The sequence below is a fragment of the Miscanthus floridulus genome, chromosome 14 (genome assembly GCF_019320115.1).
Source record: "Miscanthus floridulus cultivar M001 chromosome 14, ASM1932011v1, whole genome shotgun sequence".
Classification (NCBI taxonomy): Eukaryota; Viridiplantae; Streptophyta; class Magnoliopsida; order Poales; family Poaceae; genus Miscanthus; species Miscanthus floridulus.
In genome coordinates, this window is record NC_089593.1 from 10,202,381 (window position 1) to 10,274,469 (window position 72,089).

At 42.5% G+C, this 72,089-nt stretch overlaps 2 protein-coding genes, 1 long non-coding RNA gene and 2 pseudogenes across 6 annotated transcripts; 3 read left to right on the top strand and 2 right to left on the bottom strand.

The window, feature by feature from the left end:
- Window positions 1-930: 930 nt before the first annotated feature.
- Window positions 931-5,909, top strand: LOC136504909 (splicing factor U2AF-associated protein 2-like). Its single transcript, XM_066499960.1, has 13 exons — window positions 931-1,252; window positions 1,566-1,697; window positions 1,777-1,988; window positions 2,839-3,048; window positions 3,145-3,237; window positions 3,409-3,447; window positions 4,004-4,093; window positions 4,182-4,284; window positions 4,367-4,447; window positions 4,547-4,623; window positions 4,805-4,885; window positions 5,124-5,215; window positions 5,527-5,909. Exons 1-13 carry the CDS (start codon window positions 1,153-1,155, stop codon window positions 5,651-5,653), a joined length of 1,437 nt encoding a protein of 478 aa, XP_066356057.1. The 5' UTR covers window positions 931-1,152; the 3' UTR covers window positions 5,654-5,909.
- Window positions 5,910-25,410: 19,501 nt separating this feature from the next.
- Window positions 25,411-26,259, top strand: LOC136503017 (uncharacterized mitochondrial protein AtMg00810-like). The gene has a single exon (XM_066498234.1). It carries the CDS (start codon window positions 25,411-25,413, stop codon window positions 26,257-26,259), a length of 849 nt encoding a protein of 282 aa, XP_066354331.1.
- Window positions 26,260-32,944: 6,685 nt separating this feature from the next.
- Window positions 32,945-36,161, bottom strand: LOC136504979 (calcium-dependent protein kinase 25-like; annotated as a pseudogene).
- Window positions 36,162-40,135: 3,974 nt separating this feature from the next.
- LOC136504648 (uncharacterized) lies at window positions 40,136-44,055 on the bottom strand. 4 transcript variants are annotated; one of them, XR_010770944.1, is made up of 5 exons: window positions 43,742-44,055; window positions 42,851-43,631; window positions 41,319-41,488; window positions 40,911-40,965; window positions 40,136-40,552 (listed from the first exon to the last, which is right to left on the bottom strand). It is a non-coding gene; the product is annotated as an uncharacterized lncRNA (long non-coding RNA). The 4 variants fall into 4 exon arrangements; XR_010770947.1 differs by having other exon boundaries at window positions 40,911-41,063; XR_010770945.1 differs by having other exon boundaries at window positions 42,851-43,634.
- A 1,591-nt stretch (window positions 44,056-45,646) lies between these two features.
- LOC136502780 (protein ZINC INDUCED FACILITATOR-LIKE 1-like) lies at window positions 45,647-54,445 on the top strand (annotated as a pseudogene).
- Window positions 54,446-72,089: the final 17,644 nt, after the last annotated feature.

A 72,089-nucleotide genomic window follows, 5' to 3' on the forward strand; every position in this document is an offset into this window, starting at 1 on the left:
ACTTCAAACCAAACTTAATGAGCCGAAGTCAAAAGTTATTCAAAATCAAGTCTTTCTTATTTTAAAAGGAAAACAAGTCATTCAGAGCACTTTTAGAAGGAGCCTCCGAACCAGCTTAACAAGCTTTTTGTCTGGTCCTAAATTAAAAGGACAATTCATAAATGAAAAGTCTTTCATTTTTTTTCTATAGTCGAACAATGATAAAATTACATGTTAACTGAACAACAACAACAAAATCAAGCAACTAAAATACAGGAGAAGTGGAAAAAAACACTAGAAAAGTGTCAATGGATTCGAGAAGAATTCATGCAAATGCTGCCCGCGTTAGGATCTCAATGGACTCAAGAATATGATAAAAATGTCGTAGAATGCCAAATTGATCGATTCCAAACAAGCTGGATGCTAATAATTGTCAAGATCTGATAATCAAACAAAACACAGATAGTGGTCTTGTTTGGTACAACTATGGAGAGAAGCGCTTCATGAGAATCTGCACAAATAATTTTTTTGCATTTAGTACAAATAGATGGCCAGAAAAAGCTTACGAAGGGCGGGCCTGGTGCAAGCGGTAAAGTCTTACCGCATGTGACCGGAAGGTCTCAGGTTCGAGTTATGGTCTTCTCGTATTGCACAGAAGAAGGTAAGACTTACCACTGACACCCTTCTCTAGACTCCGCATAGAGTAGGAGCTCTCTGCACTGAGTACGGTCTTTTTTTTTTTTGAGCTATAAGCAGACCCAATATAAGACACGGGTTTCTTGTACTCCAAAGTCCAAACGGGGCTTAATACGCTCACAGCAAAATCGGAATTCGGAATTCGGAACCACAGACGAACCCGAACACTAGCAGCGTGCCTGTGGGCTGCTAATTTGTCAAGACAGATAATGAAGCCCAGAAATCCCAGCACCGTTGGATCGCGGGTGTTGGGGCCGATCTCAGCCGTCCAGATACGACACGTGGCTCTCTTCTATTCTCGAGTCTTCCCCGTCCACCGGTCGTTCCGCTGCCGCCTCTCCGGCCAGCCGCCGCCTCGCCTCCGCCATCCCTCCCCGCCGCAGGCCACCCGTTTCCCACGAAATAGCGTCCTCGTCCACCCCCCCAGTACCCACCCGCTTCCCCTTCTGTCCCGGCTTTGGAGAGGTGCCCGTGGAGATGGAGACTAGCGGCGCGGCCGCCGCCGGCGATGTGGGCTGGTACGTGCTCGGTCCGGACCAGCAGGGCGTTGGCCCCTACGCGCTTGTGGAGCTGCGAGGTGACCCTCTCCCGCCTTCTCCTAGGAGTCCAGTGCGTTTCACGGCTAGAGCTTGCGTTCTTGCTGGGGTCGGGCCTTGCCGCTTAGGGTTGAGTCCGTGAGCTAGGCGGAATTGCTTGCCTTCCCTGATGGTGAAGCAAGCCTCTTGCTTATTTTATTCATTCAGGATCTCTTAAGTTGAATCGTTGGGTAGATAATCTCGCCCAGAAGGTTTCGGTTTCACGCCTTTCCACTTGTAGAATTTTGATTCTATGGTTTATATGTTTGCCCCAAATAACTCTGAACACGAAGCATAATTTTGCTCCCTTCGCAGAGCATTTTTCAAACGCTTACCTCAACGAGGGCACAATGCTGTGGGCACAAGGGAGGAAGGAATGGATGCCGCTCTCGTCGATCCCTGAGTTACATTCTATAGTCACAGCAGCAAAGGATCAATCTGGACAAGGTTAGTGCCATTGCCCTGCGCTGTGCCTGCAACGGAATTTCTGTAAGGCTCCCTTCTCATCCATTGGGTTTCTGTGCAGCTGCTGCTCCGGATGTCCATGATGATTTCGCGAAATTCCAAAAGGAGGTTACCGAGGCCGAGAAGGAAGTGAAAGGCAGCGCTGAAGATGGTGATGTGGGCCCGCAGGATGATGAGCGGCCGGCAACCCCGCCGGATGGAGAGGAGGAATTTACTGACGATGATGGCACCATTTACAAGTGGGACCGTACTGTGAGGGCATGGGTTCCTCAAGTAAGTTCTGCTCGTCTGTCCTTGCCATCTCTAGGTTTACATACACTGCCTAGTTCCACCAGTGAATTTCTTGACTTTCCACCATTGAAATAGTCTCCTGAATTTAGAGCCTTAGGTGTTCTGTACTTTCTTTATGAATAATCAGCATAGACCATCTGATAGAAACTTGTATTGGATGTGGCATATATCAATTGTACAACTTATCTGTCATTTCATAGTACAATGGAGCAGTGGAAATTATCACCCATCACCTACTAGACTCAGAAGCTCTTGTGGAACTATTTATCATTTCAAGGATTTTACTAGTTTGGGAATACATTCCTGGGGCACCTATAGTCTTCTCACTCACGTAAGTTTTGGAAGGAGTTTAATTGATCTGAGCCCTGTATTGATCTTTACTGTTCAATTGATCTTGTTCATACTTGCTGCCAAAACTACCTATGTTGGTGGAAGATTTTAAGCTCTGTTTCTAATTCATAAAGGTTGACCTCTTCTCTTTAGTTTCTTGCTCTTCACCATAGTCCTTCTTGTGGTTTGCTGATGATTGAAAAATCAATGCTTGTGTTAGTTTTCATGTTGTTTTGAAGTTTCAATACAAGACAAAAGCAAATATGCTCTGTTCCAGCAAATACCAGTATAAATCGCAGTTTACTTGCTAATGGATTTAGAATTCCTTAATTTTTGTATTGGTTATGTCGGGAATAATAATGCTATATACACAGAGTTTTTCATTATGTTTCATGTTCTGGTGTTGTTCTTTTGAGGAGAAACTGTGCCACCTTCATATTGTTTAGTATTCCCCCATCATTTTTTTTTTTTGCAATTATCTAATTCTTCTATGCTTTTATAGAATGATGTATCAGGTAAAAAGGACGGTTATGCTGTTGAAGAGATGACATTTGCACTTGAGGAAGAAGTATTTCAGGCACCAGATATCCCTGACCCATCTGCATTAAAAGAAATCAACATTCCAGTGGAAAGCAAAAACAAAGAATCTGATAAAGCAGAAAAGAAAGGAGAAAAGAAACGGAAATCTTCTGAGAAGCCAGCTGAAAAAAAAGTATTGTTTCCATTTTCCATGTCATTCTAGGATTTCTTCTTAAGTTTGCACTGTTTAGTTTGAATCTTCTAGTAACCTGTTGAACTTCTTTGATAGGAAGCTAACAAACCTCCAGACAGTTGGTTTGATCTCAAAGTCAACACACATGTCTATGTAACTGGTTTGCCTGATGATGTCACAGTAGAGGAGGTAAATTGCTTGTATCAACTAATTTGGTAGCCTCATTTTATTTCTCTCCTATCACCTATGGAAGTCATTCTTTTGAATCATCATTTAACACATTCTTAAATCTTAATTAGTTGGTTATTTTTTAAAAAAAATTGCTTGCTCTGAACTTCTAATACTGGATTCCTTTTGCAGATTGTGGAGGTATTTTCCAAGTGTGGAATAATAAAGGAGGTATGCTTTTAGTCTGTTGTGTTGCTGAGACAAACTTGTTGTGTCTGACTGTCTGTTATTTATTCTTGGTGTTATTTTCATTTTTCAAACGTCACACCTGTGAAATGACTTAGTTTTATTGGTGCTTGGACTAATATATAGCCACCATCTGTGAAAGTAACTAATCAGCATACTGTTAAAGGAACTTTGTAATTTGACTTATCAGAGTCATGGGATATTGGGGCCTTCAATTATTCATGTCAAGGCTGTTAATTGTTGCAAACTATAACCCAGAATTTGTGTATTTCACTGTTGAATAGATCATTTAGCAAATTTCAGCTGTCCAAACTTACAGCATGCATTATGATACTAGATATTGTCACAGACGCCCATTGGTTATCTTAGATGGCTAATATTAATTAATCAAATACTATTGGTTGCTTAAGTAAACTGAAAAGATATTACAATATTTACTCGATATCTTATTTTGAATAGCTATCGTTGTTGACTTGTTTCTCTTATCAATAATATGTTTTAAAAGCATGCGCCTTTAAATGTTGATAAACTGATACCACAGGACTCAGAGACTAAAAAGCCTCGGGTGAAGATCTATATTGACAAGGAAACCGGGAGGAAAAAGGGTGATGCCTTGGTGACATATTTCAAGGTATCTCCTTGTTAAACTGCTCAGACTATTTGGACTTATTATGCGTTTCTTTTCTTCACATGTCTTTTTTTTTCCCCGGATGATCCAGGAGCCTTCTGTAGCTTTAGCAGTTCAATTGTTGGATGGGACATCATTCCGTCCTGGTGGTAAGACTCTGATGTCTATAAGTCCAGCCAGATTTCAGCAGAAAGGTATAATCTCATAATTGTTCTAAAACCAAATACTCTTCCATCAGCTACAAAGTTTATTACTGATGCTGCATATGTGTTTCAGGTGATGTTTTCATTGCAAAGAAAACTGACAAGCAAAAGAAAAGGAAGATCAGAAAGGTTGAAGACAAAATGCTTGGATGGGGTAATTTTGATTGCTGTTATTTGGTAGTTATTTTAATCATTAGGTAACTCTAACTTGGGATCTAACTTCATTTGCTTTCTTGATAATTTTTCAAACTAGGTGGACATGATGATAAGAAGGTGATGATTCCTACTACAGTAATTTTACGGCACATGTTCACTCCTGCTGAGTTGAGAGTAAGTAGCTGAACTATGCTTGATGCTGCCTTCAATCTGCGCTCTTTTGATCCTAGAGACAGGGCATACTTGTACTTGTTTACACATTAGATTGTTTCAGATTGCTCTCATGAGGCTCATGCTTCATAGCAACTTTCTTTTCATTTTTATTAGATTAACCAAGAATATTCTGACCTTGCAGGCTGATGAAGACCTTCTTTCTGAGCTTGAGGTAGATGTTAGAGAGGAATGTGCCAAGTTTGGTCCAGTGGATAGTGTCAAGGTACACCTAGCCACAGATATGTTGCTTTTCTGAACTTGTCTAGAAACAAATTCTACCAATTGCTCTGCTGCAAAACAAACTTTTCATCTTTCAATATACTGTGAGCTGGATACGTACATTTTGTAAAAAGAAATTCTCTAAAGCCAAACTGGCATGGATCAGGCATAACTCACCAAATTGTTCTTATTTTATCCTTCACCAAACTGCTTTTGCTAAATTCATGTGATTGTGCTTGCAGGTCTGTGAAAATCACCCACAGGGTGTCATACTGGTGAAATTCAAAGACCGGAAAGATGGCGCCAAATGCATAGAGAAGATGAATGGAAGATGGTAGGTCAACACATGTCTGATGTGATGTTAACAAATGCTGAAATGGGTTTTCTGGCTTTCACCTCCTGTTTGTTTCCCTCAGAAACCTTTAATTTATCATTTCCTCATTGATTTTAGCCTGAAATATTGGAGAAAATTTTGTCATCTAAGTATCTAACTAAAAATCCGATGGTAGCTCTTGGAATTGTGCATGTTTGCCTGTCAAAGCGCAGAAGATTATTATTATATAAACGAATGCCGAGCAACTGACATTTGTGCTCCCAGATTGATCTGTTCTGATAGCATTTGTTGTCCTTTTCTTGGCCTTGCAGGTTTGGTGGGCGGCAAATCCATGCAAGCGAAGATGATGGTTCCATTAACCACTCTCTTATCCGTGATTATGATGCGGAGGTGTCAAGACTTGATCGATTTGGAGAGGAGTTAGAAGAGTCCACGTAGAGGATAACCAACATAGCATGAGAGCAGGAAGTTTTTGCATCTGGCCTCTCATATGCTCGGCCTTTCATTTGCTTGATTAACCTCAGAATAGAATGACAGTTCGGTATCAGGCATGAGCTGGTATATACTCCTATATATGTTGAGAATGATAGTTTCATAGTTGGGTATCAGGCATGAGCTGGTATATATATACTCGTATGTTATTTGTTACTGCGACAGGATATGTATGCACGATTTTGCATATGTTAACATGTAACACCTGGTGAAGTATAATCATTTTCTTGAAATCTGGATAATATTTTTACCAGTGATGCAGGGGAATTTACACCAGTGGTAGTGAATATATAGCGCCCTTCCAAATTCCAATCTGACAGAATTGTTTGACTTGTACAACAATTGAGCCCGCTCCCAACATCCACATCAGCTTCCGCCGAAGGGAGCCTGACCTGAATACGTTCGCGTGCCCTTAAACCCGGTTTGAGCCGTTTATTTTTTTTCATTTGGAACAGTGTTTTTCTCTCACAAATTCTTCCAGCATTCCTCCAAACCATCCAGATTCCTCCAGAATTCAGACAAGCGAACACACAAATTCCTCCAGCATTCCTCCAAACCATCCAGATTCCTCCAGAATTCAGACAAGCGAGTGTCTGAATTCTGGAGGAATCTGGATGGTTTGGAGGAATGTTGGAGGAATTTGTGAGAGAAAAACACCGTTCCGGATGAAAAAAATAAGCGGATCAAGCCGGGCTTAAGGACACGCGAACGGGGCAAGATGTACTGTAGGATTCAATCAGCGTATGCTTTGCTTCATGACGCACATCATGCTGTCTTTTCTTTTCGTTTAGTACAACTCAATGGAAAGGTTAGTTTTAATAAAATTATCAAGACAGTCACGGCTAGGGATGAAAATGGTACGGATATTTTTCAACCGTATTCGAAACCGAATCCGTTTAGAGGGGTTGAGATCTGTCCGTATCTAAGTCCGGATATCCAACATTCGATACTGTATCCATATCCGAATACTCAAATCACATATTTATGATGTCGATATCCAATCATATCCTATCCGACATAGTTGACACTATCCATATTCGAATCCGAATCCGGACAGAAATATGAAAACAAATGTAATATCGATGATATCCGTCCGTATCCTATCCGTTTTCATCCCAAGTCACTACCATTGAGATAACACAACCCTCTTGAAAATACATGCGATCTGCATATTGGAACATGCATGTACTGTACAGTCTATCAGCACCGTATTAATTAATCAGTGCCAACTGGTGGCTGGGCTAAAAAAAAACACACACACTAGTGGCTGGGCTAGCGTGGTTCCATTGGCCATTTGGCCTCTCCCGAACGAGAATTTGTTCGCAAGAACCGGCCCGGATTGGCTACTGCTTCTCCTTGATCGATGCAGTTCGTGCAGTCCATCTGCAACACCACCGTCGTGGACCGCGTGCACGTGGCCTACTGCTACGACGCGCTAGTCGAGGGGCGGGAGAGCTTCAAGGGCAGCCACGTCAAGGTCGTCGGCGCGGCCTCCGCCGAGCTGCGCAAGTTCAAGGCCACCGACCCGGCGGGTGCCCAGTACGAGATGGCGCCCTGCAGCGCCGTGGGCGAGGAGGCCGTCCGTGACGCCGTCGTGGCGCCGGCGGTCGCCAAGCTCAGGAGCCTCGAGGCCGCCGGCGACGACGGGATCACCCCGCAGGACCTGGACGCGCTGGCGCAGTGGGTGGACAAGTTCGTCGTCGGCGTCAAGCGGGCGTGCGTCAGGGACGCGATCTACGTGAACCCGAGCAGCGATTATTATATATATTACCAAAATGTTGTAGGTACAACATGTTACCCTTGTCCAAGCTAATCTGTGATATATGATGTAGGCGGGATCCCGATCTTCCGTTAGGTAGAGTAACTATCATTGTGGCGGAGAATGACACACCAATCCGGCTTCAGATCGAAAGATCGAACCCTGCAATCTTAGCACCACAACTCCTCTGGTTATCAACCAAGACACGGATCAGATTGACCTCGCCAAGAAGGCTAATCTCTGCCTACGCAACGAAGAACACAAGCAAGAACAAGAAAGAAAGCAACCAAATTGCAGATGAATGATTAATCTCACGAGTTGGGGTCTCACAAACCGATGAACGGCGAAACTGTTCTTGACAGAATAATCTAAGCAAAATCCCATCGCTGATCATAAACTTATTCCATGTGCGTCCCTCTCTACAATTAAGCAACACATCTTTAAAATCAGGATCAAGCGTATATTGTTCTTTAATGGATTGAAGACCAAAAATCCAGCAATCAAGTTGGGACATCAATGTATATCTTCTACACAAAGCATCAACAATCACATTATCCTTCCCTTTCTTGTGTTTGATAATATAAGGAAAAGATTCAATAAATTCAACCCATTTAGCATGCCTACGATTCAGATTATTTTGAGAGCGAAGATACTTAAGCGATTCATAATCAGAATGAATAACAAATTCTTTAGGCCACAAATAATGACACCACGTCTTTAAAGAACGAACAAGTGCATATAATTCTTTATCATACGTGGAATAATTAAGAACATGACCATGCAATTCTTCACTAAAGTAAGCAACTAGTTTACCATCTTGCATCAAAATACCACCAATGCCAACTCCACTATCATCATATTCTAGCTCAAAAGTCTTACTAAAATTTGGAAGTTGCAGCAATAGTGCGTGTGTAAACTTATCCTTCAAAGTGTCAAAGGACTCCTCTCGTGTCTCTCCCCAATAAAACACCACTCCTTTCTTCGTCAACTCATACAATGGGGCAGCAATGGTGCTGAAATTTTTGAAGAAGCGGCGGTAGAATCCTGCAAGACCAAGAAAACTCCTCACCTGTGTGACGGTTTGGAAAACCGGCCAGCTCTTTATGGCTTCAATTTTTATCTCATCCACCTCAATTCCCTGTGGAGTTACAACATAGCCAAGAAAAGAAACTCGATCCGTACAAAAGATGCACTTCTCAAGGTTACCGAATAAACGTGCATCATGTAAAGCATTAAAAACAACACATAAGTGATCCATATGTTCATCAAAAGACTTGTTGTAAATCAATATATCATCAAAGTAAACTACCACAAAATATCCAATAAAAGCTCTTAAAACCTCATTCATTAAGCGCATGAAAGTGCTAGGTGCATTTGTCAAACCAAAAGGCATTACTAACCACTCATACAACCCGAATTTGGTTTTAAACGCAGTTTTTTCATTCATCTCCAAGTTTCATTCTAATTTAGTGGTAGCCACTTCACAAGTCAATCTTAGTGAAAATTATAGAACCACACAACTCATCTAGCATGTCGTCTAGCCTAGGAATAGGATGACGATACCGAATGGTAATATTATTGATGGCTCTACAATCAACACACATATGCCAAGTTCCATCTTTCTTAGAAACCAAAAGTACAGAAACGGCACAAAGACTAAGGCTTTCACGTACATACCTGCGGTCCAAAAGATCTTGGACTTGCTACTGAATTTCCTTAGTCTCCATAGAGAGAGAGACACACACACCCCATATGCCATGACTAGTGTTGCTGTTGCTCTGAGTTACTTGGTTTTGTGGTTTTGTCGGTCTTCAATTTCGTCATTTTGTAATACGCGCAGACATTCATATACAATGACAAGTGTTGTTACTTCTCCGAGTTACTCCCTCCATCTCAATTTATAAGTCATTCCAACTTGAGATGCTTTGACTCTCCAATAAAGATAGAATGATTTATAATTTAGAATGGAGGGAGTACTTGGTTTTGTCACTCTTCAATTTCACAGTCCGTTTGTAATATATGCAGACACTCACATGCACAAGTGTACACTCACACTATGCATGTCTCGTTGTGAATGGGCACGTTGCCTATTAAATTCTGAACTAAATTCAGAAAAAATGACATCCGGGCCAATAAATCAAGACTTGAATCTTGACCGACAGGTTCCACCACCGTAGAACTTGACCAACGGAGCCATTGCTCAATTCGCAGCACTTGCTTCCTCCATTAATATTTTAGAGCCTTTTGGCAGGGCTTATGTAGGGGCTTCAGCTCCGACTTCTACAGAGCTGTACCAAACGCCTGTTTTAGAAAGGACTCCGCATGCGGAGCTGGAGCCATTTTTTGTCTGCGTAGGAGAAGCCTAAAAAACGAGCTTCGCGCGTCTTCTTGCTGTGGGTTCACGTCGTCTAGTGCGAATGAGCCGTTTTGCCAAACGTTTTTCAAAACGGCTTCAGCTCCTTCAGAGGAGTCAGAGCCAGAGCTATTTTCAGAGGAGCCAGAGCCCTGCCAAACATGGCCTTAACATAAAGATAAAGATATAAGGAGTTCTCATGCATATTAAAAAAAGGACTCTTCGATCGCACACGTCGCGTCCTCGGTCCTCCCCTGCACACGTCATTCTTTGGTCCCTAGAAAAAATGGACAATCCTGATCCAAATCAGGGAGTTAACATGCATTTTGACCTTTATTGATTTTTATCGCAATCTAATTTAGAAGAAGTTTTGAGTTTGTCAGTAAGTGCAAACATTTGGATGGTGAAATGAGCTAGGGACTCTTTTGCAAAGTTTGTTGACCGAGTCCACCCTTAGGGTGGTGTGTGTGTGGGACACTTGCACTAGTCATATCAAAGGTATATGGCATGACCCGGTAAGGCAGCAACATGCTTTTCTCTTTTCTCTTTCCTCGCTCTCCCTCCTCTCTCTCGGGGCTCCCCGGCATTACGGCGGCACGACCAACCCGCCTGCTCGCCTGGTGCGACGGAGGTGTGGCTCGAGGCCTGTCCATGCGCTCGCTCGACGCGACACCCTAGCGGCGCACTCCCGTCTGGAGCTGTGGCGATATCAGTGATGGGAAGAAGAGGAAATGGGATATAGAAAATTTAGTGGTTGCTCCCTTTCGTTCGAGGGATTGAGATAAGATTTTACTAAGAGATTGAGAAAAACAAAATAAGAAAAAGAGATCGGAAAGTGGAGCTCACTTTTTCTACCAAATTTCCTTTACTATTGAGTTCAGCCAAAAGAGATCTCTTTTCTCAATGTGCTTGACAATAACTCCTACAAGCCGAAACAGGATATGGCAGACCGGCCATGCCGCCACCCTGCCCTGCCCTGTCCTGCCCCGCCCCTACTCCTACTCTTCAATCCGCCGTTGTCGCACCGATGACAGGGCTGCTGGTGTTTGTGGGCGTCATCAACCTCGGGCATCCTGATCGATCTCCCCTGTCTCTGTCTACGACTTCGTCTGCTTCCTCCTGTACTAGGAACCAAGGGTACTCGACTAACCCCACTCCTTCGCCTCCCTTTTGTCAGCGGAATCAGGTCTCCAACGGTTAGAGCTACCCGAGTCTCCAGGGCTTGTAACGTCTATAGCACCCATCGCACCCACGCCACCGCAGGACGCGGTCACCGCGGCGTCTGTGATTCGCTCAGCACGCTCGCCCGCACTCCGTGTATAGGCATGGCCGAAGGCCACCGTTTTAATCTCTATATATGTAACACTTGATATCAATACATGGTGTGGGTTGGATCATATTTCCTTCTGTGCTTTCCCTTCTACATGGTATCATCGTCCAAGGTTCTTCTTCAGAATCCCTTCGCCACTTCTTCCGCACCAATGACGCCCTCTTCCAACCACTCTGACTCCTCCTTCGACGACGGGTTCTCCGTCGCTCCCGCCTCCGCTTCTCAAATCCAGGGGATCTCCATCCGCCACCATGTTCCGGTCATCCTCGACATGGACGAGGGGAACTACGGCCAGTGGCGCCTCTTCTTTGACTTGACCCTCGGCAAGTTTGGCCTCGAGGGCCACGTTCATTCTACCACCCCGTCCGACGAGCGTGACGGTGAGTGGCGCATGGTGGACTCATGCGTCTTCAATTGGATTCTCACTACCATCTCCAAGGGCGTCTTCAACATTGTTCGCTGCGATCGCCACGACGCCTTCTCTCTATGGCACGTCGTGGAGGGGCTTTTCTAGGACAATGAGCTGCAGCGCGCCATGTACCTGGAGGCCGAGCTGCATTCCCTGCAGCAAGGCGACATGTCGATGAACGACTACTACACCAAGTTGAAGCGGCTCGCCGATCTGCTCCGCGACAACAGCCACCCTGTCTCCGAGCCGAGTTAGGTGCTCAACCTTCTCCGTGGCCTCAATCCCCAGTACCGCTATGTCATGCCAGTGATCACCTCCAAGTACCCGCCGCACAACTTCATGAGCGCCCTATTCTTCCTCATCCTCGAGGACCTCAGCGTCCAGAACGACGCCAACATCGAAGCTGGTCAGGCCCTCGCTGCCACTCATGGCTAGCGATCCAGCGGTTCCTCCGGCTTTGCCTCCGCAACCAACAATGATGTGTCTTTGGCCTCCAATGCGCCCTGATCCAACAATCGCTCCAACAACGGCGGCGCCAACAATAGATTAAACCGGCGCTGTGGTCGCGGCGGCAGCGGTGGCGCGCGCCCCCAACAACTCCAACAACAACCAGTCCACGCCATGGCCCGCGGGATACAACCCATGGTAGGGCATGGTGCAGACCTGGCCCATGCCCTTGCGCGCGCCCGGGGCCGGTGTCCTCGGCCCACGTCCCCCGTTCCAGCCCCAGCAAGAGATGACGGTGGCCCATCACGACGGCGCTCCCTTGAACATCTTCGACACCGGGGCGCTCTACGCCGCCCTCAACTCCGCCGGCGTCCCACATGCTCCGCCGAGTGCATTGGACTGGTACCTCGACACCGGCGCGACGTCGCACATGTCCTCGTCCCCTGGTAACTGCAACTCCTTCTCAGTGCATCCTTCATCTTCTGTCATCACAGTAGGCAATGGTGCTCACATGCCAGTCACACATCAAGCACAAACACTCATTCCTACTGCCACCTTTCATCTTCAATTGAATGCATTCTTGTCTCGCCATCCCTGATTAAAAATCGAAAACGCTATATGTCAACAGCATGATTTACTTGCCACTGTCAACCGAATTTTCCAGCGTTGGATGTTGACTCTGGCCCGAGAGCTACCGCTCGATCTGCTAGATGCCTGCAGCGTCATGCCGCCCCAGCCCTTCGAGCGTTGGATCTGATCGATCGTGTTTCCCATCTCTGGGTGGACTCGCAGATGCCACGGTACGTGTGCAACCCGGGGTACGGCCCGTGCGCTGGCCTCCCCGCTGTGATCTCGTTGGCGATGATGATGAAGCAACTGCAGCAACTCATGTCGACGCAGCAGCAGCAACAACAGATGTGGCAGTACCATGTCTCGGAGTACCAGCTAAGGCCGGATGCTACGCCTTCCTCGGTGTCGGCGTCGGTGGCGACAGCGTGGCACGGAATTTTGAAATTTTGTGAAGATTTTGTTTTTTTTTTGAAATTTGTGAAGAATTTATGAAGAATTTGACATATATTTCTTTGTGTCAGGAATCCATAGAAATAATTTGTAATTTTTTTGAAAATTTTAGTATATATTTGTGTTATTCCGAACTTACATCACTCGGTCTAATAAATTACACTAAAAACATCATTGTAAATATAGTAATAAGATAGTGTAAATATAGTTAGAAGACGGTGTAAGTGTATGGGAAAAATTCAGTTGATAGTAGGGACCAAAATAACTGAATGTCACGTACGCCTTACCCGTGACAATAACGTTTCGATTGAATTTGATCCTGTTGGCTTTTCCATTAAGGATCTTCATACCAGGGGGGAGATGCTCCAATGTGAGAGCACGGGCGACCTCTACCCTCTTCGGTTCCCACATCATCAGGCCCTCGCTGCTTCTTCAGAGGTCTCCTTATGGCACCAGCGGTTGGGACATCCAGGGCATCCTGTCCTTTCTCACATTTTACATAATTTTCAGTTTCAATGTAATAAATCCGATGCTCATAATTTTACATAATTTGCAAGATCTTGATTCACAATGGAACCTCATGCTGGTTATGGTCTCCACTTTTCTTCTTTCAGTAATGAGAATGTGAGATTAATCGTGTTTTTAGAATTTAAGGTACTCATCCTGCTATTTCTGTTTGCATTAAATTTTTGTTATGGTTAGATGCCAACAGTTCATAGATTCAACAGTAATTTTGTACCAGTACATTGAGAGGTCGCACTTGATTCTTTAATGCAGAGAGCATTTGGTTTCTTACAGGTTGCCTACTTCTGGATTTGGAGCTGCAGACCTCATTTTATTTTACTTTGTTTCATACGAACCAACCTATTCATTGTGCAGCCTATTCCCTCCAAATTTGAAGGTCAGTTTTCCCTGTATAAATCTCTATTCTCATTTTGGGCCTTTATCTACATGATGCAGTTTGATTACTCGGCATTTGCTCATAATTAATGAATGCTTCTGTTAGTTAGGACAACCTATTTAGCAATAGACAATACATAGGTCGCATCATGACCAATCTGTATTTGTAAGTCCTGAACATCTCATGCATTTTCCTTCGTTATTAGGTTGTATACATATACTTTTTTTTATCAAACAACCAAACATTGCTGACTTTGTTCTTTTCTTATGTTTGGTGTGGGCCATACAGTACCATGGAGTGTTTTAGTGTGACCTCCGCGTCTAATCGCCTGTATCAGTTTATGTTTTCCTTATGACTGCCAGTCTATTCCTTTGTTCGAAAAATAGATATCCCTACTAGCTACGTGTACACCTCAAGACACAAATGCATCCTAAAGTTTCCTCATCTTTGTTATAGCATGCTCTTATCCTTTTGGAATTGATGGCAATGCTGTTCTTTTCACGGTTTGCAAAAAAGGTTGCATCCAAACTGGAGACAGTGACGAAGTTGGTAGGCAAGTGCAATTCCTATTTAGTTTTGTTATGGTCGATTCACTCAACATATATTTTGTTCCTTCAAATCCAATAAGTATAACAACGGACATCATATTTTGTGCCCTCTAGTGCACCAATGAGAACTCACTGGTTCTTACAGAATGGTTCATTTACATTATATGCCTCCAAATGACAAGCTCAACTCAAGAGATCTTACAACAATCCTATTTTCTGTTTATGTACGGTGGGCCCAGCCCCTGTCAGCCACGTGGTTCCGTCTCCAGGTAGACCGGTTGGGACTGACGGACGAGCGTGGCTCACGCCCCTGTTTTTATGCTCGACAACTACAGCTTGTGTGTGTCAGACCCTCTGTTTCCTGTTCTCTCCGGTGTCTACATTTGTGATGTTGAACTTTGATGTTGAACAATCCTATTTTCTGTTTATGTACGGTGTTTTTTTTTTAAAATTACTTTGCCGAGTGCCTAAACAGGGGCACTCGGCAAAGAAATTATTTAAAAAAAAATAAAAAACTTTGCCGAGTGCCTGGGCAGGGGCACTCGGCAAAGTAAATTTAAAAAAAAATAAAAAAACTTTGCCGAGTGCCTGGGCAGGGGCACTCGGCAAAGTACTTTAAAAAAAAATAAAAAACTTTGCCGAGTGCCTGGGCAGGGGCACTCGGCAAAGTACTTTAAAAAAAATAAAAAAAACTTTGCCGAGTGCCTGGGCAGGGGCACTCGGCAAAGTACTTTTTTAAAAAAATAAAAAAAAACTTTGCCGAGTGCCTGGGCTGGGGCACTCGGCAAAGTAATTTAAAAAAATAATTTTTTTTTGCCGAGTGCTGGTCGGGCACTCGGCAAAATAACCGTTAACGGTCGGCGCCACAACGGCCGAAATATTTTGCCGAGTGCCGCCCCAAACACTCGGCAAAATTTTTTTTTATTTTGCCGAGTGCCCCGATAAAAAGCACTCGGCAAAGACCCTTTGCCGAGAAAAATTTTGCCGAGCGAACTTTGCCGAGTGCTACACTCGGCAAAGCCATTGCCGAGTGCAAAGGGCTCTTTGCCGAGTGTAAAAACACTCGGCAAAGCCGCGGCCTCCAGTAGTGTATGGCGGCGGCGGCGCCATGAGCGCGGCTGTGCGGCTGTGCCCAAGGTTTTTTTTTCGGAAATAAAAATTTATCGGAGGTCATAGATAATCAGGATAAGCATGATATGTCGGAAATATCGGACCAAATTCAAAAAATTCAAAATTTTTCAAAAAAAATTGTAGATTTTTGACTTAAAACTATTCCTAAGCTATTAAACATCACTTGTTCACAGATAAAAACAAGAATAAAACATTATGAGTGCATTAGATAGGTTCTACGCCGAACGTTGCTAAGTCCCACATATTACAGTCCATTCTATAGCATATATAATAAGGTCCACTACACTCAATAGCACATATTACAGTCCATTAGATCATATCACAGTCCATTAGATAGGTAAGTAGTCTCAAATTCATTACAAAATATAGGAGTGCACTAAAAGCTAACAGCACATCCACTGAAGTGTGCCATGCACCATCCAGATCTTTTCTTTTGATATTGAGCCTACACCTTAAAAAATATTGACATAGACAATTTTCAAACTCAATGAAATAAAATCACAATGACAATGCTGATGTTAGCATATAAAAGGGCCATCTGACCTTTTATAGGCCGTAGATGCTCTTGACAATCGGCTTTCTTTTCCTAGTTGATCTTGGCCGTAGAGGGGTTGGTTCCCCATGATTAACACCTACAATGTCAAATATAAATAACTCAAGAGCATAATTGTAGGATACAAAATCAACTATCACCACATGTATGCATTTTTATGTCACATGTGAGTTGATTTTAGTCACCTGAACCACCTGGTACATCTGTACCAGCTGTAGTACCACAGCTTCCATCACCAACATCATTATCACCTTTTCCCAAAAAAAAAGACAGGCCAACATTTAAAATAATAACTACAGTCTATTGACAACAAATCCAAATTGCTGAAACTGATTTAAACTCATCACCATCTTCATCATTCGAACTGCTGTCCCCTGACTCGGCATACACTGGGCTACCATGTTCTTCTGAAGAAGTGTCATAGTCATCTGCAATACATTCATCATCTTCATCCAATTGCATCTTCCTTTTCTTTTTCTTGCCCAATTGCATCTTCCGCTTATATGCAGCTATCTCTTCATCGTCCATGTGTAAACTTTCAATGACGAAGTTGCTAGGTGTTGACCAATCATCATCGCTATCATCATATTCATCAAGAATCGGTGTAGACTCACTCATAGAATTGTTCAGCCACTCCATGACTGGGTTGCCTTCATCATAAAGAGCAAGATCCATCATCATGCTACATGGATCAGGATCTTTTTCTTGAAAGTTCTGAAAGTTAGCTTCAAATTGTTGGATGCACAGCTTCAGATTATAATGCACGTACACCAATTTCTCCAGCTTGTCATAGCCTAAACGATCTCTTACTTTTGTATGCACCAAAGCAAACGTGCTCCAGTTTCTTTCACACCCATTTGATGATACGCATGGCGAGACAACGCGCCTTGCAATCCTTTGTAATTCTGGATACTGTCCTCCATAAGAACCCCACCATTCAGCTACAATTAATTAAAAAAATTAACTTGCAGCAGCTTACAAGAACATGATCACTATCAGGCAATTTATTTCAGAGATATTAGTTGCACACAGGAGTAACAGCAGATCAGTACCTGCACTGGTTCTGCCATTTAGTGCTGACCACCGAGCTTCTGGAGTTCCAAATAACCCTCTCTTTTCAATGAACCGAGAAAATTGATCAATCGCAGCTGCTGCTTCTGAAGTTGACTTTGCAAGCTTCTTGATTGCCATGGTTACAACAAATTGGGAACTTGACTTTTTTGCAAGGTTTGACCTGTACAATTCTGAAGGATCAAGTGTAGCAGCTACAAAGGTAAAGAAATCACTAATATTAGAAAGATAAGAAATGAAAGCGACATTACAAATTTAGAATAGATGCAAAGAAACATTGATTGAACAAGTTTCAGATCAGTCCATAGTGTTACCTGCATGAATAATTGTTCCATTGAGAATATATCGAAGCCTTTTACTGATCACTTCAGCTACCTTCTTATGAAAATCTCCTTTACCTTGTTTTATTTGTTTTATTTTACCAGTTATCTCATTATACGCCTGTATCAAAATTCCTAAAATAAACTTCATTTTATACAAGAGTAATTATTCTGATAAAAGAAATTATTTTGTACTCAAACAACATCCTAGAATGATTCAGCACTAATTATTCAGCTAGCAAACCACCACTGCACTTCTCTACCATCTACCATCTATTGCTGGAAAGAAAGTTAAATCCTTGAGTAGAAAAGAGAAAACACACCAAACTCTGAACTCTGGAGTGCTGAACTACTGAAGGCGTGAAGCTCACCAGCAGGTCCCCTGCCGCGACAGGCACTCGAGGAGCAGTTCGCGGCGGTGGCGCTGCCGCACGCCGGCACGTGGACCCGCCGTTCGTCGACTCCGTGCGGCACCGCGGGGTGGATTCGTGGCTTCGTGGGTCTAGGCACTCGGCAAATTTGGACTTTGCCGAGTGCCTGGCACTCGGCAAATCCAGGCGCTCGGCAAAATTGAGCCTGACCGTGATGGCGGCCACCTACCGTCAGATTTTGCCGAGTGCCGGCCATCAGGCACTCGGCAAAATTTTTTTTTTTTAAAAAAAAACTTTGCCGAGTGCCATCCTTGGGCACTCGGCAATTTTTATATTTTCTGAAAACAAATTTTGCCGAGTGCCTCCTGGGCCCGGCACTTGGCAAAGACATTTTTGCCGAGTGCTCCCCATGGCACTCGGCAAAATATATTTTTTTTTTGATTTTGGACCCAAATTTTTTTGTGTAGCCTTGTGATAGTATTTAAAGCTCTACTCTAAAATTTGGTGAAATTTTGACTTTTTTTAGGTATATTTCATTAATTTATTTTGTTTCGTTGATTTTTCAGCGTATTTCAAATTTGAACTGCAGGTCCATGGAATAATAGAATTTGGTCATCCAAAAATTGATATTCATGATATTTAGCGTATGTTGAGGCCGTATCCCAGGAGTCACATAAAATCTCGAGCATCTCGTTGACGTAACATGTTGAGTTAGTTGCGAGAAAAGTGAATTTAAATTATATAAAATCCAAACAAAGTCCAAAAATCATGAAACTTGTGGAGGCATCGTGTTATCGCATGTGGAGGCTGTGATAAAAATTGAGAAGATTTTGAGCAAGTAGTGATGTCGGATGCCAAAAACCCAGACATCTCCACATATGAAACGAATTATCACATGTGGAGACGTCTGGGTTTTTGGCATCCGATGTCACTACTTGCTCAAAATCTTATCAATTTTTTACCACAGCCTCCACATGCGATAACACGACGCCTCCACAAGTTTTGTGATTTTCGGACTTCGTTTGGATTTTATATAATTTAAATTCACTTTTCCCGCAACTAACTCGACATGTTACGTCAACGAGATGCTCGAGATTTCATGTGACTCCCTGGATACGGCCTCAACATACGCTAAATATCATGAATATCAATTTTTGGATGACCAAATTCTATTATTCCATGGACCTGCAGTTCAAATTTGAAATACGCCGAAAAAATCAACGAAACGAAATAAATTAATGAAATATACCTAAAAAAGTCAAAATTTCACCAAATTTTAGAGTAGAGCTTTAAATACTGTCACAAGGCTACACAAAAAAATTTGGGTCCAAAATAAAAAAAAATATTTTGCTGAGTGCCATGGGGAGCACTCGGCAAAAATGTCTTTGCCGAGTGCCGGGCCCAGGAGGCACTCGGCAAAATTTGTTTTCAGAAAAAAAAATTGCCGAGTGCCCAAGGATGACACTCAGCAAAGTTTTTTTTTAAAAAAATAAAAATAAATTGCCGAGTGCCAGACTCAGTGGTCACTCGGCAAAGAAAATAAAAAAAACGCCCGCGGCCTAAATGGCCCAACCGGCCCACCCTCACCCCTCCCTCCAAACCCTATCTTCAGCCGCCCGTGCCCCCGACCCCCGCACACGCTGCACCGCTGCCACATCGTCGCCCGCCGCCCACCGCGCCGCCCGCCGCCGCAGCGCCTCCGCGGGTGCCACCTCCCGCCCGCGCGCGCCTCCGCGTGCGCCGCCGCGCTCGCGCCGCACGCAGCAGCAGCGCCGCGCCCCTAGCCCATCCCCTTGGTCGGCGCAGGCCACCCCTCCCCCGCGGCCCCCGGCCATCCCCAGCCTTGCCCGCGTCTGTCTTGGAAGGAGAAGGAGGAGGAGGTACTAGGAAGAAGAAGAATGAAGTAGAAGAAGGAAGAAGAAGAAGGAAGAAAAAGGAGGAAGAAGGAGAAGAAAAAGGAAGAAGACGGAGAAGGAGGAGGAGAGCATTTCCCTATTGTTGGTTTATGCTACAAATCACTTTATCTTTACAGTTATATGTCAATGGAGATTTGCAAGATCTTGATTCACAATGGAACCTCATGCTGGTTATGGTCTCCACTTTTCTTCTTTCAGTAATGAGAATGTGAGATTAATCGTGTTTTTAGAATTTAAGGTACTCATCCTGCTATTTCTGTTTGCATTAAATTTTTGTTATGGTTAGATGCCAACAGTTCATAGATTCAACAGTAATTTTGTACCAGTACATTGAGAGGTCGCACTTGATTCTTTAATGCAGAGAGCATTTGGTTTCTTACAGGTTGCCTACTTCTGGATTTGGAGCTGCAGACCTCATTTTATTTTACTTTGTTTCATACGAACCAACCTATTCATTGTGCAGCCTATTCCCTCCAAATTTGAAGGTCAGTTTTCCCTGTATAAATCTCTATTCTCATTTTGGGCCTTTATCTACATGATGCAGTTTGATTACTCGGCATTTGCTCATAATTAATGAATGCTTCTGTTAGTTAGGACAACCTATTTAGCAATAGACAATACATAGGTCGCATCATGACCAATCTGTATTTGTAAGTCCTGAACATCTCATGCATTTTCCTTCGTTATTAGGTTGTATACATATACTTTTTTTTATCAAACAACCAAACATTGCTGACTTTGTTCTTTTCTTATGTTTGGTGTGGGCCATACAGTACCATGGAGTGTTTTAGTGTGACCTCCGCGTCTAATCGCCTGTATCAGTTTATGTTTTCCTTATGACTGCCAGTCTATTCCTTTGTTCGAAAAATAGATATCCCTACTAGCTACGTGTACACCTCAAGACACAAATGCATCCTAAAGTTTCCTCATCTTTGTTATAGCATGCTCTTATCCTTTTGGAATTGATGGCAATGCTGTTCTTTTCACGGTTTGCAAAAAAGGTTGCATCCAAACTGGAGACAGTGACGAAGTTGGTAGGCAAGTGCAATTCCTATTTAGTTTTGTTATGGTCGATTCACTCAACATATATTTTGTTCCTTCAAATCCAATAAGTATAACAACGGACATCATATTTTGTGCCCTCTAGTGCACCAATGAGAACTCACTGGTTCTTACAGAATGGTTCATTTACATTATATGCCTCCAAATGACAAGCTCAACTCAAGAGATCTTACAACAATCCTATTTTCTGTTTATGTACGGTGGGCCCAGCCCCTGTCAGCCACGTGGTTCCGTCTCCAGGTAGACCGGTTGGGACTGACGGACGAGCGTGGCTCACGCCCCTGTTTTTATGCTCGACAACTACAGCTTGTGTGTGTCAGACCCTCTGTTTCCTGTTCTCTCCGGTGTCTACATTTGTGATGTTGAACTTTGATGTTGAACAATCCTATTTTCTGTTTATGTACGGTGTTTTTTTTTTAAAATTACTTTGCCGAGTGCCTGGGCAGGGGCACTCGGCAAAGTAAATTTAAAAAAAAATAAAAAAACTTTGCCGAGTGCCTGGGCAGGGGCACTCGGCAAAGTACTTTAAAAAAAAATAAAAAACTTTGCCGAGTGCCTGGGCAGGGGCACTCGGCAAAGTACTTTAAAAAAAATAAAAAAAACTTTGCCGAGTGCCTGGGCAGGGGCACTCGGCAAAGTACTTTTTTAAAAAAATAAAAAAAAACTTTGCCGAGTGCCTGGGCTGGGGCACTCGGCAAAGTAATTTAAAAAAATAATTTTTTTTTGCCGAGTGCTGGTCGGGCACTCGGCAAAATAACCGTTAACGGTCGGCGCCACAACGGCCGAAATATTTTGCCGAGTGCCGCCCCAAACACTCGGCAAAATTTTTTTTTATTTTGCCGAGTGCCCCGATAAAAAGCACTCGGCAAAGACCCTTTGCCGAGAAAAATTTTGCCGAGCGAACTTTGCCGAGTGCTACACTCGGCAAAGCCATTGCCGAGTGCAAAGGGCTCTTTGCCGAGTGTAAAAACACTCGGCAAAGCCGCGGCCTCCAGTAGTGTATGGCGGCGGCGGCGCCATGAGCGCGGCTGTGCGGCTGTGCCCAAGGTTTTTTTTTCGGAAATAAAAATTTATCGGAGGTCATAGATAATCAGGATAAGCATGATATGTCGGAAATATCGGACCAAATTCAAAAAATTCAAAATTTTTCAAAAAAAATTGTAGATTTTTGACTTAAAACTATTCCTAAGCTATTAAACATCACTTGTTCACAGATAAAAACAAGAATAAAACATTATGAGTGCATTAGATAGGTTCTACGCCGAACGTTGCTAAGTCCCACATATTACAGTCCATTCTATAGCATATATAATAAGGTCCACTACACTCAATAGCACATATTACAGTCCATTAGATCATATCACAGTCCATTAGATAGGTAAGTAGTCTCAAATTCATTACAAAATATAGGAGTGCACTAAAAGCTAACAGCACATCCACTGAAGTGTGCCATGCACCATCCAGATCTTTTCTTTTGATATTGAGCCTACACCTTAAAAAATATTGACATAGACAATTTTCAAACTCAATGAAATAAAATCACAATGACAATGCTGATGTTAGCATATAAAAGGGCCATCTGACCTTTTATAGGCCGTAGATGCTCTTGACAATCGGCTTTCTTTTCCTAGTTGATCTTGGCCGTAGAGGGGTTGGTTCCCCATGATTAACACCTACAATGTCAAATATAAATAACTCAAGAGCATAATTGTAGGATACAAAATCAACTATCACCACATGTATGCATTTTTATGTCACATGTGAGTTGATTTTAGTCACCTGAACCACCTGGTACATCTGTACCAGCTGTAGTACCACAGCTTCCATCACCAACATCATTATCACCTTTTCCCAAAAAAAAAGACAGGCCAACATTTAAAATAATAACTACAGTCTATTGACAACAAATCCAAATTGCTGAAACTGATTTAAACTCATCACCATCTTCATCATTCGAACTGCTGTCCCCTGACTCGGCATACACTGGGCTACCATGTTCTTCTGAAGAAGTGTCATAGTCATCTGCAATACATTCATCATCTTCATCCAATTGCATCTTCCTTTTCTTTTTCTTGCCCAATTGCATCTTCCGCTTATATGCAGCTATCTCTTCATCGTCCATGTGTAAACTTTCAATGACGAAGTTGCTAGGTGTTGACCAATCATCATCGCTATCATCATATTCATCAAGAATCGGTGTAGACTCACTCATAGAATTGTTCAGCCACTCCATGACTGGGTTGCCTTCATCATAAAGAGCAAGATCCATCATCATGCTACATGGATCAGGATCTTTTTCTTGAAAGTTCTGAAAGTTAGCTTCAAATTGTTGGATGCACAGCTTCAGATTATAATGCACGTACACCAATTTCTCCAGCTTGTCATAGCCTAAACGATTTCTTACTTTTGTATGCACCAAAGCAAACGTGCTCCGGTTTCTTTCACACCCATTTGATGATACGCATGGCGAGACAACACGCCTTGCAATCCTTTGTAATTCTGGATACTGTCCTCCATAAGAACCCCACCATTCAGCTACAATTAATTAAAAAAAATTAACTTGCAGCAGCTTACAAGAATATGATCACTATCAGGCAATTTATTTCAGAGGTATTAGTTGCACACAGGAGTAACAGCAGATCAGTACCTGCACTGGTTCTGCCATTTAGTGCTGACCACCGAGCTTCTGGAGTTCCAAATAACCCTCTCTTTTCAATGAACCGAGAAAATTGATCAATCGCAGCTGCTGCTTCTGAAGTTGACTTTGCAAGCTTCTTGATTGCCATGGTTACAACAAATTGGGAACTTGACTTTTTTGCAAGGTTTGACCTGTACAATTCTGAAGGATCAAGTGCAGCAGCTACAAAGGTAAAGAAATCACTAATATTAGAAAGATAAGAAATGAAAGCGACATTACAAATTTAGAATAGATGCAAAGAAACATTGATTGAACAAATTTCAGATCAGTCCATAGTGTTACCTGCATGAATAATTGTTCCATTGAGAATATATCGAAGCCTTTTACTGTTCACCTCAGCTACCTTCTTATGAAATTCTCCTTTACCATGTTTTATTTGTTTTATTTTACCAGTTATCTCATTATACGCCTGTATCAAAATTCCTAAAATAAATTTCATTTTATACAAGAGTAATTATTCTGGTAAAAGAAATTATTTTGTACTCAAACAACATCCTAGAATGATTCAGCACTAATTATTCAGCTAGCAAACCACCACTGCACTTCTCTACCATCTACCATCTATTGCTGGCAAGAAAGTTGAATCCTTGAGTAGAAAAGAGAAAACACACCAAACTCTGAACTCTGGAGTGCTGAACTACTGAAGGCGTGAAACTCACCAGCAGGTCCCCTGCCGCGACAGGCACTCGAGGAGCAGTTCGCGGCGGTGGCGCTGCCGCACGCCGGCACATGGACCCGCCGTTCGTCGACTCCGTGCGGCACCGCGGGGTGGATTCGTGGCTTCGTGGGTCCAGGCTATGGTGGCGGTGGCGCCATGAGCGCGGCTGTGCAGCTGTGCCTGTGTGAGAGGAACAAATGGGATTACGATTGGATTTCTAGGGTTTGGGGGATTTTGTGGGCTGGGAGGCGCTGTTGGACTATCGCGCGGGAATTTTGGGCCCATTTGCGCGGGAAGAGGAAAAAGCCGGAAAATTTGGCCGATACCTATTTTCATTGGACCCCACCGATAGAGACGATATTCCAGAAAAATCCATGACTTTCGGCCGATAAAAATTTCCTTGGCCTCGCGCCATCGGCTGCACCCAGCATGGCTACACCAAGCAACGCGGGCCATCCCATGGTGACCCGCGCTTGAGCCAGCATCCACAAGCCGAACCCGAATTACGCGCTGACGGCGTCCGCGAACGTCTCGCCGATCCCCCACTGTGTTCGCTCCGCCGTCATGGATTCGCATTGGTACGCCGCCATGAAGTGTGAGTTTGATTCATTGCAGGCCAACAGAACTTGGACACTCGTCCCTCGTCAGGCGCTAGAGTCATCACCGGCAAGTGGGTGTTTAAGCACAAATTCAGCCCCGATGGCACACTCGAGCGCTATAAGGCCCGTTGGGTTGTTCGGGGGTTCCACCAACGTCCCGGCGTCGACTTTGGAGAGATGTTCTCCCCGGTGGTCAAGCCGGCCACAATCCGTACCATGCTCACGCTCGTGGCTACGCAAACTGGCCGGCTCACCAACTTGACGTCTCCAACTCCTTCCTCCATGGCAATCTTCAGGAGCAGGTCTACTGCCAGCAGCCAACGGGCTTCGTCGACTCTCAACGCCCGAACACCGTATGCCTTCTCTCCAAATCCCTCTACGGCCTCCGTCAAGCACCACGGGTGTTGTTCGAGGGCTTCGTCGGCCATGTGACGTCTCTCGGCTTTGTCCAGTCAAAGGCCAACTCATCGCTCTTCGTGTACAACCGCGGCGGCTCGACCACCAGCCTGCTTCGCCAAGTCATCGCCCGCCTCTAGGACGCCTTCGCCGTGAAGGACATGGGACCGATCAAACACTTCCTCGGCATCAGCGTTCAGCGCAACAACACGGGGTTCTACCTCCCCCAAGCCCAGTACGCCGCCGATCTTCTGGAATGCGCCGGCATGGCGAACTGCAACCCCCTCGCCACACCCATGGACACGAAGCCCAAGTCGTCTGCTACCGATGGTCACCTCCTCAGCGATGCCACCACTTATCGGAGTATTGCCGGGGCCTTGCAATATCAGACGATCACACATCCTGATATCGCGTACGCCGTGCAGCAAGTGTGCCTACATATGCATGCACCACATGTTCATCAGACGATGCTGAAACGCATCCTCAGGTATGTCAAAGGGACAAGCAACCTCGGCATTCAACTACGCACCGCGACGTCGCCAACAATCGCCGCATATTCGGACGCCGACTGGGCCGGATGCCCGGACACGCGGCGTTCCACGTCAGGCTTCTGCGTGTTCCTCGGCAACTCCCTCATCTTGTGGTCCTCCAAGCGACAAACCACGGTGTCGAGGTCGAGTGCCGAGGCCGAGTACCGCGCCATCGCCAACGCCGTCTCCGAGTGCTCCTGGCTTCGTCATCTCCTCGGCGAGCTGCTTTGCAAGGTACCGACGGCGACCGTAGCATTCTGTGACAACATCTCGTCCGTCTATATGTCCAAGAACCCAGTGCATCACCGGCGAACCAAGCACATTGAGCTTGACATCCATTTCGTCCGGGAGAAGGTCGCCATTGGAGAGCTTCGCGTCACGCATGTTCTCAGTGTGTGGCAATTCGCAGATGTGTTCACCAAGGGATTACCTTCCGTGTTGTTCTTCGATTTTAGAGAAAGCCTCTCCGTCAACGGTTAGAGCTGCCCGAGTCTCCAGGGCTTGTAACGTCTAGCACCCATCGCGCCCACGCCACCGCAGGACGCGGTAACCGCGGCGTCTGTGATTCGCTCAGCGCGCTCACCCGCTCGTGTAGCGCGCTCGCCCGCACTCCGTGTATAGGCATGGCCAAAGGCCACCGTTGTAATCTCTATATATGTAACACTTGAGATCAATACAAGGTGTGGGTTGGATCATATTTCCTTCTGTGCTTTCCCTTCTACACCTTTCTTTGTTTCTTCACCAACAGCTGCTTGCAGCAACTCCTGTAGTCCTGTGTGGCCATGGGATCGGAATGTGGGTTACCGTGTTTTCCTTTGATTGGGTGCCTTGTAAGGTCCTTAACCAAGAGGGTATGTCTTGATTTCATCGTTGCATTGGATTGGTTGTGGTCGGTCAGGGCGTTCTGTTTCCTGTTGCCAGATCACCATGTCTGTGTGCAGTGCACCATGCAACTGTTCGTTGCAATGCCTCCATGAAAATGATAGTACCTGTAGCTTTGCACGTTACTGTAAAATTGTACTGCCTCCATAGCTTTCAAGGATCATATATATACCGTTTTGTCAACATCTTTGGTCATCTGTGTAACTTTTTCTTGATTTGTTATATGCATGTTATGATACGAGTTACACAGACTCTGACATTGATATCTTTTCAGCAGCTGTATCAGAATGATACCATTGTCAATTTTTGTCAGTGACTGTCTCAAGGGTGAAAATGTTCCTTGTACAATCTGTGGAAGTGATAACTGCAACAGACATTTCTTTTACATAGACAAACATTCTCCCATCATATCTTGGGATGATTTAAGATCTGATTGGTACTGGCTAATGCCACTTCTCATTTTGGTTGATAAACTGACATCATTGTGTCTTCTGCCATATGGTTACCCGTATCGTTTGTTCAATTTGCATGAAGAAAGTTATTGAACTTTTGGAGTTTTCTTGTTGCACGATGTTCCCTCAAATGTATCGTCTGTTTTTGCACTAGTACAAAACGAAAATATAACAGCTGTCATTAGTAATCTTATGATTATGTACTTGCTGAGTCGCCATACTGTTCTGTCTCTAGCACTAGTACATTAAGCTTCTGTTAGGTTTGATAGACTTGTAGGACCTCTAGGTGCAGATCAATGAGGAATTTCTTAACTTAGATAAGCAGACTTGGTAATGTACCTCGTCGAGTGCAGTCGTGGCCGTGGCGCCACCAACAAGGTGGCCGCGACGTGTCGGTGTAGGGGAAGCCGTGCAGGCACCCGCTAGGTCGTCGACGGTAGCAGCAGCATAGGCGTGGTCCAGTGGCGACGGTAAAGGTGGTGTGGACTTTCCGTCGCTTACAGCGCGCCCTTCTAGATCGGATTAGGGCTAGGAACCTCGGTGGGGTGCTGGCGGCTACGGTGAACCTCGTACCTTACGCCCCGGCCCCCACCTTCCTCTTTATAGCACTGCGTGATGGGGGCCATCGGCCAGGAGAACGGCTGGGCGCCCCTAATCAGGGCACGGACCAAGGGCCCAATTGGCCGTTGGGCCAGCTGGTGGAGATCAATCTAACATTCTCCCCCTTAATATCACCTTATGACTTAAACTTAACTTACTTTATCTTTTCCCATTCCATCGCAGATCGGTGCATAGAGCGTGCCTCATCGTCACAGTTAGTTGTCATTAGATTAAACAGCTACAATGCACCTCTTTGTTTTGAAACAGATTCTCAACTAGGCCTTTAGTATCTAGAAATCATAGGCTTTCCCGTAAACCCATGTCGACTATGTGTTCTCTAAACGCACTGGGTGGTTAGCCTTTGGTAAGCGGATCCGCAAGTACTTACTTGGTACTTATATGCTCAATGCTTTCAAAATGATTCTGGATTTTCTCCTTTACAACATATAACTTAATGTTAATGTGTTTGTCAGCACACTTGACCTGTTGTCTTATGAGTTAACTACTTTAAATGGTTATTGTTGTTGACTACCATTGTTGAATATGGGTACATATTCCCTTAACCACTTTTGCCTATTCCTGAGGCCTCATGATAAGCTATACTATGGTATGCATCATTGACGACACCACAACTATTTTATTGGAGCTTTTCCACAATAATACTCCATCTGTGAGTGTTAGCAACTATTGTGGATTTCACTACACATCTCGCCAAAACTTAACATTTATACCCACAACTATTTGAGAGTACCTGTTCTTTCTTACTCAGCATGAGGCCTATGATACTTTACAAAAATTACAAGACATTCTTAACTCCATTCTAGTGAGCTATATCTAGACTGGACTTCTGCCAAAATATCCCGGATACATAAGTTACGTCAGGGTAAGTTCTTACTTGTACATTCATTACGTTTCCAACAACTGAAGCATATGGAACCATGTTCATTTAATCGATCTCATATCGGTTCCTGGAACACTGAAAGTTCCCAAATCTATTACCCTTGACTATAGGAGCAGGCATAGGTTTACTCGCATGCATACTTCATTTCTTTAGAATCTTTTCTAAGTATGCCTTTGCGATAGTCCTAATACCCCTTTTCATCTATCTCGGTAAATTTCAATTCCTAGAACCAATAAGGCTTCACCAAGATCATTCACATTAAAACTTGAGGAGAAAGACGTCTTCTTCTCTAATAGCAGATTAACATTACTACTAGTAAGTAGGATGTCATCTATATATAGGATGTGGAAAAAGAATTTTCCATTCTAGAACTTCGCATAAATGCTATTGTCCTTCTTATTTTCTTTAAACCCAAATTTTCTTATCGTTTCATCAACTTCAAATACTACTGTCTAGAGACTTGTTTTAACCCATAAATGGATTTCTACAGGCAGCATCCCATACGTTCTTTTTCTTCCAAGACAAAACCTTTGGGTTGTGCCATGTAAACGTTTTCATACGAATCTCCGTTGAGGAATACCGTCTTTACATCCATCTGATGTAACTCTAAATCGTAATGTGCCAATAATACCATTATGATTCTAAAAGAATCCTTACATGAGACTGGAGAGAAAACTCTCATCGTAATCTATTCATTATCTTTGCATAAAGCCTTTTGCTACAAGTCATTCTTTATATCTTTTCACATTCGCTTTGGAGTCACATTTTGTCTTGTAGACCCTTTCACAGTCTACTATTTTGGCTCCATTAGGAATTTCTTCTAAGTCCCAAACATCGTTGGTATTCATCGAATTCATTTCAACTTCCATAGCTTTTTGCCATTCAAACGAGTAAGCGCTTCTCATGGCTTCTTCAAATGAGGTAGGATCACCCTCCATTTGAATTTCTTTACTAACATAGACATCATAGTCATCAGAAAACTGGTTTACTAATTCTTTGAGACCTTCTGAGGCCTCAGCTACTGGCACTTTCATGTGGGGCTGTTGTTGCTCTTCATTGCCAAGAGATAATTGATTCTATAGGCTCCTGTATCAAAAGATCCTTGTTTACATTATTCATCTTCTTCAAAAAGCCAACAACAGGTGTTGTATAAGTCATACAACATCAACAGGTATCAAGAAATTTGTTGTTTTGAATCACTGAAGTGGGCACGCAGTCTTGCTTCGCTTCAAGTCATAGGTCTCTACATACCATGCTCCCCCAGATCGTCCCATCTTTTATAAAGATAGTGTATCTTCCAATTTGTTATTTGGGTTCAATCTGTTAAAAGCTTATATGACACTTTAAGCACCACTTTAATATCTTTGATGGTGACTATTCTATCTTCCTCTCGAAACTTTAAAAAATCCAAAAATTTAGTTGTTTCTCTGCTTAGGGGTATCATTGTTATGACCGACGGTCACATTCATCAAAATCTTTATCTCACTCAGTTTCTTACAAAATCTGTATCTCACTCTTAATGAAAAGTACACATTCATCAATATCTTTATCTCACTCTTAATGAAGAGTAGTTTTTTAATTGATCTTAATTCTTACTCTTAATTTATTTCACAATTCTCCTCGAAATATGACATGAACTATACTACCATAATTTCGAGAACTATTTAGAAAATTGTGAACGAGGAGACACTTATGACTTACTTCTTTCACATGATTATGCTATGCAAATAAAGTTATTTTTTGATCCATATAGGAGTACACTTTCCTCATTTCACTTCAAGAACTCGACGAGGTATTTTATTAACTGTACTTTTACAAGTCACGCTTCCATCTTTTTCTTGTCCTTTGATTAGTATTGACCATGTCGGTGCATTTCTATTGTGCCATGGTCAATACTAGGATAGCATAAGAGCTACCCAAACTTCTCTCGTTATGCGGGATACAAAAACATATGAGTCATCACAAAACTTCTTCCGCCGTACAGGATTGATTAGTACAAGTACTATGCCAAACTTCTCCCCATGCGGGATAAATCTATATACAAATTACCATAACGAAAAATTTAGTCATGATGACTGAAACATTCACTTATACTTTATTTTTCAATTAAATCTTTTCATTGATTCTAATTTAATCAGAAAATTAGTAAACTAATAAAAAAACTATTACGAACTGGTTTGACTCAAGCCTTTTTATTCACATACCCCAGGATTGCCGTATGTTGGCATACAACCGAGTGATCTCGTCGGTTAAAAAATAAAACTTACAAGATGTTTTTGCATCAATTCTACATCACTGTTATGCAGAAAATAGAATTAATGCATAAAACTCTTAAATTAACTTGAAAGACATATAACTACTCTTCAAAATTAAATTTTCCCGTTGGTTCGAATTTAATTAGAAGATAATCAACATCATTCCAGAGAAACACGATAATAAAATACATTCTATTAGTTCAGGAGCATTTCTTGGTCTTTATCTACTCTTTGAAAAATTGACCATGTTGGTGTAAAATTTTTTAGAGATTTAAACTTCAACCTTAAACTCATTATAATATTGTTATCATCAACGTAGGTCAGCAAATAACAATACCATAATTTAACATAAACAAATCGGACTACTCCTCTAATTTAAATTTTTCTGTTGGTTCCTATTGAATTAGAGGATAAACATAATCATAATTGACTAAAAGTAACTGCTCTTTAAATTAAATTCTCCTGTTGGTTCGAATTTAATTAGAAGATAATCAACATTAAACTTTGCAGCAGAAACATGAAAAAATAATTTATCTACTTTTCAGAAGTATTTTACTGTGTACTTATCTACTCTCTAAACAATTTATCCTGTTGATTCAAAATTGAATAGAGATGAAAAACTAATCAAAATTCATCAAAATTCGCTTATGAAAATAATAAACAAATTCACACTCATTACTGTGTATTCGGCCTGGCCTGGGGAAACAGTGCACGACCCATTTCTCTGCACATCTGCGCGCTTGGCTCAGCGGCAACCCAGCGGAGTCCCAGCAGCCTGCTTCGCCCGTGCACGCGCGCCCACTCCCCGCGCCCAGTCCACAACCTGGGCCTGGGCCGGGATTTTCCAACCCTGCCTGGGCCGCTTTCGCCCTGAATCTCTCTGAGCCATACATCTTCATTCGATGACCAGCCTTCATTTTTGCGAGATCAAAACCTGATTGCCTCGGTGGTGCGCCCTAACCCTAACTCATTTCTACCTTTCTTCTTCTCTTTCACCGTCGCAGCCAGAAATGAAAGGAGCAGCGGTGTAGCGGTGCCACTACCGGTCCCCTCGCCGGCGTGCACGCTCGCCCTAGGCTAAGTGCACCGCCGTCGAGTGGTCTGGGCGACAGTGCCCTAGACCCCCATATGCGCTAACCCTAGCTCTATCCCTCTCTTCGCCGCACACCATAGCTACCGCACCCGAGATCTGAAGGGCGGACACGATGCAGGAGGTGGCGACACCGCCGTGGCACCCTTCGCGGCGGGTCTCTTCCAGCGCGCGCGGTCTTCCCGCACCATGGTGGTACCGCCGGCGGTTTGGAGAACCCGGGTAGGTCTCTCCCCTCGCCGACCTCTCTTCTAGGGTTAGGGTTAGGGTTTGGGTTCCGATCCGATTTGAATCACTTCATTCTTGATTTCTATTATGTTTTCTACCCCAATCTGCTAGATCTATAAACTAGAACCTGGCTCCGATACCATTGATAGACTTGTAGGACCTCTAGGTACAGATCAGTGGGGAGATTCTTAACTTAGATAAGCAGACTTGGTAATGTACCTCGTCGAGTGTAGTCGCAGCCGTGGCGCCGCCAACAAGGTGTCCACGACGTGTCGGTGTAGGAGAAGCCGTGCAGGCGCCCGCTAGGTCGTCGACGGTAGCAGCAGCGTAGACGCAGACCAGTGGCGACGGTGAAGGCGATGTGGACTTCCCGTCGCTTATAGCGTGCCCTTCTAGATCGGACTAGGGCTTGGAACCTCGGTGGGGCGCTAGTGGCTATGGTGAACCTCATACCTTGCGCCCCGGCCCCCACCTTCCTCTTTTATAGTGCTGTGCGACGGGGTCCATCAATCAGGAGAACGGCTGGGCGCCCCCGATCAGGGCGCGGATCAAGAGTCTAATTGGCCGTTGGGGCAACTGATGGAGATCAATCTAACAAGGTTCAGGACTTCCGGAATGATTAGCTAGCATGCATCATGTACTCGTCCATTTCCTTATCAGTTTCCGAAGTATCTATTGGATTCAAAACCAGCAACCAATAGCACATTGTACACAACCGTACCATCCATCAACTGACCGCAAAAGTAATTCCATTGCATTAGTGTACGGTTGTGAAAACTTGCTTGTTTGAGCGCTATACACAGTTACACACTACATACTTGCTGCTTCACTCTAGGACTACATCTCGCCTCTTCTTGTTGTTCATTGGCTCAGCACCAGCGGTCCCTTTCCTCATCATCGCCACAAACTCTGAATAATCTATCCTTCCATCCTACATGTGCAAAGTAAGTTTTAGTCTCTTGATTTAAGAAACCAATAAAACATATAAAATCAATACAAGCAACATTTAATCATTTGATCAACTAGATTATATTTCTATATACCCCCACCCACCATTAATTCCTTGTAACATTGATGATGTTATGGTTTCTATGGTTTATTATATATGTACACTAAGTTTTACATAATATCTGTTCCTTACGTTGTCAGAGTCGGCATCTGAGATGGCCTCTTTGATTTTCTCTGCGTCATACAACCCTTGCTCTTTCAAGGCATGCTCAATCTCTTGTCTCGTAATGTACCTGTGAAACAAATGAATTATATGTGTTCTCCTTTGATATATTTATTTATAGCCCAGAATCTCAGCTGTGTCATTTCAACGTTCAACTTACCCACTGTTGTCCTTGTCAAAATACTGAAACGCTGTGTAAAGGTGCTCCTCTCTATCCAGTTTGTTCATGTGCACTGTCGCTGTGACGAACTCGTCGTAGTCAATTAACCCGTTGCCATCAGCATCAGCCTGGAATCATGTAGAAGGTTTCAAAAGGGACCTTTTTCAGATCGATCACCTCCTCATTTTGAATAGAACCACAGATTTTTAAATAGTATGCTCTGAAAACTCACTGCTTCCATCAGTTGCTGAATTTCACCGTCTGATAGCTTGGTTCCATGCTTTGCCAGCCCGTTTTTGAGCTCTTCAAGCGTAATGGTCCCACTGTCATCTTTGTCGATGTTCTTGAACATCTCCTTGAGCCCAGTGATCTCCTCTTCAGACAGGCAGCCAGCTATGATCTACATTAGGTTTATATTTAAGGGCATAATTAGATTAAATTAAATTTCCCTTGTAATCAAGCAGTGTTGTTTAGAACTTTGATTTATAAGCAGTGTTTGAGATCGATGTGGACTAGTAGTAGTTATCAGATATATATATATATATATATATATATATATATATATATATATATATATATATATATATATAGAACTACTATCCTGTAGCTGGCTACAGAATAACTTATTCTGTAGCCACTTTGAGTTACGATAATTACTATGTTATTTTACGAGATTATAGTAACTCCTTACTAAATGGTTTAATATAACGTTATGGTAAATATCTCCATGTATTATAGTAACCCAACTATCGTAAATATGTATTTATATTATGGTAAATTAGTATATAAAATTATAGTAAATGGAGGTGGCTACAGAATAACTTATTTTGTAGCTGGCTACTGAATAGCCTCTCCCTATATATATATATATATATATATATATAAAACTACTATCCTGTAGCTGGCTACAGAATAACTTATTCTGTAGCCACTTTGAGTTATGATAATTACTATGTTAATTTATGAGATTATAGTAACTCCTTACTAAGTGGTTTAATATAACATTACGGTAAATATTTTCATGTGTTATAGTAACCCAACTATCGTAAATATGTATTGACATTATGGTAAATTAGTATATAAAATTATAGTAAATGGAGGTGGCTACAGAATAACTTATTTTGTAGCCGGCTACTGAATAGCCTCTCCCTATATATATATATATATATATATATATATATATATATATATATATATATATATATATATATATATATATATATATATATATATATATATATATATATGTACCCTCAGCGCTGCTTTCTTGAACTGGTTCATGGCCCTGAACTGCTTGAGCCTGTTGAGGACAACATTGTCAAGTGGTGTATCAGGTGCATCCCCGTCTTCTTTGATCCATGGGTGATCTACAAGCAAGTTTACATACATCAGCGATGTCATTGCAACATTTCTGATGATGAATTATATGATGGTAACAACATGTTGAGATTTACTACTTACTGAGGACCTGGAACGCTGTTAGTCGCTCCTTGGGGTTGATGTGGAGCATCTTCCTGACGAGATCCTTGGCTCCCGGTGAAATATGCGGCCATGGTTCGCTGGAGAGGTCAAGCTGCCCACGCAGGATGGCGGTGAAGATGCCATTCTCATTTTCTGCCACACCATGAGCTTCAGAAACCATGAATCTGATGGATTCCGATCGATCGACAAACCAAAGGTAGGTACCTGCCCAGAATGGAGGCACGCCGGCGAGGAAGATGTAGAGCATGACGCCGACGCTCCAAATGTCGGCCTCCGGTCCGTACCTTCTCTTGAGCACCTCCGGCGCGATGTAGTACGCGCTGCCGACGATGTCCCGCAGCACCTCCCCCTCCTTGAAGAAGACGGAGAGGCCGAAGTCGGTGGCCTTGAGCGGCGCGTCCTCGCCCTTGCTGAGGAGCAGGAAGTTCTCGGGCTTGATGTCCCGGTGCATCACCCCCATGGCGTGGCAGGTGTGCACGATCTGCACGATGGTGCGCAGCAACGACGCGGCGCCGCGCTCCGTGTACTGCCCTTTCGCGATGATGCGGTCGAAGAGCTCGCCGCCGGCGCAGAGCTCCATCACCAGGTGCACGTTGTGCTTGTCCTCGTAGGCGCCCCTGAGGTCCACCACGTTGCGCTGGCCGGAGAGGTGGTACATGATCTGCACCTCCCGCCGCACGTCCTCCACGTCCTCCTTCGTCGCCAGCTTCCGCTTCGCGATCGTCTTGCACGCCAGCTTCTCCCCCGTGGCACGGTGCGTGCACAGGTGCGTCACGCCGAACTGCCCGCGCCCGAGCTCCTTGCCCATGGAGTAGGTCGCGCGCACGTCCTCCATCGGCCGCCCCAGCACCGCGCCAAGGGGGCCTGCTGGCTTGCTGCTGCTCGTGCTGGCCCTGCCGCCGGACGGCGAGGCCGCCGCCTTATTGGTACCAGCAGTGCCACCGCCAGGCGCCGCCGCCGACGATGGCCGCTGGTGGCCGCCGTTCGACGCGGCGCAGCTCGGCGCCTCCGCCTTTGCTCCTGGCGCCGCGTCGTCGTCGGCCGTCGCCGCGCCGGCGCCCTTGGAGCAGCATTGGCCCATGGCTGCGGCCTGCGGGGAACGACGACGCACGCGTGCTGCCTGCTCTGCTCCGACGACGGAGGGCAGGCAGCCACGGACATGAACGGACTTGGACGATCCTAGACGAGCGATCGTCAGATGGAGGGAGGCTGCACGCAGGGGAATTTTTTTTTGCTTAATTAGTTTGGATTGGAGAAGATGGTTTTGGTTGATTTTGAATTAAAAAAAAAGATTTTCTGATTTTGAAGGGTAGGGAGGGAATGGCGGGAATGAAAGAGGAGGGTCCTTCTGTTTCTCCTGTTTCGCGACAGACAGATATAGGCTGCTGCTTGCTGTTTCTGGCAAAACTGACCAACTGCGCTTTCAGATTATATTCAGAGTGTATGTAGGTGTTAGCTGACACGGCGTCGAGTATTTGCAATCATCATCATATAATTAGATAAGTACTAGTCAAACACAAGTGGAACATAGTTTTTTTTTTTTTGTCTTCAAGGTCACATGCTCTTGTGATGTCCACCGTTTGATGTGTATCGTGATATGTGCACAACAGTGAGGGCATGTGCATTTAAGGGCAAACTTACTGTCGGGTTCATAAACCTGGGGTCCCTCACGGGCCGGCTTCCCAACAAAGGCTCGGCCTAAGCAGACAACGCGCAACTCATGGGCCGGTCCAAGTGCCTAAACAACAGGTCAGAGGGGCGATCCAATCTCCGACCGAAAGGCCTGGCCGAGGAGGAATGACACCCGCTTCCGAGTCCGGCCCGCCTCTCTGACCGGAGCGCCCGCTTCGGTCTCCAGCCCCCCTCCGGGCGGCCTCTCCGACCGGAAGGCCTGGCCAGAAACCGCTTCCGACTCCGACCCGCGTCTCCGACCGAGGATGCACCAAACCCCTGCTCACTGCTCTTCTCCAACTGGCGCGATCAGAGCCGATTGGGACCAACCGACCAGGGACGCCCGCTCGGTAAAGACCAGGAAACGGACGAAGAAAGTAAGACAGGGCGCACAAGTCAAACCGAAATACCAGGGACCGTACCCTGTACACCTGCAGAAACAGTACTCTACGACCTCCCTGGCATGACAGAATCCAAGCAGTGTTGTAGGCGCCGATATTTTCCCCTACAGTATTGTGGGCGCCATTAACTCCCATACGGTAAGGCTCCCCCACATGCCTCTGGGCATCGACAGTGTTGTGGGCGCCGACATTTACCGTACCAGACGAACATGGTAAAACTCCTTGCATGCCTCCAGGTATCAAACGGTGTGGCAGGCGCCGACGTCTGTCATACCCGAAGAAGACAACACGACCTCCCACGTGCATCTAACATTCAACAGTGTTGTGGGCGCCTACTATCATCTTGTACCCGCCGGCGTGGGCAACAAGGCTTAGTAGCATACATACTCTCTCCCTTTCACTTGTAAGGCCATCCCCTTCATCTATAAAAGGGGATGCGCTCTCTCCCAACAGGTAGATTTTATTCGATCGATCAGTTCACTAGTCCACAACAACAGAACCTCCAGGTTCAAACCACGAGCACACGCTCAAACACTTAGCGCATAGCGGGGCTCCCGTCACTCTCGGCTCCTCTGACCAGAGTCCGACCAAACCTCTTGTACCCCTCATCTTTCTCCTTCTTGTTTGTAACCCCACTGCAAACTTCGAGCACCTGAGCTCAAGAATAAAGTCACCGACCGACTCAAACTGGACGTAGGGCACGTTGCCTGAACTAGTATAAACCCTGTGTCATTGAGTGATAGGCCACCTCCGATCACAACATACGGTAAAACTACAAAATTTATATGTTGGTCACTTTCTGCACCGACACTTACTTTCTCACCACAAGCATGTGTCCCCGCATGCTATTCTAGTATTCTTTCTACATGTGACGTTGCGGGTGCTTCACCTAAGAGCCATGCAATTCCGGGGCCATGACCTGATTTGGAAGTGTTGGGCACCGCTCCGGGTAAAGATCTTCTTTGGACTCTTTAGTCAAGCACAAACACTCTAGACAATGGATCGCCGAAGACACCATGGACTAGAACCCCACCCATTGTGTCACTTGTGTGATGAAGTGGAGGAAACCTGCGACCACCTCTTGGTCACGTGTTCCTTAACATTTCAGGTTTGGTGGTTCATCTGTTCCATGTGTTGCTTTCTGTGCCCCAAGGCGACGGATGTGCTTCCCTGCTTGACTTGTGGTATAAGTTGCGGCACAGCTGGAAACCAGACAAGCGACGTGGGCTCGACTTCTTATTTTCCATGATCACCTAGAGCATTTGGAAGGAGAGGAATGTCATGTGCTTCAGGAAGACATGGACAATGCTCCAATCGTTGCTGCAGGTGATCAAGTACGAAGCTAAGCAATGGATCAGAACTAGGAACGACCATCTAGGTAGTTTGATGATTGCCCAATCTCCTTATAGATTGGCAATTCGATGGTTGTTCACTTCGCCATAAAGAGTGTGGTTGCAAATTTAGCGCATGGTTGGCCACGCTGCTCGCACCCCCTTCACACCCACACGCATGCAGGCAGGCCCAGCACAGCAAGCGGTTGTGGCAGATGGGTCCCACTACAACATGTGGAACACCAGATCTACTTTTACAACATCTAAATGAAACACTTGCAATACACGTCTGAAATAGTTAAAACACTTGCAACATACGTCTGAAACATCAGGAAAACTCGTGTGTAGCCATTGCAAAACATATGCGAGTTGCTATCGTGCGAGACCTACGAGTACACTCAGATGAGACATGAGAGTGATTTGTTGACTTTCTTATCGTGTTAGCCTATTAGTCCACTCGAAGGGCATGTGAGAGTGGCGGCTTAGTTCTTATCATGTTAGGGCTATTGGTTCACTGTGGCGAGACATGAGAATGATCGGTTCACTTCCTTTAATGTTAGACCTATTAGTCCACTCAGACGAGCCACGAGAGTGTAGGTTGAGTTGCTATCGTGCATGACTACGAGTCCACTCAAACAAGACATGAGAGTAATGTCGCCTGTCTTTTTTATTGTGTTAGCCTATTAGTCTACGCGACGACGCATGAGAGTGGTGGCTTAGTTCCCATCATGCTAGGGCTAGTGGTTCATCACTCTCTAAAGACATGAGACCGGTCGACGCCCCTTTGTCGGATCCGTCGGGGAGCCGTTCGATGTGGACACCATGGCTGCGGCGCTCCGTCAGAGAAGGTGTGACTCCAGGCGGACAGCGTCGGAGATGGTGCCTAGAGGATGGTGGCATGAGCAAAAAAAAAAAAAGGAGGACGGCGGCAGCAGGGACCAATCCTTCCCCTGCCCGTTAGGACTTGGATAAAAATACAGTGGGCAAAAAGAAAAACTGAGCAAAAAAAAAATGGTCCCTTTGGGCATCGAGGTTCGTGAGTTGCCAGCACGCTATGTTGTTGAGTTCATTTAGAAGACCCATAAAATTTATATGATGTAGTAGTGGACAGACTTGGCGACAGGCGACCTCGCGATGGGCTGGCCCAGCTAAGCCACGTGAATAAGGCAGACCTTAATTAAAATATATATAAAAAAAACACTCGCGTTCACCCCAGTTGGGCCGCTCGGCTGTCCTTGCACGCGGGGAGACCGGAGACGGGAGTTTCCAGCCACGATCTCGAGACGCCGTAACACACTCCATAATTATAGGATCGGACACCGTAACACACTCCATAATTATAGGATCGTACTTGCTCTTTCCTGATTTATAGGATCTCTACAATGTGGAATGAACGCAGAAACAGATTGATCAAGTCTGTCATGTCCAGAAACAAACTTAATATGTCGTATCTCAAATTTTACAGTGTTTGTAACAAATTTTACAGTGTATATCAAACAATGATATGCCGTATGCTCAAGCTCTCTACATTACAACAATATGAAATTTAATCATTATATTTCATTCTTGTAGCTAATGCCATTCAGACACCAGAACTCTGATGTTTGGAACAAGCTTCCACAATTAGTCATAGAACAAAGAAGATCGGCATAGCACAAGGATAAGCTCACAATGGGAAGCAGCAAACCAATTGTACTGACAATACTGTTTATTGGTCACACTGAAACCTGAATGCACAATAACCACCAGCCTTATGCATGACTTTCCAACTTATATACAAATTTACGAGAGCTAAAGCGACTTTGTTGATGACATAATATAGTTAAGTGACACTAATCATTGAACCCTGACAAGCATGACTGCATAGGCTCAGACCTTCGAGCCATCGACTTCAGCAGCATAAACCTGGCCATATTCGCCCTTATTGTCATCCTCGTCCAGGTAGTCAGCCCTTGCATTGAGGACCAGCATCTGGCAAACAAGCCAGAAGAGAGAGGCATCAAGGCCAAGGAAAGCAGCGACACCAAACAGGCCGGTCTTTGCAGTAGGGCACTGGTAATTCATGTCGTGGTGGATGTTCTTGCTGCGGTGAAGTCCCTCGGTGACGGTTGCCCAGAACAACATTGCAAAAGCCAAGGCTGAGACAAGCCTGATTTCACATAAAGGGAACAGAATCAACAATGTGCATCTTTGTTACTACAAAGAGACTAAAGAGCAGAAAATAGCACGTGCACATGTACTCATTCAAAAATAGTTATACAATGGCACTAATGGTAACAAAATATTGATAGCTCATACGCCAAAATTCAAAATCACCAGTGCAAAAAAATCATGATACAACATTTAAGCATGATTATTAGCAAGGATTAACGGAATAAAAATAATTAGTTCAAGGGAAATTCTAAATTATTAGCATTGATTAACAAACAAGATATAACATAGAAACTGATTTTTTCAGAAATCTGAAACTGAACTAATTTTTTCAGAAAAAAACAAATGAGGATTACCTTATTGAAAATTTCTTGTATCTAAGCACTGGTCAATTGGTTGTAGGAGACAGACCTGTCAATGGATAAGCCATGGCTGAACTTATGAGCAGCAACGATGAACTTGGCAATGTCAAGGGGACGTTGCCATGGGATGGAACAACAGACTGGTTGCTGGACTACCAAGAGCCATACCAAAGCATCAGTGTAGAGTAATTTAAAATCAAGCTAATATATATGCACACTTATACATCGGATCAACAACAAATACTGCTATACGACCTTCAAAAAAAAAAACAAAAACAAATACTGCTATACAGCCTGTTGGACACATCATTATTCAGATTTAGCCAATAGGCACCAGTGAATTAGTCCCATGAAACCAACATCAAATAGACACTAAGATGTACAAATGAATCAAACAATGACCTGATCACAATGCCATTGCTGCTTGCAGTGCAGCAAGCTCATCATTTTCAGCTGTAGCATTCTGTGGAACAGGGCGAGCTAGCTGGTTGCTTGTTGGCTGGGACATGCTCCAGAAGCTGAGATTCCAACTCAGCTCCCTCCAGTTCTTTAAGTTCTGCTTCCAGTTCATCCTATAAGTTTTTTAGTGCAAAAGGTGCTAAGTGTGTCAAGAAAACTATGCATAAGTTATACCATGAGACTCCTCAACAGTCTATGCCAAGGCTTAAAGCTAATCTCACATAAGTTATACCAAAATCGAGGCATTTCATTGTGTACTAATCGATTATTAAAGAAACTAAAACTGATCACTTGGAAGATTCAAACTTAGAAACAGTATCACACAGAAAGGAACTGATAACCGTGATTCATCCAAAAACTACAATTTCCCGATTAAAATTGGACTTTATCAAGGTCAGCCTTAAGCCCGTATCTCTTTGCCTTGATAATGGATGAGGTTACCAGGAACATACAAGAGGATATCCCTTGGTGTATGTTATTCGTTGATGATATAGTGTTAGTGGACGAAAGTCAGGCGGGAGTAAATAGGAAACTAGAGTTATGGCGGCAAACCCTTGAGTCTAAAGGTTTTAGATTGAGCAGAACTAAAACCGAATACATAAGATGCGACTTTAGCGGAGTTGTACAGGAGGAGGGAGATGTGAGTTTGGAAGGTCAAGTAGTGCCTAAGAAGAATACCTTTAGGTATCTGGGATCGATGCTACAGAGGAATGAATATATTGATGCGGACGTTAGCCATAGAATCAAAGCAGGGTGGATCAAGTGGCGACAAGCTTCTGCCATTCTCTATGACAAGAGGGTACCACAAAAGCTAAAAGGCAAGTTCTATAGAACGGCGATTAGACCGGCTATGTTGTATGGAGCAGAATGTTGACCTACAAAGATTCGACATGTTCAACAACTGAGTGTTGTAGAAATACGTATGTTGCGATGGATTTACGGTCACACAAGAATGGATCGAGTTCGGAACGATTATATACGTGATCGCCTAGAAGTAGCACCAATTGAAGAAAAGCTTGTCCAACATCGGTTGAGGTGGTTTGGCCATATCCAAAGGAGACCTCCAGAGACACCAGTGCATTGTGGAGTCCTAAGCCAAGCTAATAATATGAGGAGAGGTAGAGAAAGACCGAAATTGACATGGGAGAGGCAATAAAAAGATATTTGAAAGCTTAGGATATACCTAGAGATCTATGTTTGAATAAGAGTGCTTGAAAAGCAGCTATTGAAGTGCCTGAACCGTAATTTGGGGCTCTTGGTGGGTTTCAACTCTAGCCTACCCCAACTTGCTTGGGACTGAAAGGCTATGTTGTTGTTGTTGTCACGTCACAATAATTCAACTCTTTTTCGTAAATAGACTGCAATTACTCATAGGCAATCTAGACACACCTTTTTGACTCACAGGCAATTCAACAAGCACCTAGAGAGCACCATGATACGTCACATCACCAGCGAAGTACAAAGAGAAGACGCACCTTTCTAGAAGGACCACACAGAGCCAGAAGAATGGGGCATGGCCTGAACGCCGGACCTACTGAGCGTGTGACGACATGCTCCTCCTGGTCCGCCGGCGAGGCTGCTGCTGCCTGCTGGCGTCTTCGCCTCTTGGGGGCTCGCCGGCTCGGCGCCTTGGCCGCCTTGGCGCAGCCGCGCGGGGACACCCGCCGCCGCTCGCTCCTCGCTGGCTGCCGGCGTAGAGACTAGGGAGTAGGGACGCCGGGACGCCGGGACGGAGAGGCAGGGAGCACGGTTTGGAGCGCCGCCGCCGAGCCCGAGCGCGGAGCGCGTTTCGTTCTCTGCCTCTGGTGTGCGCGGTGCTTAGACCCAGTGGCGGAGCCAGGAGTTTGCAGTTGGGTACACCACATATAAAAATTTTCGAAGCAAATATACAATATAATAGACGATAATTTATAATGGCCATAACAAATCCATAATAATAACCAGAGTACAAGTTCTAAACATAATGCCATTGTCTCTAATAATTAAGGAATATTATAAAATAGTAAAGGCTACTAAAATATAACTATACGATCCCCTTGTTGGAAGAGATTGATGATATTTTTTTCTACACTATACTTAAGCCATTTATGTTCCTTAAACCAAACAGGCCCCAACTCAATATATCTCCTAACTCTATCCTGGTCATTGACAACAAACCTTGAGATGGGAATCCGCTTCCTAGGATCATGATCAAGCGCTTCCAAATCTGCAACCTCACCCTCTTTATCAGCTGCATAAATATGCTAACATCCTTTTCTTCTTCGTTTACATTACAAGAATTAAGAATACAATAAAAAAAATTAGAAAAAGAATTTCTTTTCAATGTTTCACTGAGGAGTGAATCTAGGGTGTTCTGGTCTGCTCACCATGCTTGAAGCCACTGAGCCGCCGAGGGGTAGCTAGGGAGGGCCGGTAGGCCGGACACGGACGCCGGAGGGTGCTGCAGAGTAGAAGGGGCACCGCCGGGCTGTCGGTGGCCGGCTCCTTCGCGCTGGGAGGAGGCAGCAGCCAGCAGGGAAAGGGGCAGGGGACGAGTCGGCTAGACGCCAGAGTGGGGGAGGTGTGAACCTCGGCGCGGGTGGAGGTTAGAGGGTGAACCACGGCGCTAGCGGCCGGCCGCGTTCCGCTTCCGGCTCGGAGCAGAGGAAATCGCGACGTAGGGAATGGACGGGACACGGGAGTCACGGCCTCACGGGACGGACGGGAATGGATGGTTTCTGCCTTTCTGGGCTTGGTTCCTTCGTGGGCTGCCGTAATTGGTCGCTTTACTGGGCCTACGAGCCATTGCAGAATACCACGTGAATGCATCCTACTATCCTGTAGCTGGCTAGCTACAGAATAACTTATTCTGTAGCCACTTTGAGTTACGATAATTACTATGTTAATTTACGAGATTATAGTAACTCCTTACTAAGTGGTTTAATATAATGTTATGGTAAATATCCCTATGTGTTATAGTAACCCAACTATCGTAAATATGTATTGACATTACGATAAATTAGTATATAAAATTATAGTAAATGGAGGTGGCTACAGAATAACTTATTTTGTAGTCGGCTAGTGAATAGCCTCTCCCTCTATATATATATATATATATATATACGTTTATTTTTTCTCTCAAATCTTGGGTATGCCAAGGAATACAGGGGCATACCCTGCCGCCGCCCATGCCTAAAGGCCAAAATGGGCCAGAAAATGGGCCATTTCTCAGACGTCCAGAGGGCCCAGCAGGCAGCAGGGCACCTTCTTCAACCTCCTGGCTCGCATCGGACCTGCACGGCTGCGCTCGCACTTCGATGGACGCCGTCGCCGGGCAGAGAACAGGGTAGTAGTGGTGCTTGCCGGAGGGGACCTAGGGCGGCCGCCGGAGCTCGCCCTATAGGTCGGTCCGCCTGGAGGATGGCGGTGGATGGATGGATGGCGTGGCGGATGGACGACGGCAGAGCTAGGAAGAAAATATTCATCTAACTATACTAATTGAATTATCTAACCCAACTATACCACTCAACAAGATATTCATCAAACTATAGTTCTTGAATCATACACCCCAACTATACCACTCAAAACATTACGATTTTATTATGAATTTACCCTTTTACCCTTGATTAAATAAAAGAACTACGAAAAAGAAATTATCACTCCTTTATTTGGAGTCCTAATCCCCTCAATTGCGGAGGCGATGAGAGGCGTTGTGTGCATATGGGCCCACCGACCATAGACACATCTATCGCCTCTCTCTCATCGCCTCTCATCGCTTTCTGCCTTCCTAACCGTCGGATCGTTTGACGTGAGCCGTCGAAATCCCCCCCCAACCATTCTAAAAAATTTCATAAACTAAACATGGGCTAATTATGAGCTAATGGGATGTAACCACCGATTAATCTCCATTAAGCACTTATTATTAGCTCATATTTAGCCCTCTCCTGTTTAGCATGCAAACAGATCAGCTATTTGTTAGCCCATTGATCCAAATTCCAAATACCCCCATATTTGTCTCGCCTGCGATTGTCGTTCCTCGGCGCCGCTGGCCGTCCATTTCCATGTTTCTCTTTCTCTCTGTGGCGATGACGCAACGCATGACGCGATTGCTTTGGCGCGGCATGGGTCACCCAAACCATCGCAACGCCGGCGCAGTGCAGCACCATTTGGCTTCTTCCTTCGATCCAGTAGCCGTCGTCGTCGTCTTCTTCTTGGCGATCTTGACGCGGTATACATACAGTTGTACATGTCTATCAGCTGGAAACTCAACACCACAATATTTTTCTCTTTGTATGTATAAAAAAGAGGGTGTAACAGCACGTCCTCCTCTTCTTGTTCTGTGAGCAAAAAGCTCGTCAGAGTTGAGGATTGCATTTGTGGCCGCCAATGGAGGAGAGCAGCAGTTCGCCGTTGCTGGGGAAGAAGTACCATCCGGGGTGTCCGGGCTGCGCTTACGACCAGAAGAAGGACCTCCAGGAGGGGATGCCATACAAGGAGTTCTTGTACGTCTGGATCATCTGCCTCTCTACTGGTATGGATTGGAATTCTGCCTCCCAACCTGCTTGGATTTTCTCCTAATAAGATGATAACGGAAAAAATATTCTGGCTTGTATATCTCTTGATATTGTAGGAAAGTTTTTTTTTCCTTTTCACGGTCAAAAGTTCAGAGGAATTGGGTGGTTATTAGACATTCAGATGTACCAGATCGTCGAGGAAAAGGTTATTTTTTTCTTGAAATCACAGGAGAGCTGCGCTTCGTTATATTAAGAAGAAAATACGGGATAAGAACCCAAACACCCACATACAAACACACTCTACACACGCCAAACTAAAGATTTAGAATACATTCTCGTCTGCTAAATTAACATAAAAAGACGACCACAAAAAACCAAACAACCAGGCCACTCTAAGGCAAAGGTGCCGGTGTAGTCAAGGAAGAGAGGCTTCGTGCGCCTGCTATCTCCCAAAGACGTCGTTCCTCGCTGGTAGCATTAAGAGCCCTTGCAATGCTAGGAGCAGCTCCGTCAAAAACATAAGAATTGCGGTGAGTCCAAAGAACCCAAGTACCTAGTACAACTAGAGAATTGAGACCTTTCTTTTGTTGTTCCGGAGCAGCATGCCATAATCTGTCCCACCAATCATCGAACACCACATCAGTTGCTTGAGGAGCAAATTGCTGCAACCCAACCTGACATAGCAGGGAATACCAGTCAGCCTGTTCGGTTGGTTGGTTCGTATCGTTGCTGGTTCGTGAAGAAGTACTGTTGGCTGGTTTGTGTAAGAGAAAAATACTGTTTCGGCTAGAAATTTACGATCGTTTACGACAAGCCACAGCCAAACGAACAGGCTGAGTATTGCCTTGCAAAGGGACATGATACTAGAAGATGATTAATTGTCTCTTGCTCCTGATCACACAAAATACAACGTTCCGGACAGGGCAGACCTCGACGGGCAAGATGATCAGTTGTCCAACATTTGTAATGTTTGACTAACCATAAGAAGAACTTGCATTTTCCGGGGGGCCCAGGTCTTCCAAATCCGTTCCCAAGGTCTAAATAGAGTTGATCTTTGAAAGAGATGTTCATAAGCAGATTTTGCTGAGTACTGTCCTGGGGGGCGTAGGCGCCATATATGAACGTCCTCCATTTCAGGCTTTAAAGAGAAGTCTGTGAGAAGATCCCAAAGATCAAGATACTCTACTAGTTTTCCAATCGATGAAGCTCCTCTTATATCCGAAATCCAGATGTGTTCAGTAAGAGCTTCCGCTACCGTACGTTTCTTGATAGTTTTCTTAGCCACCAAAGAACGCAAATGAGGGGCGACTTCTATAATGCGTTGTCCATGCAACCACCTATCTTCCCAAAAGAGTGTGCGAGTACCATCCCCTACTTCAGTGATTATGGCCATTGCAAAGAAGGCTCTAACCTGCTCTGGCACCTGAATCGGAAACATGCTCCATGACCGATGGGGCTCAGTTTTATGCAGCCATAGCCAACGCATTCGAAGTGCCCATCCCATGTTCTTCAAATCTGAAATGCCTAGCCCTCCTAGCTCTCGAGGGCGCATCACCTTGCCCCAAGCTACTAGGCAGTGTCCTCCTCTTGTCTCTTTCCTTCCTCGCCATAGAAACCCTCTTCTGATTTTGTCTATTGCCTTTATGGCCCACTGCGGTAAGTCTACTGCCATTATCAGATAAATGAGCATGACAGTCATCACATACTGTACTTGTATTGCTTGTCCCGCCCGGCTCAAAAGATCATCTTTCCATCCAGGCATCTAGTCGACGATCCGATCAATAATACACTGAGTCTGAGCCTTAGTGAGCTTCTTTAAAGAGAGGGGCAAACCAAGATATCGGCAAGGAAACTCTGAAACTTCACATGGAAGGGCATGTTGAACTACCTAACACTAGTAGAGAAACGACATTTGATCCACTTCGAAATTTGGTTTTAGTCCCGGTATTTTTCGTGCCCGGGACTAGAGAAACCTTTAGTACCGGTTGGTAGCTCCAACCGGGACTAAAGATCCTGCCCAACGGCTACTGCGGCAGGCTTTTGCTGCAGGGGACCTTTAGTCCCGGTTGGAGCTACCAACCGGGACTAAAGGTTAACTTTTACTCCCGATTGGTTCCTCCAACCGGGAGTAAAAGTCTACTCCCGGCTAGAGGCTCCGTCCGAGACTAGAAAGGGACCTTTAGTCTCGGTTGCTGTCTCCAACCGGGACTAAAGGTCTCCAACCGATTGAGCTCTGTGGAGTGCCGGCCGTGTGACGGCTCAGAGCGAGTATTATTATTAACTAGTCACCCACAGTAGTGTTGTTGATCGAGAGGTGCGTGTGTATGTTCTTTCCCGCGGTCGGCCGGGAGCGAGCTGGGCGTACGTGTACGGGAGCGAGTCGATCAAGACACTAGTATGTAGGAGTAGCTGCTACACTAGCTAGCTAGCTAGCTAGCTGTTCACTGTCAGTACGTGTAAGCCAACAAAACAGTCGTCTCTCTGCTAGGATCAGCCTAGATGGGCCGGCTCGACCTGAAGCCCACACATAGGAGAGAGCATATACTAGAATGGAGCGGCCCAGTACGCAATATGCTGGAATTGCTAGCCAGTCCCACCTATTAACACCACCTCGCTTGCTCAGAAGAGTGAAAGCTAACTTAAAAGCTCAGCTCTCGAACCATGCAGCACGAACTTGAACAGGATCTGCTCTATAGGATTGTACCGCTGATCTTTGACTAAAGGTCCTTCATACTATAGTTTATACAAAATGTTGAACATTAATGCGAATTCAAAAACCAAAACGAATCATCAATTGAAAATAGAAATAGAAACAAAAAAAAAAGAAAACCTTTAGTTCGGTAGCAGCGTGAAAATAGAAAAAGAAAATAAAAATAGAAACAAAAAAAGAAAACCTTTAGTTCGGTAGCAGCGTGAAAATAGAAGTGAAAATAGAAAAAAAAGGAAAATAGAAATAGAAACAAAAAAAAGAAAAAAAAAACTTTAGTCTCCGTGGTCAGGCCGAGAGGCCTCTTTAGCCCCGGTTGGTATTACCAATCGGGACTAAAGGTGGACCTTTAGTCCCGGGCGCGAAACCGGGACTAAAGGAGGGGCCCTTTAGTCCCGGATTCGTGCTCCCGGTTCTAAAACCGGGACTAAAGGGGTTGAGAACCGGGAGTAGAGCTAGTTTCTCTACTAGTGTAAATCTCCTCTTCTCCACACTGAATAGGATAAGCACTACTCTTCTGGACATTTGTCTTTAGGCCAGATGCATCCCCAAACAGGTCAAGTATATCCATAGTTATTTCTATATATATATATCAAGGGTACTAAGAACCATCTAGAGAACACTGTTATAATAAAAAATGGTCATGCTTAAGCACTCTAAAATAACGTTACAAACACTTACCAATAATTTTTTTTACAAAAAAGGCTATTTTTCTATTTTTCACTGTCCGTTTCCATGTAAGCAACTTTACTTGTTGCCGCTCTGGATAATCATTTTCTCGTTATTGCTGACTTTGGAATACTATCATTTCCATGTAAGCGGTCCATATTTTTTTTCTCGAACAGGTCCATATGTTTTTTTATTCTTTTGCAAAAAGTTCAGTATACATTTATTAACACTTACATTTCTCCTGCCCTATTCAGCTTTACCGGTGTCATCACTATTCCCTTTTTTGTATTTCATGGTATGTTTGTCATGATTCCTCTTAACCTAAATCCTAAGGATATTTCACTGTTCCGTATAGATATCAATAATCTAGTGATAGAACTATTAATTTGTCAATATTAATTCATCAGCCCCTCTCATTTATTTTTCCATATATATGCGCCGGCGTGCATATTTGTTTTAGCTAATAAGTTTATCTCTTTCTCAGATAAGAGACTTGCATGTTGCAAAAAGAACAGACGATATTGGTTTCTATGCTGGATTTGTGGGTTAGTCCTCATAAATTGCTGATTCATTCACATGTGAGATGGTTGAGTATATATATGATGTTTTGAACTTTTTCTGGACAATTTTCAGGCGCTTCATTTATGCTTGGTAGATGCTTGACTTCAACTGTTTGGGGAATAGCAGCAGATCGTATTGGGAGAAAGCCAGTAGTCATGGTTGGCATTTTGTCTGTGTTAGTAAATGTTCTTGCTTCCATCAGTATTGACTAAAGCATTAATTCTTTCATTCCTATCTTATAATGAATTTCATTTTATATGTCTATTCTCTAATAAATCTTGTTAATATTGCAGGGTCATATTTAATACCTTTGTTTGGCCTTAGTACTAGTTACTGGATGGCAATAACTACAAGATTTCTCCTTGGCGCATTAAATGGTTTGCTTGGGCCAATTAAAGTAAGTAAATTAGCATGTTGTTCAATACTTTTATGCAAGGTGTAATCAGCTGATGCCTTTTATGGCCAAATTTTGTAGGCTTATGCTATTGAAATTTGCCGACCTGAACATGAAGCTCTGGGACTATCACTTGTAATATATTCATGAAACGAAATTTGAACTTCTCTTGTTTTTATTCTAAAGTTCAATTTCTTGTAATTGTAGGTCAGCACCGCTTGGGGGATAGGTCTGATCATTGGACCTGCTCTTGGAGGCTACCTCGCACTGGTATAGTAGAGAATGTAACAATTTTAGGCTATGATTTATTAGAAACCGTAACGCAATTCTTGTACGCCAGCCTGCAGAAAAATTTCCAGACATCTTTTCACCAGACTCATTCTTTGGAAGGTATTCTTTCTTTTATCGAAACTAGATACTTCTTGCTATCTGTAATACTCACATTTGGTGGAAACTTGACAGGTTCCCGTATTTCTTACCCTGCTTGTGCACATCACTCTTTGCTACTGTTGTTCTTGCAAGCTGTATATGGATGCCGGTATGTTAGATTGCTATAATCTTCGTGCTCATGATTGTGCTTGCTCAAATCTTCTAAATGCTTCTGTGCTCCAATCTATATTGCACAATCTAACACATAATTGATATTTAAGATAATTTTAATATATATGACACACTACAAAACACATGAGTCCTATCTATATTTTAGAAAGAGAGTTTGGTCCTAATATGTTTATTTCAACATTGAACAACTTTTGCATGGTACTAAGGTCGAGCAGAACTTTGTTTGTTTTCTCTGTGAGGGGATGCCTTTCCTTTTTTTTAGTTACATATAAGGTTGAGGGTCTGAATCAACGTCCTTGCAAAATAAACAAGAATAAAGATGCATAGAAATTCCCTTCCCTATACTCCAACTTGTGTGGGAACTTTCGGCACTGGGTAAGTGGGTATGTCATTTCCTTTTATAAGTGGTATAATGATATATGATATATGTCAAATAACGAGGGAATTTTTTATGGTTTAAATTATTCCATCAATAAGATGTTTAGTTTTGTCCCTCAAATTTATTCTTCCACATTATATAGTAAAGTGCCTTGATATATTTTTAGGAGACACTACACAAGCATAAAGTTCATGAAAATGAAAATAAAATAGTTGAAGCTTTGGAGGCCCATCTGATTGACTGCAAAGAGAAGGTTGAAAAAAATTCTAGCTTGGATAACAAGAAGAGTTTGTTCAAGAATTGGCCATTGATGTCATCCATAATTATGAATTGTGTCTTCTCCTTTCATGATATGGCTTATACAGAGGTATATTTCTACCTTTTTTATTTCTTATGGTTTTGAAAATTATCTTAAATGTGATATCTGTTAATTATGTATTCTCCAAACATGTATTATATCTAAAAATATAACTAGTAGGCATATTTGATACATCGTATAAACTTGTTTTTGCATGGATGGTCTTAATATCTAAAAATATAACCTGCTCCTGATATTATTGTCAGATGGTTACTTTCCGCGGACAGATAGTTAATTTTGGATTATTCTACAACTAATTGTGCTCTTGAATTAGTTTTACATTCTGGCAGACATGATATTTATTTTTAAGTACTCAACACAATTTTAAGTGGAATTGTATGTATTACCTTACAATTATGAATAATGAACAACCTATCAGAGATTACTAATATATAATTTGTAACCTATATACAACAGCATGTGTAACCACACAATTGATTACCTCTCAAAAAAGCTTGTAGAAGCAAAAGAAAAATCAACTGATGGTAGCCAATGATAAATATTCACTATGCTAGATTATCTCAGTGTGTCAATACCAGCTAAGCTATGCAACACTTGTGACAATACAGCTACTGCTATTCTTTTAATGACACATTTACAAATCTAATATTATATATTTGACACTCTAAATGACCTCAAATGAAAATGTTGTTAACTGCAAAGTTGTACACCTCATCGAGTACTACAACTTTGATGTTGACTTTGTATCCATTAGACATTGTTAACCATCTCAAATTTGATCTGAGAATTCATACTGAATATTTGTACATGTAAACCATCTCCAATTAAAATGTTGTCAACTACATAGTTTTAGTTCTCTTTGAACTCTACAATTTTGGTCAAAAGCTTACTTTGATCTGACCTCATATAAAAAGATTTTTTTTTCAAAAATAGTTTATCAGTGACGTTTAAACCACAAACCGGTAGTGATATATGTGGACTTTCACTGCCAATTCATGGCTATAACAGGCAATGATAGTACACTATCTATCACCGTTGGTTGTAGCCACAAACCGGAGTGAAAGTCCACATATCACTGCTGGTGCTACCAAAGCAACCGACAGTGATTGTCTGGTAGCAGTTACGTTATTATACTACTTAATGTACTAACTTTGGGCTTTATGAGAACTAAATACTGCTTCGACTTTAGGTGTTCTCTTTATGGGCTGAAAGTGACAAGAAGTATGGTGGCCTTAGCTTATCATCTCAGGATGTAGGTCAAGTGCTTTCAATAACAGGTAACACTTATTATTTTGGTACTTTTATCAGTGTTGCCAGTATTGTATTGTGTGTGTGCTGGTTATTCTATCACAACTTAGGTGCTAGGAAATAACCGGCATCACACATATTTTCCCAGAAGTATATTTTAAAACTACGCTACTATAAACTTTGACAATTGTAGCTGTCCATGATTATCAATAGTGGACGTGAACTGTTAATTTTACCCCAAGCTAGAAAGAGTATTCAAAGTCTTCCCTAGCTATTGTCCTTTTCTTCTCAACGGCACTGCTATTTACACCTGACCTTTTCTATTTATTTTTATATCAACACTGACAAATCACAGTATCTGCCTCTTGCATCTCCAGGTGTCAGTCTTATTGTATATCAACTCTCTGTATATCCTTGGATTAATAAAATTCTTGGACCTATCAAGTCTTCTCGAATTGCAGCTGTGAGTAAAAACTGTAGTTCTGCTGATAAGCATTAACTCATTTGGCTGCATGTCTTATGTGGTGCATGATCTTGCAGATTCTGTGCATACCTCTTCTCTTCGCATATCCCTATATGACATATCTCTCAGGAACTGGACTATTGATCATTTTGAATATTGCATCAGTATTAAAAAATAATCTTGGTGTGAGTATTTTCTTTTCTCCATCGCCTTGATATTTTCAGAACAAATTTTGTCCATTTATGACATTTCTTTCTTATATATTCTAGATAGAAAATAAATCTGCTGTTATCAGGAGTGGTTGCATTATTGTAATGGACTTATAGACTCATATAAACTTGGAGACCACTTAGGATTTTTGCACCTCATGTTAATAAGTTTATCCATGACATGTTGTATCAGATTACTATCGTCACAAGCACTTTCATCCTTCAAAATAATGCTGTGGTATGTGCATATAAGTTCAAATCAATTTCAATGCCATTCTGTTGTTGTATCCTACAAGTATCATATTGACTGATCTCTGTGCAACTAATCAGCCTCAAGATCAAAGAGGAGCTGCAAATGGACTGTCCATGACAGTAATGTCTTTATTCAAGGCAGTCGCTCCTGCTGGGGCTGGCATTGTGTGAGTAGTATATACTTTAGTTACTCACCACTTCTGTGAGATATTTAATTTTTCATTAGGTCTCAGTTAGAATAATCTTGGATTTCTAACTTAATCCCAAAGCACTGCTAAACATGCTTAGGCATTTTGGTATCCTCATGACTTACTAATACATGCAAAATTGCAAATGCAGGTTTTCCTGGGCACAGAGACGCCAGCAGGCTTTCTTCTTTCCAGGTCTAAGTTTTATCTTTTTGATGCATTCACATGCCATATTAACTCCTTTGGATATTTTAGTCACTACTTCTCATTATGGTTGCTGCTGCTGTACTCTAGGATTATGACACTCTACTTCCAGTTTTCTTCTGATTCCACAATCAATCCACATACAGGTGATCAGATGGTGTTCTTTCTCCTGAGCGTCATCGAGTTTCTTGGACTTGTGCTCACATTCAAGCCCTTTATGGCAATGCCAGAGCAGCAATATGATAGGAATTAGAGTTTTTAATTAGTTGCAGAAGCATTGGATCATTCAGATCAATCAGATGGACTAGTCCTGCGCTAGTAAAGCGAAAAGGGATTAAGCATGCCCTTGAACCAAACAGCTGGGGTTATTCATGGAGAGTTACTGGTTTTATTGTTGATGATAATTATTGTATGTTAGCCTGGTGGACTGATGTGCGTATTGTGTGTCTGATATATATATCGTAAATTAAAAACTTATTTTGTAGCTACAGAATAACTTATTTTGTATATTAGTATATAAAATTATCGTAAATGGAGGTGGCTACAGAATAACTTATTTTGTAGCTGGCTACTGAATATACTCTCATAGAACTACTACCCTGTAGCTGGGATTATCGTAAATTAGTATATAAAATTATCGTAAATGAAGGTGACTACAGAATAACTTATTTTGTAGCTGGCTACTGATATATATATATATATATATATATATATATATATATATATATATATATATATATATATATATATATATATATATATATATATATATATATATATATATATATATATAGAACTACTATCCTATAGCTGGCTGCAGAATAACTTATTCTGTAGCCACTTTGAGTTACGATAATTACTATGTTAATTTACGAGATTTACAGTAACTCCTTACTAAGTGGTTTACTATAACGTTATGGTAAATATTCCCATGTGTTATAGTAACCCAACTATCGTAAATATGTATTGACATTATGGTAAATTAGTATATAAAATTATGGTAAATAGAGGTGGCTACAGAATAACTTATTTTGTAGCCGGCTGCTGAATAGCCTCTCCATATATATATATATATATATATATATATATATATATATATATATATATATATATATATATATATATATATATATATATATATATATGCGCTATTCTACACCCTTGGTGTAGAATATTATTCTACACCACAAGTCAAAATTGACCAGAAAAAATACTGAGTACTACTGAACAGTGCTCAATATCACTCAGTACTACACCTAGCACCACGAAATACTGAATAATACTGAAACGCGACTATTGAATAATACTGAATTCTATTCAGTATAATAGTTTGGTGTAGAATAGCGCATATATATATATATATATATATATATATATATATATATATATATATATATATATATATATATATATATATAGGGAGAGGCTATTCAGCAGCCGGCTACAAAATAAGTTATTCTGTAGCCACCTCTATTTACCATAATTTTATATACTAATTTACCATAATGTCAATACATATTTACGATAGTTGGATTACTATAACACATGGGAATATTTACCATAACGTTATAGTAAACCACTTAGTAAGGAGTTACTGTAAATCTCGTAAATTAATATAGTAATTATCGTAACTCAAAGTGGCTACAGAATAAGTTATTCTGCAGCCAGCTATAGGATAGTAGTTCTATATATATATATATATATATATATATATATATATATATATATATATATATATATATATATATATATATATATATAGTTTGGTGTAGAAAAGGAAGGCCGCCATCAGTAAAAAAAAAATTGTTCATAACTAACTCGGACAGAATGTATTTATTTAATGGTATAACTATTTACTCGAATTACCTGATTCGCTCTTGATTAAGGTTTCTATATCCACGAACTATTAATACATGGCGTTTTTACAGCGAAACTGTACTAAACTGTTGCCAATTTGGTTGTAAGAAATGTCAAGCTCAATAATACTGACCAGACATAGTAGGAGTAAACATAATGTGAAAGCTTCCCATTTGTCTTGCCACAAAAAAAGGTATGCCATAATGGGAAATTTGAAGATAACGTAAGATTATTTGATACAAATATTAACGGTTAATATTTTAAAAATTAGAAAAGAATGATGTGAAATGGGTATCTTGACTGTGGAACGATAAAATTATTGAGTTGCATGTGCTGGTCCATTCAATCCAAAAGTTTCAACTGATAGAAAGAGGTGAACAATTTACTTATACTTCAACACTCCCACACATGTGAAAGCTTCTTCAAGCCTTAGAAACGAAATAGGAGTGAGCAATAATTATTTTATTTAATTGTGATGGACAAGATTTGAATTCGAGACCTACACAGAATCAATAACAATAAGCTTCCCATTGACCAGAGGTGATTACTGTTAGATTTAATGCGGGTATGACCTATATTTTATTTAATAATTAAATTAAATTAATTCTAAGGCCATATTAGATGCTAGGTGCAATAAAATGGTGGACTGGATGTAGTTGATGACTGAACTTGTAACGGTCATAGTTATGGCTGCGGTTACTAGTAACTCCTATGGTTATGGTTGTAATTACTAGTAACCCCATGTTTATGGCAAGGTTACTAGTAATTGATGAACGCTTCATGATGCTTCATGACGTCCAGGTTCATCCTCGGTACTTCATCTTCTACCTTCCGTGCTTATAAAAGGAGCGCTTGTCTTCAGCTATGCAGATGAAAAAAACAAGATATAGCACCATTATTCTTCTGTTGAGTTGCTCCCAAGTTTTCCCCATCCCAAGCCTCTAGAATCCAATAATGAGTACGAGCTTACAATACTTAGTACATTTCATACAACAAGAGTTCTTGGAAATTATTTATTACAATACCAGGGTTCAGAGTACGATAATTAAACAGCGGAATGAAAATAAACATCTAGCGGAAATGATACAAGGATCCGTCTGTGCCCACCAGAAGAATCCTCCACACAAGAGCTACTCCTCAAGCTGCTCCTGCAACAGGATAAAATAAACCCTGAGTACACAATATACTCGCAAGACTTACCCGACTAGTGGGAATAGTTTCCCGACTCCAAGGGGTATAATAGGCAATATGGGTTTGTTGTTTTCTTTTTGTTTGCGAAAAGCATTACTAGATGTACGTCCTTAAGATCAAGTTTAATTAGCAGTCATGATTACTTCATTAGCTAACCATTCTAGGTAAGCACCTATACTACCTTCAAGCAAGGGTTGAGCAATAAGAACCATTTTACCATCTTTCATATTTCAGTTCTTACTACGGTGCTAGACCATAGCCAAGTCGTATCGTCTCACAGAAATGGCGATTCGTGAACCAATGTATCCCAGCTGGGTACCCCGAAACACATGTCCCGTTTGTACCCTGGGCACAAACAAGACCAACCCATTCCACTCCTGTTACGGGGTCTAGGACTCCATCCAAACTTGGACTCTAAGCCCTCACACTTGAGAGCTGGTCTCAATATGGTGCTTAGACCTTTACCTTTCCCCGCCTCCAATCAGTCGGTCCAGAAAGAGCTAGAACCCACGACAAGAGCGTAACGAGCCTTCCTGCTCCCATAAGTAAGTATGTGCTCAGGATAATAAGTCTGTGACCTAACTACCATCCACAGCAACGGACGGACCTCAATCGACACGGATAGGGAAAACAGTGTAACCAAGTTAAGCCCCATGGCCTCGGGACATAACTCATCACATCCACCATAACCCATACCATATCCCTACCCTATCTCCATTTTCCTTTCATCATTTTTATCATGAGAGTAATTATAATAATCACCTATTGTGAGCAACGACAGGTTACTCACGCTACCGATAACCTAAGCATAGCTGCTACTCGAACCTGTACTAGTAGGACTCATAGGACAGATATATATATGCATGTGGTTTTCATAAGATTCCTGTAACATAAATGCACATCACATATATATACAATGATTATAAAAAATAATGGTTATGCATCGGAGCTTGCCTTGGGCAGGCGCGGTGTCAGCTGAGTCAGTCGTCGGTGGCTCCGGGACCTCCTTCTGCACGAGAATCTCCTCATACTCCTCGACAATCTTCTCGAACTCGTGATTGCCGGTGGTCACGATCTTCGTCGACTCGTTCTCTATATGCATGCGATGATGATGCAACAATTCAGTATTTAGGCAACAGCAGCTCTTAAAATAAGAATATGCATACTAAGCTACTAAGCTAGCTCTAATTACTGAGGTACTAAGCTAACTACCATCTTCATCAAGCAAAGTGTTGGGTTCACTAACAAACACTTAGCTTTGCAAATTAAGGGTATATCTTTATTTATACTAAAGATTTAATGTATTTTGAAACAAAGAACATTTAACTACCCTAATGCTTAGTCTATTCTAAGGCCATAAAAATTACAGTGAGCACATAATAATACAATGAAGCTACCATAAACATTTCAGGACTAAAGCTATCACCAATTTACTACAAAAAATCCTACAATGGTTAACTTAATAATATGAAGCACTTTCAAATGATTTAATACCTTCTAGTGTCAACACATATAAATATGAACTAAATACACCAACAAATAGATCACAATTTTAGAAACCTAACAAAATTTGTTTCATAATTTTTGGACACCTACATGATTTTATATTAATTACTAAAGATTAGTTCAGAAATTAAATTAGAAAACCATTCACTGATTCCTAGAAAAAGAAAAACCAATCTCCCACGTGGCCCACGTGACGCAGCGCATGAGCGCAGCGGCCTGCTGGCGCGGCCCATGAAAGGCCGGCCCGCTCGTGAGGCGGCCCACGGTGGGGGAGTCCCGCGCACGTTGGTGCTTTTGCAAAAGAGGCCTCGCACTTCTCCCAAATCATAACTAAGTGCTAACACTATTTCCCACTCTTTCAGACCTTCTCACTTAACCCCCCGTCCTTTCCCTAATTCACCCACGTGCACCCCCAGCGGCTTAGTGCACGGCGACGCGGCGGATGGCGACACAGCACGGTCGCACCGGCCACCTGGGACATGCGCCGGCTCACATATCGGGTCGATCACCCTCCCCGACCCGAGCGGCTATGCTAAGCGGCAACATAGGGCGACAAGACTCACTAGAGCCAGCTACGGCGGTACGTGGCCGTCCAGGACAGTGGTGCGGCTACCCCAGCAAACCAGAGCACCTAAGAACCTAACTAGCTAGCGATAGAGCATCAGTAGACTACTGTAGACCTAGCCGAGGTGATGGTTTGTGTGGAGGATGGTGGAGGAGGTGTGGCCACGTGTGGCCGAGCCGTGCGACGGTGCACCGTGGTGGCGCGGTCACATTAGTGGTGACGGGGAGGCGATAGCGGTTCCACTGGCATGCGCAAGGTGGATAGGGAGGCAAGGCGAAACTAGTGGTGCAGGTGAATTGGCTCGGGAAGGACGGTGGGAGGGCTGCCCTCGTCCATGGTCGAACGCGGCCTTATCGGCACGGTGGCGGGAAAAGCGCCAAATTGGAGCTTGGTAGTGCCTTCTTCATGGCTAGGTGGGGTCGGGCAGCGAGAGAACTTGATGGTGAAGTCGTAGACATGCTGAATTAAACGAAAGTGATCACTCGATGGCCAATTTGACGATGTGGCTCGACGGCGACAGCAGAGGGAGAGAGAGAGATGAGGTGGCAAGTGGGCTCGTCTCGGTCTCGCCTTGGTGGGATGTGGCCGACGTGATCTAGGTGTTACGCGCACGGACGCAATCGGATAGGCACGTGCATCCATCGACCGGCATGGCCCACGCGGGCATAGTGCCATTAATGGTAAGGTGACGACGAGCTTGGCCATGTGCGCGCGGCATCTAACTGGGCCAGCAGTGGGGTATAGGCACAGGGGAGAGGCACGGACGTGACGGGGATGCGATGACACCAGCAGCAGCTGCGTCGCGGCATGGGCGGGTTGGTGGTGCGGCTGCGCGGTGAGGCAGGCAGCAGCGTGCGTGCACGCGCAGAGCGAGCTGGCGCGGCGACGTCGTGCCTCGAGGCATGGTGACCGTGCTCACCCGATGAACTAGGCCGAAATCATGTCTTGTATGAATTTTAAAGCGCCTATAAAAACTAAACAATTGCTCTGGAACCTAAACCATCTTCACCATGCTCCAGAGGGGATATGAGGCTACCAACCTGAGCTAAAACACGACACCACTTCTTAACTCGATTTCACAAAATAAATTGCCAAACTTAGCATTGTCTAGTTGTCAACGTACTTGAAAATATTCTAAGTTTTTTTAAGCTAAACTTGATTCTAAGTTGCATTTCTAGGCTATTAGAAATATTGGCTAGCAATGTTATTTTTCAAGGCAAGTATTTCATTGTCATCTACAAAGTTCATATTCCAAACTTTATTTCAACGCCACATATATGTTCTATAGCATTTTTGTTCAATAAAATTTGGTTTAAACCCTACTTGATATACATGAGTTGTGTAATAGCTTCTCATTTAATATTTTTATTGATCATCTTAAGTTACAAAAATGTTATCTACACATTTCATCACATGCATTATCACATAAACATGATGCTCATGACATGTTTTAGTAATTTGTTTAGGGCGTAATACGAAGGGTGTTACAGGTATACTTCTAATCTTACTATTTCTATGTTCAGTAAGGTTTTGTGCTTTTAAACATAATCAGTATGTTCATCATAGTTGCCACTAGTAGTTCACACGTGCACATATTTGTTATCACGAATTTACTGCTATTTTTTAGATTAAATTAAACACAAAAATGCCTAATTTCCTAACAATCCAAAAACCTGATATTAGGCAATTTTCTGTTAGTGGTTTTGCTGTTGCATTGAAGCCAAATGATTTTGATGGCACAAATTATAAGAGATGGTATGCTAAGATGGTCTTGTGGTTAACTGCTATAAATTGCTATTATATCGCATAGGGGAAACCCAAACAATTTACTCCTAAGGAGGAGCAAAGGTTCGTGGCTACCGATAACCTATTTCAAGGCGCCATGATTAGCGCTCTTCATAGCAAATACGAGGACAATTACATCATATGTGCGACAGGAAAAGAGTTATGGGATGCATTTGATGCTCAGTTCGGTGTTTCTGATGCTGGTAGTTAGTTGTACGTTATGGAGCAGTTGTATGGCTAAAAAATAGTTGATAACCATTCAGTAGTGAAACAGGCTCATAAGATACAGGCATTGGCTAAGGCACTCGAGCAATTTCCATACGTCTTGCCCGACAAGTTTGTGGTCGACCATATTATCGCTAAGTTGCCACCTTCTTAGAGGGATTTTACTACCTCTCTAAAGCACAAGAGACAACAGTTTAACGTGGCTGAGCTGATTGGGTCTCTTGATGTTGAGGAGAGGACGAGAGCAAAAGATGATCATGGAAAAAGGAGTTGAGTCTTCTAGTGCTAATATGGTGCAGAAGAAAAATTCAGATGCATCTCGTAATAATAAGAAGAAGAACAAGCAAGAGAATAACTCAAAGCCTAAGCAAACAACCACTTTTAGGAAGAAAAAGAACAAAAAAGGAGGTTGCTTTGTTTGCGGTAGTGAAGAGCATTGGACAAGTGTGTGTCCAGACCGCAAATTTAAGCAAGAAGAGAAAGCTACAAACATGGTTGTTAGCGAGGCTGAAGGAGGAACATCTGGGTATAGAAATTCTTTACCCACTGTTCTTTCAGTCTGTTATTCGCCTGAGTGGTGGATGGACACTGGGGCTAACATACATTTGTGTGCTAATGCTTCTTTGTTCACTTCTTATCAGGTCCGCGGGACTAGAGCCTTGCTAATGGGGAATGGGTCCCATGCGCGTGTTCTTGGCATTGGTACGGTCATTCTGAAGTTCACTTCGGGAAAGACAATGCTGTTAAAGAACGTGCAGCATGTCCCCTCCATAAAAAAGAATCTAGTTAGTGGCTCTCAATTGTGTTGAGATGGTTATAAAATTGTCTTTGAGGCCAATAAATGTGTTCTGTCGAAGTATGAGATATTTGTTGGAAAAGGTTATGATTGTGGAGGCTTGTTCCGCTTATCTTTGCATGATGATGTGTGTAATAAGGTTATGAACAATGCTATTATCCCTAATGAGTCAAATATTTGGCATTCATGGCTTTATCATGTTAATTTTGGTTGTCTATCACGGCTAGCAAATCTGAATTTAATCTCAAAATTTAATCTAGTCAAAGGTTCTAAGTGACATGTGTGTGTGCAATCTAAGCAACCTCGCAAGCCTCACAAGGTAGTGGAGGCGAGGAACTTGGCACCATTAGAACTAGTTCATTTCGATCTATGTGAGATGAATGGAGAATTGACTAAAGGTGACAAAAGATGCTTCATGACATTTATAGATGATTGTACTAGATTTTGCTATGTGTACTTGCTAAAATCAAAAGATGAAGCATTGCATTATTTTAAGACCTATAAAGCTGAAGTAGAAAATCAACTTGAGAGGAAAATTAAATGGTTAAGGTCTGATCGTGGTGGAGAATACTTTTCAAGTGAATTTTTTGAATTCTACATAGAATATGGGATTATTCATGAGAGGACACCGCCATACTCACCACAATCCAATGGGATTGCCAAAAGAAGAATCGTACTCTAACTGAGTTGGTTAATGCCATGTTGAAGACAGCGGGACTATCTAAGGAATGGTGGGGTGAGGCTATTTTGATAGCGTGTCATGTTCTGAATAGAGTTCCTACAAAGAATAAAGATATCACACCATTCGAGGAATGAAAGAAGAAAAGATTAAATCTCTCTTATTTGCGCACTTGGGGTTGTTTGACCAAGGTGAATGTGCCAATTAACAAGAAGCGTAAACTTGGGCCTAAAACTGTTGACTGTGTATTCCTTGGTTATGCTATTCATAGTGTTGGATATAGGTTCGTAATAATAAAATCTAGAGTACCTGACATGCTTGTTGGTATTATAATGGAGTTCAGAGATGCTACATTTTTTTGAAAGTGAATTTCCTATAAAAAATGCACCTAACACTTCTAATCATGAAACTATAATACCCCATGGGCAATTTATTTCGATAAAACATTTTGAGGAACCCCCGGTGCAAAATCCTGAGGAGGATGACATTGTAGTCACTCGAAAGAGTAAGTGAAAAAGGACTACAAAGTCTTTTGGTGATGACTATATTGTGTACCTTGTGGATGACACATCAAGAACCATTGAAGAAGCATATTCCTCTCCTGATGCTGACCTTTGGAAGGAAGTAGTATGAAGTGAGATGGATTCAATTATGTCTAATAGAACTTGGAAGGTTATCGAACGTCCTTATGGGTGTAAACCTATAGGATGCAAATGGGTGTTCAAGAAAAAGCATAGGCTTGATGGTACAATTGAGAGGTACAAGGCAAGGCTTGTGGCCAAGGGTTATACCCAGAAAGAAGGAGAATATTTCTTTGATACTTATTCACCTATTGCTCGATTGACTATAATTCGAGCGTTACTTTCCCTGGCAGTCTCACATGGTCTTCTCGTTCATCAGATGGACATTAAGATAGCTTTCCTAAATGGAGAGTTAGAGGAGGAGATCTATATGGATCAGCCAGATGGATTTGTAGCAAATGGTGAAGAAGGCATGGTGTGTAAATTATTGAAGTCCTTATATGGCCTTAAACATGCCCCTAAGCAATGGCATGAGAAGTTTGACAGCACTTTGACATCTGTCAGCTTTGTTATGAATGAAGCTAACAAATGTGTATACTATCAGTATGGTGAGGGTGAAGGTGTGATCTTGTGTTTGTACGTTGACGACATATTGATCTTTGGAACCAGCCTTGATGTGGGTTAAAGAATTTTTGTCTAATAATTTTGAGATGAAAGATTTAGGAGAGGCTGATGTTATTCTTAATATCAAGCTGTTAAGAAAAGGCAATGGTGGGGTTACACTTCTACAATCCCACTATGTGGAAAAGGTTTTAAGTCGCTTTAGGTTTAGTGACTATCAACCTTCTCCTATGCCATATGACCCTAGTGTGCTATTGAGGAAAAATCGAAGAATAGCAAGAGATCAATTGAGATACTCCCAAATTATTGGTTCGCTTATGTATCTGGCTAGTGCTACAAGGCCTGATATCTCATTTGTTGTGAGCAAATTAAGCTGGTTTGTGTAAAATCCAGGAGATAGTCATTGGCGTGGTCTTGAGTGAGTAATGCGCTACCTGAGAGGTACTGTGAGCTATGGCATTCACTATACCAGGTACCGAAAGGTACTAGAGGGTTATTGTGATGCGAACTGGATATCTGATGCTGATGAGGTTCACGCCATAAGTGGATATGTGTTTCTGCTTAGAGGTGGTGCTGTTTCTTGGAAGTCTTGCAAACAGACCATCTTAACAAGGTCAACCAAGGAAGCAGAACTCACAGCATTAGACACCTCCAGCGTTGAGGCCAAGTGGCTTCGTGAACTCCTTATGAATTTATCGGTAGTAGAAAAACCTATACCGGCTATTTCTATGAACTGTGATAACCAGGCTGTGATAATCTAGGTAAACAGTTCTAAGGATAACATAAAGTCCACAAGGCATGTTAAGAGGCGGCTAAAATCTATTAGAGAATTAAGAAACTCCAGAGTGATAGCGTTGGACTATGTCCATACGTCTAAAAATCTGACGGATCAATTCACTAAAAGACTATCACGTAATGTGATAGATAATGCATCGAGTGAGATGGGCCTGAGACCCACACGAAGTCTACCATGGTGATAACATGTTCTATGTGATTGGAGATCCCATGAAGTAGGATGGTGAAACAAGCCAGCGGTAGACTGTGAGGAAAGACCTTAACTAGGCCCATGTCGGATGCACGTCTTTCCTTTGTTGTAAGGCAGGTTTGTTTTTACCTTAATGTATTTCAAGTGGCTTGCTTAAGCAAAGATATTGTCCTACAGAACATCTTTTGAGGAATACACCTATATGAGTTCGACTGCTAGTCACAGTCTATGAGATTTGGGTGATCTCTAGATACACATAAAAGGCCCAGAAGTATGTCTAATATGCTCCAACCAGAGGGGATACTTTAGGCAACCTAGCTAGTATCAGTAAAGGACTTAGGTGAAACTTATTTCACACAAAACTGTCAATTCAAGGCATAGTCCATTTTTCATTTGTGAAGATGTGTAACCTCTGTTCTAGATGGATGTTCAACTTAACAGTCTCCATCGAAACACTGGTATATTAAACAATAGATAATTGAGAGCATTTTATATACGCCATAGAATTTGGTAGGGATTGTTAGATTTAATGTGGGTATGACCCATATTTTATTTAATAATTAAATCAAATAAATTTTAAGGCCATATTAGATGCTAGGTGCAATAAAATGGTGGACTGAATGTAGTTGATGGCTAAACTTGTAACGATCATAGTTATGGCTGCGGTTACTAGTAACTCCTATGGTTATGGTTGTAGTTACTAGTAACCCCCATGTTTATGGCAGAGGTTACTAGTAAGTGATGGACGCTTCATGATGTTTCATGACGTCCAAGTTCATCCTCTACACTTCATCTCCTACCTTCAGTGCTTATAAAAGGAGCGCTTGCCTTCAGCTGTGCAGACAAAAAAAACAAGATACAACACCATTGTTCTTCTGTTGAGTTGCTCCCAAGTTTTCTCCATCCCAATCCTCTGCGCGCACAGAGAGTTGAGAGAGCAAGCCTCCGAAACCGCTGTCAGCATCTGTGACACCTGCTCAGGTGTGCGGGCAATCAGTTTTTGGGAAGCGTCTCTGTGACTGCTCGCTTGTTCCTGGTGACTGCCGACATCTTCTTCTTCTTCCTTGGATTGTCTACTTCCCGGTGGACGTTCGAGGGACTGCACTGCGATCCTCGTCCTACATCGATTGTGGTCTGCGACATCGAGCAACGCACTATGTTGACTAGTGCGCGTGGAGCCACCGGTGCCTTGAGCATGGGTCCCTCGCTGGGTATACTTCTAATCTTACTGTTTCTATGTTCAGTAAGGTTTTTGTGCTTTTAAACATGATCAATTTGTTCATCATAGTTGCCACTAGTTGTTTACACATGCACATATTTGTTGTCACGAATTTACTGTTATTTTTCTAGATTAAATTAAACACAAAAATGCATAATTTCCTAACAATTACATATACATCACAGGAGTCACAAAGTAGGCAACAAACAAAAGATTTGATACTAGCAAACTAAACAGGGACAGCACACCGTGCCGGACCGGGAATAGTGCCTAACTAACAGAGCCATACTCTTTCAATAATAATAGCATATCATCTTATGACCTATTTATCATAGCTCCAAGTACAATATCCATACACCGTTTACAGTATGATAAAAGAAAGTGGCTCGCTCGACTCCTCATTCGGCATTCAATGGAGCAACAATCCCCTGCGGCTCCACTGCAGGAATAGAAAATTCTGTTCTATGCTTAATGCTGAGTTACTACTAATATTCATGAATTGTTTAGGTAATTTTAATAATAGTAGAGACGGGTAATTTAGATTTAAATACTCAGGGTTATTTATTATAGGTAAGTTAGTCTTTTCTACGACAAAAGTGTATATAGAAGTATTTTTTATTCTTTTATAATGATATATATGTTTGGTAATATAATTTAGGTTCAGGAATCTTATTTGTAATAATAGCGGAGGTAGTGGAGGTGCATAATTTAGATACATAGTTAGGGAGATACTTTATATTATTTTCCATAATGACATGTGAGCAGTTTAGAGGTTACTTTTGGTTATTTATCTTAGTTGGAAATAAAATACTTTCATAAAGTATAACTTATTATTCTGAAAATAATATATACTTTTACATAGTACTTGTCATCAACTCATAATCCTACATGAGCAAGAAATTACAAGGATACAAGTATTCAAAGTCTATGCATAAATTTGAGACCCGCATAATTGATTAAATTACTTATCTTGGCTTCCCCTCTTAAACCTTTGATTAGTTTAAGAAATATTTTAGTACTTATGTCTCTTATAAAATTGGTAGCCCATGCATCACCACGGTTGACGGATTAGTAAATGGGTAATTTAGATGTTTTTTAACACAGGAAAGAGCTTATATTTCATCATAAACATGTTTACAATCGGCGTCTAAGGCTTCCGACACGCAGGCCGGGACAGCTTCAGACAAAAAACAAGAAGAAAAAACTATCCTGCTAATTTTCCCTAGAGCATGAGCCACTCCATTAGCACTCCTGTGACATTTTGTGACTTTGAAATCTCGGAATGATCTCAACATTTCTTTTGCCACTTCAACAATGATGCATGTGACACCCTAGGTGTCAATTTTAAGTTAAGCAGTGGATTAAGTCTAATCTAAACAAGTCAGAGAATGATTATGAGCTTTAGTTTAACACTTTGCAAGTGGTGACAGAGGTGGAGTCAAACTTTTTCATTTGAGACCTAACTCAAAATTGTTTTGAAAGGCAGAAGCAAACTTCTTTTGGTTGACTTGTAATCTTTTCAAAATGTGCATTGAATATTGTTAATCATGTCCCTCGCGAATTGAGTTAATAAAACCTTGACCATGATCACCATCAAGCACAATCATCAAGCATTGTGGCATAAATACATTTCATGTTTCAAGTATAGCTTTCATATCTTAAGTGATGTGTGCATGAAATGTTGACAATAATATTGATTAAGATACTTTGTGATTTTTGGATTGTAATTTCCTTAAACAAATAAAATTTTGCTAAAATAAACTTTGCTATACAAAGTGTGTGCTATCTTATAGAATCAAAGTTGTGTTATGTTTTCAAGTCAAGCGTGTTCAAACTTGAGCTCCAAATTTGAATTCAGCACTGTTTTTCAAACCTAGCAATTTTAACTAATTCCCTGGTTCACAGTAATGAGATTCAAAGTTTGGAGAATTATTAAAATGAATTTCAAAAATAAACTTTGTGCAATTTTGGTACTGTTTCAAAGCTTGAAGTCTGAACTTTGTTAATGTGCTATTAGTTGTGATGTTTGATAGATGTTTGACCATTAATTAATTACCTAAAGTAACAAACTGTTTTCAAAATTCGAAACTGAATTCAGTTTGAGTTTGCATGTATTGATTTCAAAATTCAATATCTTTCAAACCAGTGAGAGTTTCATGTTAGTCCTTTAAGAAAAGTTGTTGTGCTCATGTAGCTCTACAACCTAGGAAAATTGGTTTGATCTTTTGTGGTTTGAATCAAGAGATAGAGAGAGAGAAAGTAACGCTGTCAGTCGTGAACAGTAACATCGAGCAGCAGGCAGCCAGCCTGCTCACCGCCGTCCGCCGTGGCCTTCTCGTCGATTCCTCGCGCGTGGGCACATTGCTGGCCGCATGGACGTCTCGAGCAGATTCTGGCGAGTTGGGAGAAGCCATATTTGTCTTCTTAAGCGCCCGATCGCCGGCCAACTCCTTCTTTTCCTCTTCCACTTCGCCGCCAGCCACCTCGGCTTTGCCGGCCGATTTCGCCGCCGTCACGCCACCTCCATCCAATTACTCTCGTAGACAGAACTGCCACCTCCTTGCGCACCTCCATAGCTTTCTCGAGTCAGCCCTCTCTGCCAGAATCAACCGTACGCGCCAAATTCCGCCGCCATGGCCGTCCGCCATCGCCGCCGCGAGCTCCTCGCCGTGGCCAGGCCACTCGGGTTGCTCTCTCTCTCACATATCGCTTGCGCTAGCTTCACCTTGATGCAAAGATTTGTGATTGGCTCTCCCTTTTCTCCGTTGGTGCACAGGATGCCCAAATCGGCCGCCGGCCGGTCGAACCCCGCCGTCCTCTGTTTCGTATAGCGAGAGGAAGGAGAAGATAGAAATAGAAGCTTTTCTAGGGTTCCCATGTAAATATCGTGACTCATATGAATAGTAGCGCATAGTGTTGTTTATATCGTGTTAAATTAGAAAAAGTACAGGGCCCCCGTCGGAAAGATACGCGCCAGTCTGGTTGGGCCGCGTGGGCCGGCCTAGCTGGCTGGGCCCGCGTGCACCTGGGCCACTTGGCCGCCCAGCTTGGGCCGAGCTGGGCCACTTTGGGCCCGAGGCCCTTTTTCTTTTTTTCATGCTTTGCTAAATTCCATAAATAGGCTGAATCTTGTAAAATTCATAACTAATTGTAGAAAAATGCTAAAAATGTGAAACTTGTTTTGTTAGTTTTTTATTGAAGTGCTCTACCTGTTAGAAGTATAAAGTTTTCTGTTTCATAACTTTTTGTATGCAGTACTGTTTATCCAAGTTAATTGCTCCTTAAACTTGTAAAATGTAAAAAAAAAATGAAGCTAGGAATGTCCTAAAAATGTTATTCCAGTTTCGTTAGCTTTGTTTTGACATGTGCTAGCTATGAAAAATACAAAACCTACTGTTTGGCCAACTTCCATGTGCAATATTGTTTTCCATAGGAAATTACATGTTTAATTTGTATTCCTTGTATTCCGTGATATATATATCAAATTGGTATGAAATTTATATAGTATACCAGTTATAGCATGTATGTGCTGCTGTGTTTTTTCTGAGTACCAGATTTGTACAACAAATGGCCTTTTTTCTTTTTGCATCTTGTTTGTTATCTATATACAATGATGAGCATGCTAATAATAGAATAGAATGCAATCTTAACTTGTCTATACATGCTACTTGTTGCTTGTCTAGCTTTTACCCTTTCATGGTGAATGGATATGTGATCATGTTGTGGTGTTTTTGTGAAACCTTGTTGATGTGCTAAACCTACCTAGAACCAGTATGTTTTAGGTGAAATGAAATCTTTGCCTTCTCTACGAAGAAGAGATATACACCTACTCGATAAAAAGAATTAAAAGTTGAATACCGTCTTGCCATTTCCATGTTGTATGTTTAGTAGTAGAACCTTGATCATGATTGACATGGCTAGGTTTGGTGTTACCCACATCAACCCTAGTGCTTTTGTTTGATACTAAACTTAATTAGTTCTCGATAGATAAATGTTACGGTGTTGTCTTATTGCTATCTTAGCATGACAAATTCGTGTGATGTTTAGTTGGCACTTTATTCATCCATGTGCCTAGGTTAATATTGTTATGACCTTATACTTGTCCTTGTTTGCAATCGCGTCATGTTTTGGTTTTGCTCTTTCTCATATGCACGCATTGCATCTTTGTATATATTATATAGGTACGCTAGATGTATGACGAAAGGGTGAAGAACGTGGTGCTAAAACCAACCAAAAGGCGATGTTGGTGAACGGATCCAAAATATGGGAGGACCCCAGGAATACATGTCAGGCAAGAGATACTCGCCAAGTGAATATCATCTAACAAACACTGACCTAGTGTTGAACTTCAGGCAAGCCCCGGAGTATTCCAAGCCTCCTACCTCTCTTTTAAAATACACCTGAGTTTATATTTTGTATTGTGCATTAAGTATAGGAGTTGAATTAAAACCCATTGCTGCATGTCTTACCTTGTCTACAATATATATATATATATATATGTGTGTGTGTATCCTTACTAGTATGTATAGGTCGCTCTATGCTTAGCTATGCTTAGACCGATAGAAGTCGGGTGATTTCCTGTCGCCTACGAGACATAGGTGGCTACTCTGACACGGTTGGCTATATTTGCTATCGTGGAAAAGAACTAGGTAATAATGGATAACTGGAGACCGGACGGGATCTGGTACTATTATGGTTGTTGTTGATGTCGGCTAGGCATGTATTCTTTGATCCCGTCTGTGTCATTTAAGCACCGCTTCGTTGTCGGACCTTAGTTGAGATTGAAGGTACCAAACACATAACAGGGCCCTGAGTTATAGTTGACTGTGAAGCCGATTAGCTCATTCGAGCTGAGTATATTGGACCGTTAGCATTGCTGGGAGGAGAGCCCGAAGAAAGGGGACTGGTCCAAGACCATGTTTGCTACGAGCTTCGAGCAATTCATGTGAGGATAGGGGATCATGAGTTTTGCGAAACGGTCCAGACTCACCGCCGAATGGAGTGAATGGTGCCCCCACGTGAGCTAATGTGGGCTCGTATGGGTGTGTGTTTGGGATTGCCCAGCTAGATGTAATCGATTCGAATCACCGTATCTCCCGGTTAGTGAGAAACTTGGTCATTGTCTGGTAGTCTTAGTAACTGATGAAACATGATGGTTCTGTTGATCATGATAATTGAATATGGTTACTATTGTGATACTTATTAATCAAATGATTGTTACAGGATAGATGTAAACTTAGCTATAATTGGCTTCACTGAACTTGATGCTAAAATATTGAAAGTAAGGACTTACATAGTAAGCTCATTTGCAAAAGATTATGCTATCCAACTAGCTCCACCAAATAAACCATGCATATCATTAGAGTCTTCATTTTTCTCCTGTCGGGTAAGTCTTGCTGAGTACAATTGAGTATTTAGAGTTTTATCTCACCCTGTTGCAGGTGAAGTGCTATGTCTGCTGAAGGTGGTGACTAAGTACCGGTGGGCTGGGCTATTCTGTATTTGCTTCTCATCTATGCTTTTGTTGGAGGGTGTCATCAGAGCTAGCAATATGATTCAAAATTATGATTTGATAATTATTTCAAAGTTATGTTGTTTTAACCTATTGGATTTAAAACTGAACTTGTATTAATTATTTGTGACCCTATTGTAATATTATTTCCGCTGCAAACTCTATGTATGTGATAGGTATTTGCTTAATCAAGTACGATCTTAGTTGTGAAGTTGATTTATCGAGGCCTTTATGGTACTCGATGAACTACTGGGTTTATATAAGTGACGGTATACGTGTGTCAACGTGTTTAACGGGGACATTCATACTTAATCTTGTATAAATTGAGCGGTTCTGTCACAATGCAGCTAGGGGATCGATTTGTGTATTACAATTTAGAGCCTGAACCGTAGCAATGTTGTCAGATTCCACCCATATGGGTCCTGTGAAGGTCGATAGAGCCTTACGAACTAGTCCACCCCTGAGAAGACCACCATACTCAGATGATTCCTTGCAACATAACCCAGCCCTGTTTGTCGTGTCATAGGATCAGAGCCTGCATCTACATTAAGTTTGATCCATTCCGGAGGGTGGGTGTCCATGGAAACCTTCTCTGGTTCGTTGTT

Coding starts and splice junctions, on each gene's coding strand:
- LOC136503017 (XM_066498234.1), top strand. CDS start 25,411: ATGGGACCGATCAAACACTTCCTCGGCATCAGCGTTCAGCGCAACAAC.
- LOC136504909 (XM_066499960.1), top strand. CDS start 1,153: ATGGAGACTAGCGGCGCGGCCGCCGCCGGCGATGTGGGCTGGTACGTG. Junction 3,238..3,408: donor ATGATGTCACAGTAGAGGAG/GTAAATTGCTTG, acceptor TTCCTTTTGCAG/ATTGTGGAGGTATTTTCCAA. Junction 4,886..5,123: donor GTCCAGTGGATAGTGTCAAG/GTACACCTAGCC, acceptor TTGTGCTTGCAG/GTCTGTGAAAATCACCCACA.